Below are 58,554 nucleotides of genomic sequence, written 5' to 3' on the forward strand. Positions count from 1 at the left end.
ATGACAAATCTGATTTAAAAAAAACAGCCAGGAATCTAATCAAAATGTAATTCAAAACTGGGTATGATGATACGTACACATAATTCCAGCACTTAGGAAGTGGGAGGTTCAGGAGTTCAAGGCCAGCCTCAGCTACAAACTGGGTTACGGGACACCATGAGTCAAAATAAATGAGTAAATAAATAAAATAATTTTTAAAAATTTTAAAAGTAAAGAAAACAAATATGGAATTCTTAACCATCCTTACCCATAAGTGTATTTAGGAGTGGTATCTCATTTTTTTTTAATTTTAGTAATAGGGACTAGAAACCACTAATCTCACCAAAATGTCTCCAAACACTTCTGTTTCGATATCTTAACTCAGATGAGCCTAAAAAGGAAGCATTTTGAAAAGGCAGCCTTTTTAATCAGTTATCAATCCTCAAATCCTGTGTTCAGTGTCCTGTGAAAGATGACAAGATAAAGAAATATAAAGCTTTCTCCATCTTCTCTAAATTAAACTGCTCTCCAGAAAATGCAATATCGGGAAAGAAGTCACTCATTAACTGTACATATTTATTGTTGCGATTCTTATAGCCCAAATGTACTTAAGAAGAGATAGTTTTCAGTGGTGGTACCTGCTTTTCTTCTTTGCATTTCTTCAAGGCTTTCATCAATTTTGCGTGTTCCTCCTCTCTCCTTTCCATCATGATTTTCATTTGCTTAATGCCAATCAAAGCCTTCTTGACCTCTCCCTCTACATCTGCCTCTCCTACCTCTGGAAGACCTAAAAGACATGTTTAGAGTTTCTTTTAACTTGATCATATTACAAAACAGCAACGTTAGAGGTTTTGGGACCTCTAAATAGAGGCGTTTAGAGCCTTTAGCTCTAACACACGCCATAACACATTTGCCACTCTGATGAATGCCTTCTGCCTCTCCCGAATAAATCTGAGCTTATTTAGCCTCAATCTTGTCATTTTTCATAAGCCCTGTTTTTCTTTATCCATTTTTTTCTATCACCGGAGACTCAAGTATGTTTTTATTAGGAAAAAAAATCTGAATTTTCTTGACAGTTTATATGAAAACCCAGCACAGGACTTCAAATACAGTCAAAGATTTCTCTTTTTCAGCTATATTTGCCTCCCTAGAAGCCAATAGACTAAGAACATGTGTCATACAACACAAGACCCACTAGTGACCTAATAGAAGTCTCTTTTGTACCATTAAGTGGCCCTTGGTATACTTCCATTCTTTTTCTCTTTAGCCAGTGTGTAAACAGATAGTTTCCTGTGTTCAGCTATCTCAGGAGCAAAATCTACTTTGCTGGCAGGGACAAGATTGAGTTCATGTTCCTAGGCCCTGGACCTCACTATCCTTGCTTCTTCAGATGTTTCATGTTTGCCTGTTAACCACCAGTAAAGGATCCAAGAGGGAAGTTGCCATTCTCCTGTTATCTAACTGAGGCACATGAGTCATAAATGTGCTGCCATCTTGACTTAATTGACAACATGCAGCTTGACCACGCCTTTGCCCTCTTATTTCTCTAGATTCCAGGTCAGAGTCCAGGAGGGGATCTGACTGCAAAAGCTGACTCAAGGACCCTAAAACCAGGTGACCCAGATAAGGCCCAGTCACCAATGTTAAACTCCTGATTTAATCCTTTGTGTCAAAATATGATTGGTTAATGCAACAGCTCACCCTACTCCCCCTTGCTTTGTGTTCCCATCCTAAAAAAATGTTGTACAATCTCCCCTGGGGACACCATTCTCATCCCTAACTGGCCACCTCTTTGCACATGCAGTAAATAAAACTTTCATTTCAAGCTTCTGTCTCTAAAGTGAGTTTTCTTGGCTTCCACCCTGACCCCAACAAACGTGGTGTTCTGATGATATCATTCTTGCTTCTGAATTTAATTACAGACTCCAACTCAACCCCATTTTAGCTAATTTATTTGCTAAATGCTAAATGCCCCAAATCTACATCACCAATCAAAGGTCAAGGGATACAGAACAACCAGATTCACTGTCACATACCCCTTGACTAATTACCCAGGTTATTTTAGTGGTTTAAGTTTTTAAATGCTAGGAAAGTATTTTGCTGTTCATTAAAGATGTGTCAAGATAATACCAATCATCTGGATAATAAAAAAGAAAGTACAAACAGTTGGCAAGTTCATCTGCATAATACAAAACATCTGGAAACGTGAATGCTGGCTCCTGGAGACTTACTGGAAATTTCTATTTTATCCAGATGTTTGACATCGTGAGTACTTGGTTTAAGTCCTGAACGAGGTTTTTACTGTGACGAGTAATGACTATGCTTATCTTTCAATCGCAAGTCCCTATAAACATCAGCAGGACAAGCAAACATGCAAACAGGGCAGATAAGACAAACATACTCTTTAGGTTTCCATCCGTAGCATCTGTCTCCTTCCAAGTAGGTGCACTGTCACAATATTTCAACCATAACAGATACACAGAAATCACAAAGAGTGGTGGCTGCATGGTCCAGTGTTCCTATGAAGGGAAAACCAGCCTGCTTTAATGTTTTCCTTGAGGCTACCCTCTTGAGTAGCAATTGAAAACACATGGTGCTCCAAAGCACTTTTCTGTCATTTCCTCTTTATTACTTTAGACGCTTCATGCTAAAATGTCAGGCACATAAGGACACATAAACTATCAGTTCAAAGCCAAACAAACTCATTTAGTTCTATTTCATTTACATCCTTCCTGACAGTTAAGTGTGTGTATGAGGCTGGGCATGGTAGTGCATAGACACTGGGGGAATAGTTTTGAGAATTCCAGGATAGCCCCCTAGCCCTGCCTCAATAACCACAACTCTGAAAATATCATGCGCATGACGTACTAGAAAGTCAAGCCAATAAATAATAGCAATCATAAAACTATAGAGTCTAAATTTCATTGGCTTTTCTTATCAACAGTAAGGGTGTCTAAAGGCAGAATTGAGGTTTGTCAGGGAGACTTTTTATTCCAAAATTCTCAGTCCTTCTGTCTCCATCTCCCATGTGCTCGAATTTCAGATGTGTTAAAGTGTTTGTGTACATCTTACAGACCTATCTGTAATGTTACAGACCATGACGTATAATGTGCAGCTAAATTTTTTTCTGAGATAATGACCTCTCTTTCAAACATAATTTAGTTCACATTAGTTATAAATATCCCAAACACAAATAGTTTAAACTTTATCAAGACAAGATAAACTTTATCAAGACAAGATAAACTTTATCAAGACAAGATAAATAGAAACAACCGCATATCTTAACAAAATTAAATCTAAAAGATTTTAAAGGATATTTATCTACTTTATGCATAACTGTTATATTAAAACTCACTAACATTCTAAATATCTTTTTAATACATTACTATAACAGCAGCTTTATTAGCAATAACATAGTGATCACATTTTATATGACATTTGAACTGTTCTCTTCTGTTCATGCCCCATTTAACAAACAAAACTTGAAATACAGTAATGCATATTTACCACCGATATTGCAGCTCTCCCCAGAGAAATTGCCACTAACTTCTGAAAGGACCTTCACTTTTTACGATGTGACTTTCATCCGTGTCAGAGATTTAGTCTTACTCTGTTCATTTGATGACACAGTTCTTAATCCTATTAAACGGATATTTTAAGATTGAGTCGTTTTAGTAGCACTTAAAACGAAACACTAGAGGGCAGGTTGGGCATACCACCAATAACAATGACCTTATCCACTTTATACAAATTTGGGTGTTTTTTTCCTCCATTAATTAATTTATTCACTTACCATCCCAATATCAGCCTCTCCATCTCTCCTCCCAGTCGCCCTCTCACACAGATCCTTCCCCCATTTCCCCTCCCCTTCTCATGAGAGAGGTGTTGTTTTCAGACAGTTTCATTAGGTAGGCTATTCTGGAATTCCTTATAAAAGACCAGGCTGGCCTCAAACTCATAGAGATGGCTGGCTTCGACTTCTGGAGCGCTGGGATTAAATGCATGTGCTAATTACGACAGACAGTAAATGTGGTTTTATTGTGTATGATCCTTTTTGAACTCATATGTAGGCAAAGATGACCTAAAACTCTGACCCTCTCCCATTCCCCAGTCTCTATCTCCCACGTGCAATGATTACAGGCTTGAGCCACTGTGTGGCTGGTTGTTTAGCTTTTTTTGTTATTTCCACTTTAAAAAGTAGTGTAAAATTTCTAGACTAAAGGAAAAATATTTTTTAAAGTGCTATAGTTAAAGTAATAGTTAATTTCAATGTATGATAAAAATCTTGCACATAAATATACACTTATATGTAGTAGGCATATAAGTATTACTACAGGTATTTTGTTGTTTGGGTAAATATGTATGGTATGTGTATTTGTGTGTGCGTGTGAAAGTTAGAAGGGAAGCCAATGTCTTCCTCAATTACTCTTCATTTTATTTTTGAGCTCAGGGTTCCCGATTCAACTAGATGAGCTGGCCTTATTACTCCTCCTACCTTTCTGTCTTCTCCTAACCGAGATTACAGCTATACCTGGCTTTTTGCATGAGTACTGCATATCCTAACTGAAAGCATGCACTTCACCAACTGAGCCATAGCCAATGACTGCTTGGTTTTTGAGGCAGGCTCTCACACGGTAGCCAAGGGTGACCCTGAACTCACAGCTTCAGCCTTTTTATTGCTGGCATTATAGGAACACACCACCACATCCAGCTTACATGCAATAGTTGCATATTTCAGACTCATTACATTTGATACTTGATTAAGAACTGTTAAAGCTCTTGCTAATTCATCTGAAAATAACATAGGAAGCTGGTGATAGCCAGTTCTAGAATCCACAGCAATGACCTTCCTGGCTATTGACCTATAGGATCATCATGGGTCCCTTTGTAAACTAGAGAATCCAGCCCATCCATACTTACCATGTGCTTAGTACTTTTTTGTAAGGGCAGAACTTGTCAGTTGTGAACTGCTCCTGTTGACTTTTGAGTGCTTTTAGAAATTGATTCTTGTAGTGCTGAGATACAGATCAGTTACGAGAGGCTTGCTAGCATACACAAGGCCATGAATTTGATCCCCAGCACCAAGTAAACCTGGGCAAAAGGTGCTACAAAGCTGTAGTCCCAGCACTAGGAAAGTAGACACATGAAGATCAGATGTTCAGGGCCACCCTCAGCTACACTATGAGTTCAAGGCCAGCCTAGGATACATGAGACTGTCTCAAAAAACAAAATGGGAGCGCAAGGCCCTGGGTTCGGTCCCCAGCTCCGAAAAAAAAAAAAAAAAGAAAAAAGAAAAAAAAATGGGGAAAAAATAATACAAGTTTGTCTTGTCTCTTGTCTCTGGACAAACTGTAGACCAGAGTTTTTCATTACTCTAATTGGGCACAGGCGACAATTACAGAACCAACACTGAGAATCCAGCCCATGACTCAATCATCAGGTGTCTTCTCTATCTGATGAATAAATTACATTTTAATTGAAAACCTCTTAACTCTGATGGAAAATAGGTCAACTCAGAGCAAAGCTCCAACTATTACATAATAGACTAATGTCAATTTTAAACAACTACAACCCACATGACAGAAGACTGGCTAGCCACTAAAGGATACAGTATATTGGGTATTTTTCTTAGGAGAAGAACACAGGGGCTGGAGAGATGGCTCAGGGGTTAAGAGCACTGACTGTTCTTCCAGAGGTCATGAGTTCAAGTCCCAGCAACCACATGGTGACTCACAACCATCTGTAATGGGATCTGATGCCCTCTTCTGGTGTGTCTGAAGACAGTGATAGTGTACTCATCATATATAAAATGAATAAATAAAATCTTAAAAAAATAAAAAAAAGAACACAGCTCATGAAGAACTAGTCATGAGAATCTGGCTGTCTTTACATTGATCCTTTATACCCTGAATTCACTGATGTTCAAAGTCAGAGCCATTTGAAGTCATGACTGACATCCACACATTACATTTCAATAATCTTTTTGTTTTTAATGAAACTATGGTGTAGCTGAGGGTGGCCCTGAACTTCTGATCCAAATTATGGCCAAATTAAAGCAAGTTTTATCCGTGTACACACCAGAGGCAAATTCAATACCCTCTTTATTGGACAGAACTACAAGGTGGGGAATTTTACATGTAAGCATGGTTATAGAAGTGTGACTAGGTAGTTAAGAAAAGTGGTTCATGGAACAACAGATATAAAACATTTCCAAGAACAGGTGGCTTCAGGAGGTTGGTTAACAGTACATTCTATGATTACTGGGGGCAGGGCACAGTCCAGATTATTAAAATATATATAAACTTGAGTTTTATAGTAAACCAAAACAAAATAACTATCAAAGCAAAATGGTTCCTGATTACAAAATGGAGCAGGCTGGTTTCTCATGTTCATCCCCAAATAGAAGATTTTTCCCCTTTTAATCCACACTTCCCTTTTACATATTGTTTCTGAGAACAAAACTTTATTGCTGAATTTAATTTCTGCAAAAATAGCTTGAGGTTCTATGGAAGTTCTTTCTCTAATTATTTCATCTATTTTCACTGTTGCATTTGTCCTTAGGATTAAGTACTTCATGTGAATTAAGTTACTTTACGACAACGTATTGCTTGAGATTTAATGGATTATAAAATATTAGCAATAGCTTGTCAGTAGTTAAGGAGGCCTTGAAGTAATATCATCTTAACTAAAAAAAGATAGCAAGAGGAGGCTGGAGAGATGGCTTAGTGGTTATGCTCTTCCACAGGCTCTGGGTTCAGTTTCCTGCAACCACATGGCAGTTCTCTGGAACTTGAGTTCCAAGGGATGTGTTGCTTCTTCTGCCCTTCATGGCACTGTAACCATGGGATACACAAATAGGCATGCAAGTGAAACACCAATACAAATGAAATATATATATATATATATATATATATATATATATATATGTTAACAAGATAATATCTGTGATTTCAGCTGAGATTAGCAGATAGACTTCAACCTCTTAGCTAATTTTGTCAAGTTCAGGCATGGACATAATTGTGGCCATGATGGACTTGATAATATATCATCTCTGAATTAGACCTGCCCACTATTTAGATGTAGTTTGTCCCCATCACCTCCCAAAATTCATGTGTTGGAAACTTAGTCCTTGTTGTGGTGGTGAGATGGATCTTCAAAAGATAGAACCTAGTGGGCATTTTAGTGAGAACTTGCCTCAAAATAGCAAGTAAAAAGGACCCAGCTAGAAGTGGTGGTGCACACCTTTAATCCCAGCTCTTGGAAGGTAGAAGCTAGTGAATTTTTGTGGGTTTGAGTTCAGTCTGATCTACATAGCAAGTTGACAGCCAGAGCTACATTAAGAGACCCTGTCTCAAACAACACAGAGAGACCTGAAGTTGTAGTTCAGTGTTAAGTGTACTTGCCTAGCATTTGTTAGGCCCAAGGTTCAATCCCCAGGAACTATTCCCTTTCCCTACACAACAATATACAAAGTTCCCTGACTTAAGGGCTCCAAGTTCAAGAGCTGGCAAGATAGTTCAGCAGATAAATGTGCTTTCTGCTAAGTTTGACAACCTAAGTTTTAACCCTGGGGGCAGGCTGATCAAAGGAGAGAACCGATTCTTATAGGTAGTACTCTAGCCCCTATTCATGGGCAATGACATTTATGCCCTCTCCCCTAAAAGAAATAATGTAACAGTGATTTTTAAAAAAATATAAAGTTTAGTAAAAATCATGGCCATGTAATAATGATCTTGTACATTTGGACTTCAGAGTCCCTGTGACAGAATGAGAATGTTGGAATAAACAATATCAGCTGTTGGTTACTCTTGGCTCCTAAGTTCTGTAACCATGACATAGTTGTAGTATGATGAATGGGCTGAAGTAATCTGTAAAATGAAGGATTACAGATACCTTGTCCTTTCATTAGACTTCCTGAATGAGTCAAATCATTTAATGCAAATAAAAGAAATATTTTATTGAACCCTAAAATATAGTATAATTGGGAGGTGGGTCAAATTTTTCTTTACAAACTTCGGGATAAACTAAAATTATTAATTTTGGCTCTTACTACATGGTTGTAGCAAAATTTTTATGAATAGACTTCAAGTTGAACTATAGTCTGAGGAAATTTTGTCCCAGGTAACTTCATCATGAAGCTGAGCCAACCTGCTTAGGTTACTATAACATGAATTTTAATTATTCATCAGCATATCAATATATCAAAAGTTTACTTTAAATTTCCACTGCACTCAGAATAACATCTAGCAAATTCAGCAATAAACAGGTTGTTCAGCAAACGTTTGTGGTGTTCAAACATTAGGATAGTGTGGGTTCTGTGATTACCCACTTATGCTTTATCCAGAAACTGGATAGTAGGTAATTTATATGTGGGGCTTACATTAGGAGAGGTCAGGGGAAGGCTCTTTGGTGGACTCCTAATATGAACCCCAAAAGATGATCCAGCCACAGCAGGTTCCAGAGCAAAATTAAAACGTGGTCTCAGTGTCTAAAAAGTATTAGGAGTTTCAAGATGGTAGCATCAAAGCATTGAAGGAAGTATGCAGGTGCATGAAGCTGGCCCTGCTTGAGAGGCAGTAAATGCATTTCACCCTCACCCCACCCTGCTCTCCAGCCCTGGCTTCTAGTGTCCTAAGTGTGATTTGCTGTAAATACCCCAACACAGTTTTTACCTTTTCATAGTGGGTATTTTCAATCATACACGGGAGCAAATAAATGTACAGTTGTATTCTCTCCCAAGGCCTAGAAACAGCATCCCTTTCAGACAGAAGATTGAGAAGAAAGGTGGGAAGAAATTTAGAAAGAAGTCCAGGACACAAATTGGGCCATTGTTCAGAACTCAGTGAAAGAAGAGTGGTATTAGGTGAAGAGACAGAAAGACACAGATGTACTGGCAGATCAGAATGAGAAGGTATACTTGATCATGGAGCATGAAGTTGCATGTGTGCTCTCTTTCACAAACATGCACAGAAGTGCAACACCAGCATCCACACCTTCTGTTCCATTTGACTTCTTGACTTTAGTTAGTCTAAGCACTTCAAAGAGGGTCTGCTCTGATGCCTGTGTATTTCCCTTTTGTCCTGTTTTATAGGTTGCTTGTTTCATTTTCTTTTTTATAGAATGGGAACCAAGACAGTGGAGGAAGACAACTGTCTGACTGAGGAGTGTGTAGCTGTAATCATTAGACAGGTACAGTGCCCAAACCCTTGCTCTGCAGAGATCTCTTTGAAGACTTCAGCCTTGACAAGAAGTACTGCCAAGAAATGGAAAAAGCAAGGCAATATGTATTGAATTCTGACTTTCAGAATCATAAGCCCCCTGAGAGTATAAAGTGGAGCAGGACGCCATGTTAAGAAAAAGGTTAGAGCAGCAAGTTAAAGTCAGGGTCAGGGTTAGGGGTTAGAGGTTAGGGGTGAAGGTCAGGGTCACAATTGGAGTCAGAGCTTAGGGTCAGATCAGGGTCAGGGTTAGCTTTTTGTATTGAATGCATGTATTTTATCTTCTTCATTGAGAAGATGCCTCTGTGTGTTTGACATTCCTGGTGTCTCTAGTGATCTGTGGGCACAAGGACCTTTGTGTCTCAGATACTCTGTGGAGCTCTCCTGTAGGTGGAAGAATTAGCCTCAGTCAAAGATGAGCTCCCTATTTTGCTTTCCAATGCAATGTGGCCACTCCGGAAACCACATACACACAACTATCAGAAATGGACTCAACAAGTTTTATCCACATATTTGAGCATACTTATTTACACATAACAAGGAAGAAATTGGCTGGAAGCGATGGAGAGAGGACAAGAATGGAGAAAATGATGTAAATATTTTAATTAAATGTATAAAAATAAATTTTAAATAAAAAGCAGCTAGAGAGATAACTTACAGTTTAAAGCAATGTGTGTTGTTATAGAGTACATAAGTTCCATCCCCCAAACCACATGGTAGTTAACCATTTGCTGTAACTCCAATCCCAGGCATCTCCTGCTTTCTTCTGGCCTCTGTTGGTACTGCTCACAGACACATGCAGGCAAACACACACATATATAAACTAAAAATAAAGCTTAGAAAAATAGAATCGTATACAGTGATATGTGAGCCTTGAGACACACTGTAGTCAGGACTAATTAAAATTAACTCCTTCTGGTTCTACATGGAGGCAACTGTGGCCTTCCTCTGAGCCAAACTGCTCAGAGACTGAAACAGCTTTAGTGAGGTTAGAATAGCTCAGCATAGCTTTTCCTCTAAGAACAGTGTGTCCAGTGCTGACAGATGACTTTTCCTTGCTGTTTTCTGAATTTGTGTTATCTGTCCTTTGTATATGTGAGAATTATGGCATTGATACATCTGTCTGTTAGATCATGCATCATGATTAACAGGTAGCATTGGCTCCTAAGAAATCTACCTTACCAGAGTCATTTACTTGATTTTCAGCTAAGACCTTGTAGTACAAAGTAAACATTCCAGAGGTGTTTCTGTCCATCATCTTTATACTTTACATATGTTTCTGCATAACTTTGAGCTAAGAATGCCTGTAAATATTTCTGCTTTTACAATGTGACCACAGTTAGAAGAGGCTTTAACTTAGCATGCTTAGGAGTAGGCAAAACTGTATGTGAATTTATCTAGACTTCCTAAGCAGAATCCCAATGTTTCCTTTGTCGAAGAAAATTTCTTTGGAAATGACTCCCATGTTCTCCTTGCCTGTCACAGGAATAAAAAATCGTTCTCAGTTCTTTGGTCTCGGCGGTTGTGATGACTATTCTTGGTAGTCAAATTGTCTACATCTGGAATTAACTAAAACCCAGAGTTGGGTACTGTGGGGGATTTTCCTTAATTATAGCTTTTGAAATATGAAAGCCTTTCTTTAATCTGGGTCTTTTGAGAGGTTAAACATCTACCTTTAATCTAGGCCACAGCTTCTGGTGGCAACCTACGTATGTAAAGAACTTGTACAAAGATTGCCCTGCCTCTTCAGAATTCTGGTATATACTGAAAAACAGTTGAAGTATACAGTAACATGAACTGGATTCTTCAACTTTCCATTAACAGACAGCCATTGTTGGACTAGTTGGACCACAGCCTGTGAACCATTCTAATAAATTCACTTTCTACATACATGGATTTACTCTGTTCATTCATCAGGTCTGTTCATTTTGAGAAACTTTACTAATACAACTGTGTGGTGTTGTTTTTTTTCCACCTTCCCACTGAGAAAGATGTGTTGGCTAAAAATAATACTCCACAGTGTTTGTCATCTGCTTCCTGCTTTACTCCCAGGCTTGTCTCATACCTACCAGGTGAAAAGTAGCTGCAGTTTACCTGAAATCAGCATGAAGCCACAAAACGAAAATCTTGTTTCCTAAAATCCCTCTTTATTTGTTAAGATTCTGGGTATCTTTCCATTTGTGAGACAAATTAATAACTCCACTGAATAATGGGCTATGCAAGCTATCCACCTTGATTCCAGGAGGAATAAGGGGAAGTGCTATTAGGAAAGCTCACACAAGCTCCGAAGTCCCGACTTGGTGAGTTAGTCTGAGGCAACTAACTGAGCAGCAGAAGCTGGAGTGGTGGGTTTTCCCTGGGTCTGGGTGGGAAAACAGATGGATAGGCTATGGGGCGGGGGGGAGGGGCGGTATGAGAGTAAGTGCAATGCAAACCTCGGCCGATCTGGAAAAAGTCTGGCTCTGGAAGCCTGGGAAACACTATGCTGTGTCCCTTCCGCACACTGTAACCCAAAGGGAGGTGCTTATATCACTCAAGACTCACTAGCCAATCAGGGACTCCAGGCCGACCTGCCAGACAGATGATGAGGAGGGTTCTTCCGGATGCCTTGCTGCAGGTTCTCTGTCTCTGAGCAGGCTTGAGTAGTTCTTGTGTTGTGCTTTGAGTGCTGCTGCCGGGTGCTGTAAGGAGAATTCAGAAGAGCACTGAGGTCGCGACATCGTGAGCGCAGAGTCACTGCCCACAACGGGAAGGAGCAGGCTGCTGAGCAGTGGGATCTGGTATGGCGGGCCCTCCCTGGGGCTTGATGCCGCACCTGTACCTGCTGGACCAGGCAGTGGCCTCTGAAGAACTTCGCGACGAGAGGGTGGGGTGTGTGCATCTGCGCAAAGCATTTGGAGCAGGGACTTGTGTATAGAAACGTCATTGGCAGGATGCCAAACTTGGAAAGCCCTAGTTTCTCTAGTGTCTTCTACAAGTTCTGCCCTTAGCATTTAACATTTAGGTGTAAGATCCATTTGGAGTTAATTTTGTAGAGGTTGTAAACGGCATCTCATATCTTGGGCAATATTCCAATATTAACCTGAGATGTAGAAGAGTAGAATTGAGAATATAATGGATTTACCAATACTTAGGAACTAGTGACACCAAGTAGAATTTAGCAGAGGGAGGACTGCCTCCAAAATACTCCTCAGGTAAATAGTATGCTAACCAGTCTGTTATAGATTAGGATGCTATGATACACGTTTGTTCACCAGAATTGTCCAGAAAATTGGCTCCAAACCACGACAAAGGAGACACCCCTTAATTACAGCCAGCCACTAGACAAATCCTCATTTCAAAGAACAGGTTTCTAACAAACTGCTCAATGGGGGCATTACAGAGTCCCAACAACCATCATTAAGGCCTGGTGTACCTAAAGGCCCAGTTTTCTTCTTGAGAAAAGCATAGTTCTACCACGTGGGAAAGAGTACCATTTGAGAAGGATAAACACTGTTGTGTTGAGGGCTGGCCTGATCAGGCAAGTCTTTCCATGAGGACTTCATGTATAGAGAATAACATAGGCCCATCTCAAACCCAGGAACATGCTTGTCAATAACAGCCTGGGGCCTAGGCCTTGGGAGATTTCCCTAAAACCCCCATGTATTGAGAATAAAATAAAGCTCCTTCCATAAAGCCAGGAATATGCTTGGGAGAGCTGGTAATGGTCTGGGCCTTTGGGGAAACATTGCTGCAGATCCTCAGAACCCAACTCTTTCCACACATGGGGCTGTGGTTATCAGTCCCATAGCCATTGTAGGCTTCGTCAGTAATGCTCTTGAGATACTGTGAATTCTCCTTGTGCAGTAATGTTTTATTAGACTCCTCCTGAGTTTGTCGCATTGTATGATAGTTTCTGATGACTTCATATAAGCCTCCCATTTCTTTCCATTTTCTCCTTGTAACTAATATTCTTAAGATGTTTACTTAGTATAAGACACAACTTCTGCAAGGCTTTCTCACCCCCAACATTTATACTTTCTACCTTTTACTTTTCCTGTCTTTTTCATTCTCTGGGACCTTCTACTTAGGAACCTGTCACTGATGTTTCAAGGCACTGGTGTACTTGAGAAATAATTCTGGGAATATCTTTGCTGTGTAAATGTCTGTCTAAGTGTCTAGACTTGCACTATACTTGCAGTCCATATTTAAATTGTTTAAAACTTAACCTGGGACTTAAGGGTGACAGCATAGGTGGAAAATAAAATCTATTCTCAGCCAGCTCTTCTTTGAGCATTAGCCAGAGTTGAATGTATGCTGTCATTAAAGAGATTTTCTCAAGTAGTCTTTTGTGTGTGCAGTGCTTTCTCCCTGGGAAGGCATATTCATTCTAGGAGAGCTGCATCTTTGGCCTTTTATAAAAATGTTTCTGAGAAAAGCTGTTTACCCAGGCACCTTGACCCCAGTCTGTTGTTCCCCAGGGCAGTGACCTTGCTTTCTTCCTGATTAAACATCTTAAATTCTTTAGTTAAATACTGTATCACAACAGAGTTTTAAAATTACTCATTTGTGTGTGAACTGTTCATTTCAGTAACAGAAAAAAGATTTGCACGTGAAGCATGGCTTCTGCCTTCAGACTAGAACAGGAGGAACAGTTTACAGTGTAGCCTGCACAGTGAAACAGGATAGGCAATAACTAGACCACAGACTAAATGTAAGGGAGTCATCTGCAGAGCCACCGCTATGAAGAAAGACCTGATTCAAGCAGGGTGAGTAATTTTGTAATTTCCCAGCATGTATTAATTCATGTATGTGAAGGAAAACAGACTAGACTGGGGAGGGCTGTATAATTTGGGTAGATTAGGTAAGTCAGTGACTATTGACTTACCAATGAGGAGACTGTCCTATGAAGAGATATACAATCTTTGTTGACGTAGTTAAGTCAGCTCAGAAATGTGAGACACAAACCATTGACTGTAGCTGTGTTTGTCAGATTACAGATCTTAGAAGCTAACATTGCATACAGGGACAAGGTCGAACACTATCTTATTAATACCATCCCCTCTACCAGGGAGGTATACTCTATTTCAAAGTCAGTATACTTATGTGTTTTTCAATTTTGCTTATCTTTCTAAAAAGTCAATTGTTGCTATTACTTTTTTTTTTAAAGATTTATTTATTTATTTTATATATGTGAGTACACTGTAGCTGTCTTCAGATACACCAGAAGAGGGCATCAGATCTTATTACAGATGGTTGTGAGCCACCATGTGGTTGCTGGGACTTGAACTCAGGACCTCTGGGAGAGCAGTCAGTGCTCTTACCCACTGAGCCATCTCTCCAGACCCCTGGTATTACTTTTTAAACTTCATTTCTTTATGTACCACTGCTCTAATCTCTTGTTTCTACTCTCCAGTGTTTCCCGGTCATTAAGAATTCCATTCCTTTTGCTCAAGTGCTTTCATATTTGTTTCTGATTAGAGCAACATCTCCTGTAGCTCAGCCGTTCTGGGAAGGGCAAGGTGGGGGGAAGGAAGGGCCTGTAAAAAGCTCCTCCTTGGTAGTGGAAAGCTGTGGTGCTTATCACTCTCCAGTGTGCACACACAGGAGTACAGTAGGAAGACAGATTGGAAAACTAAAAGTTTGGTTTCTAGAAATTCTGAACCTTACATTCCATATTCAGGGGTTTTTTATGACAAATTTTATGAATAGTTTTGGAAGTGGAAGAAAGGATGTGATGGGATCATCCTTCAGCTGTGCTTGATTAGAATCTTTTTACCTTTCTACTACAACCATCTACCCTGGCATGATTCAGGGAAATTCACTTTCAGTACAAAAGGAGTTTGTGAGATGCAGACTTTTCCTAGGTAGGGATGGGATGCATAGGACAGCGTCCCCATCTTGTGCTATAATCCATGTGGCTGGAAGCAGACATTAAATTATTCTTCAACACTGTTTTGTATGTATGCTTCAGTGGGGATGGGTTTGCCTGAAACCACAAGGGGGCAGTGGGAGCTGCAGAGCCATAGCCTACCTTTCTAATCATTCTCTAGAGCATGGGGTCTCTCTGTTTGGAAGAGAGATCAGTAGTAGCTGGGGGAGGGGGAGGTCAGAAATATAACAGTTTAGGGGTCCCTTTGAGTTGTTTCTGGAGGGATTGTGAAATCTGTGTATTAAATTTGTATACTTTACAAGAAAGTTGTATCTGCTAGTACTAGCCAGGCTGCCATTGTTCTTGCTCCCTGACTTCAAAAAAATCCCTGGCTCAACTATCAAGAGTGTACTTTTCTGACAAATTGTTCCTCAATATTTTCTACATCAAAGTGGCTTGAAAAACATCTTAACCTAACTTTACTTACAGTCTGCATTTGCAAACTCACTGTAAAGTCGGTGATTATTAGTAACAATCTACGCCCCTAAGTTCTTTCTGAGGGTGTTAGTTGAATCATTAATTCATTCTCATAGCAATACTTGAAAAAGATCAATGACTATTAATGCGAATGCCAAGGACACTGCCCAGTGAGGGGATGGAAACCCCCTTAGAGTTGTCATATAACTCATAGATTAGGAGGGACGTGATGACCACAAAGACAACAAGCAGAACGAAACTTCATAAGTGCATGAAATCCTTAAGATGCAATCCTATGCATCATGTGTCTCTCTAAGGCACACCCATCATGGTTGTGCTAACCAATGGGCCATACTCTGTGAGTTCTAAAGCTGTTTGCTATTCCTCTCACATGGGCCTTGACAGAAGATAGCCTCAGAACTCCTGAACTTGGAATGATGGGTAGTTGTGAGCCCCATGTAAGTAACTGCAAGACCAGCAAGTGCTCTTCACTGCTGAGCCATCTCTCCCGCCCTGTGTTGCCTATTCACGGTCAACATTCACATTGCTAATATCTTCATCTGTCCATTTGTAACTCTTTAGACATGCATTCCCTTTTAGTAAGATCTTATTAATATTATAGTTTAACCTGGGGTACTTCAGGTTTCTGCAAGAAGATACAGAACTAAAGTGAATGTATAATTCTTTGTATAAGTGAGGTCTTTTCCCTTCCTTCCCTTCTCTGAGAGGGTAGGGACCTACCTGAGTATCTCCCTACCCTGGCTCATCAAGGCTCCACCAGAATAGGCACATCCTCTCCCACAAAGCAGCCTGTTGTAGAACTGAGAGCCTCTGCTTCAGTTGTTGTGGTGCCACATGGAGACTGAGCTTCACCTGTGCTATATATGTGCCAGGGGCCTTGTTCCAGCCTGTGTGGGTTCTGTGGTTGGTGGCTCAGTCTCTGTGAGTTCCCAGAGGTCCAAGTTAGGTGACTCTGTTGGTCCTCCTGTGGGGTTCCCATCTGCATCCTGAGCCTTCAATCCTAGCCCCCAACTCTTTCCTAAGACTCCTCTACCTCCACCCAATGTTTAGCTGTGGCTATCCGCATCTGTTTCAGTCAGCTGCTGAGTAGAGCAGTTATCTTAGGCTCCTGCTGCAAGCCTAGCAGAATATCATTAATAAGGTCAGGGATCGGTGTTTGCCCATGGGATGGGTTTCAACTTAGGCTGGTTAGTGGTGGGTTATTCCTTCAGACTCTGCTCCTTTTTTGTCCCTGCATTTCTTTTAGACAGGGCATATTTTGGGGTTAAACTTTTTTTTGTTTTTGTTTTGTTTTTTGGTTCTTTTTTTTCGGAGCTGGGGACTGAACCCAGGGCCTTGCGCTTCCTAGGTAAGCGCTCTACCACTGACCTAAATCCCCAGCCCCGGGGTTAAATGTTTTGTAGGTGGGTTGGTGTCCTTATTCCTCAGGCATTCCTCAGGTGGCCTCTTCAGATTCCTTTTCCCCACTATTAAGGCATTTCAACCACCTTCATTGGCTCCTGGGATTCTCCCCAATCTCAGGTCTCTGGGACTTGATAAAGATTCCCCCAACTCTCCCACTCCCTGCAGCTGCAGATTTCTATTCATTCTCCTGGCCCTCTGTGTCTCTTTCCGTCTATAAACACACCTGATCCTGCCCCCCATTCCCCCTCCCCCTCCTTTCTTCCACCCACTTCCCTCTCTTCCTCTGCCTCCTATGACGACTTCGTTCTCCCTTCTAAGTGAGATTCAAGCATCCTCATTTTGACCCTCCTTTTTTAACTTCTTTGGGTCAGAGGGTATATCCTGGGTATCCTGTACTTTATGGCTAATATCCACTTATCAGTGAGTACATCTGTTGGATCTAGGTTAACTCATTCACGATGATATTTTCTACTTTCATCCATTTGCATTCAAATTTCATGATGTCCTCTTTTTTTAAAAGATGAGTGGTATTCCATTGTGTAAATGAACCACATTTTCTGTATCCATTCTTTGGTAAAGAGGCATCTAGGTTGTTTCCTGGTTAGGGCAATTACAAATAAAACTGCTATGAACATAGTTGAGCAAGTGTCCTTGTGGTATTGTACAGAATCTTTTGGGAGTCGTATAGCTGGGTCTTCAGGTAGAACTATTTCCAATTTTGGAAACTGCCAGATTGATTTCCAGAGTGATTGTACATTTGCAATCCCACAAGTAATGGAGCATTGTTCCCCTTGCTCTGTATCCTTGCCAGCATGTGCTGTAGCTTGAGTTTTTGATCTTAGCCATTCTGATGGGTGTGAGGTGGAATCTAAGGGTTGTTTTGATTTGCCTTTCCCTGATGACTGTGGATCTTGAGCATTTCTTTAAGTGCTTCTTGGCCATTTTAGATTCCTTTGTTGAGAATTCTGTTTAGCTCTGTACCCAATTTTTTAATTGTGTTATTTGGTTTGTTGATGGTTTTAGGTCTTTCTATCTTTTGGATATATTTTTTATATTTTTGACCCTCTGTCAAATGTACAGGTAGTGAAGATCTTTTCCAAATCTGTAGGCCATTTTGTCTTACTGATAGTGTCTTTTGCCTTCCGGAAACTTTCAGTTTCATTAAGTCCTGTGATCTTAGATCCTGAGCCTCTGGTGTTCTCATTTAGAATTTGTCTCCTGTACCAAGGCATTCAATGCTATTTCCCATTTTTCTTTCTCTGAGATTTAGTGTATCTAGTTTTATGTTGAGATCCTTGGTCCACCTGGACTTGAGCTTTATGCAGGGTGATAATTATGGATCTATTTGCATTCTTCTACTTGCAGATATCCAGTTAGACCAGCACCGTTTGTTGAAGATGTTCTCCCTTTACCATTATATGGTTTGGCTTTTTTGTCAAAAATGAAGTGTCCATAGGTGTATGGGTTTATTTCTTGGTCTTCAATTTGATTCCATTGATCAATCTGTTTGTTTCTGTACCAATATCATGCAGTTTTTACCACTATTGCTCTTTAGTACAGCTTGAAGTCAAGGATGATGATTCCCTCTTTTTTGTTTAGGATTGTCTTGGTTATCTTGGGTTTTTTATTTTTCCATATGAAGTTGAGAATTGCTCTTTCAAGGTCTGTAAAATATTCTGTTGGGATGTTGATGGGGATTGCATTGAATCTGTAGATTGCTTTTGGTGAGATGGCCATTTTCACAATGTTAATTCTACCAATCCAAGAGCATGGGTGATCTTTCTATTTTCTGCTATCTTTTTCAACTTTTTTTTCTTCTTCAGGGACTTGAAGTTCTTATCATACAGAGTTACATCAAGATATTTTATATTATTTATGGTCATAGTGAAGGACATTGTTTCCCTAATTTCTTTCTCTGCTCTTTTATCATTTGTATAAAAATGCTGATTTCTTTGACTTTATTTTGTAGTCAGTAACTTTACTAAAGGTATTTATCTGCTGTAAAGGTTCCCTGGTAGAATTTTGGGAGTTACTTATGTATATCATCATATTAACCATGACTTATTCTTTTCCAATTTGTATCCACTTGATCTCCTTTGTTGTCTTATTCCTCTGACTGGAACGTCAAGTATGATAGTGAATGGAAAGGGAGAGAATGGGCAGCCTTGTTTTCTCCTTGACTTTAGTGGAATTGCTTCAAGTTTCTTTTCACTTAATTTCATATTGAATATTGGCTTTCTGTATATTATTGCTTTTATTATGTTTAGGTATGTGCCTTGCAACCCTGATCTCTCTAAGACTTTTAACACGAAGGGGTATTATTAGATTTTATCAAAGTTTTTTCAGCATCTAATGAAATGATCATGTGATTTTTTTTCTCCTTTCAGTTTGTTTATGTGGTGGATTATGTTGATGGTTTTTCATATACTGAACCATCCCTGCATCCCTGGGATGAAGCCTACTTGAGCATGGAGAATGATTTTTTCGACCTGTTCCTGGGTTTGGCTTACCACAATTTTATTGAGTACTATTCTGTCAATGTTTATAAGCAAAGTTGATCTGAAATTCTCTTTCTCTGTTGAGTCTTTGTGCAGTTTAGGCATTAGAATCACTGTGGCTTCACAGAATGAATTTTGCAATATTTCTGTTTCTATTTATGGAATAGCTGGAGGAGTATTGGTATTATCTCATCTTTCAAAGTCTGTTAGAATTCTACACTAAAATCATCTGGCTCTGGGCTGGTTTTGGTTGGGAGGGTTTTAATGACTATTTCCATTTCCTTAAGGGTTATGGGTCTGTTTATATAGTTTACCTGATCTTGATTTAACTTTGGTACATGGTATCTCTCTAGAAAATCATCCATTTTATTTACATTTTCCAGTTTTGTACAATACGGACTTTTGAAGTATGACCTAATGAATTTTTTAATTTCTTCAGTTTCTGCTGTGATGCCTCCTTTTTTAGTTCTGATTTCATTAATTTGAATACTGTCTCTATGTCTTTTAGTTAGTTTAGGTCAGGGTTTGTCTACCTTATTGATTTTTCTCAAAGAACCAGCTCTTCATGTTGCTGATTCTTTGTATTGTTTTCTTTGATTCTAGTTGATTGTTTTCAGCCTGAGTTTGATTATTTCCTGCTGTGTACTCCTCTTGGGTTTGTTTGCTTCTTTTCGTTCAGGTGTGCTGTTACATTTCTAGTATGAGATCTCTTCAATTTCTTTATAAAGAGACTTAGTGGTATGAAGTTTTCCTCTTAGTGTTGCTTTCATCATGTCCAAGAAGTTTCAGTATGTTCTGCCTTCATTTTCATTGTATTCTAGAAAGTCTTTAATTTCTTTATTTCTTCCCTGACTAATTAATCATTGAGTAAAGAGTTATTCATTTTCTATGGCTATGTGGGCTTTCTGTTGTTTCTGTTGTTGAAGTCCAGCCTTAAACCATGGTGATCTGATAGAATGCATGGGGTTATTTCAATGTTCTTGGATCTGTTGAGGCTTCACTATATGGAGAGGGTTCTGTGATATGCTGAGAATAAGGCATATTCTTTTGTTTTGGGATGAAGGATTCTGTTGATATTTGTTAAATCGATGTGGTTCATAACATAATTCTTTCTGTTTAGTTTCTGTTTTGATGACCTGTTCATTGGTGAAAATGGGGTGTTGAAGTCCTCCACTATTATTGTGTGTGGTTCACTATGTGTTCTGAGCTTTAATAATAATAATTCTTTACGAATATGGGTGTTCTTGCATTTGTGTCATGGATGTTCAGAATTAAGATATCATCTTGGTGGATTTTTCCTTTCATGAGTATGAAGTGTCCTTCCCCATTTCTTTTGATAACTTTTGGTTGAAGGTCTATTAGATATTAGAATAGCTATTCCAGTTTGATTCCTGGGTCTGTTTGCTTGGAAGAACCTTTCTCCAGCTCTTTACACTGAAGTAGTGTCTAACTTGTTGTTCAAGTGTGTTTCTTGCATGCAACAGAATGATGGATCCTGTTTATGAATCCAGTCTGTTAGCCTGTGTCTTTTTTTTGAGGAATTGTGTACATTGATATTGACACATTAATAACCAATGTTTCTTAGTTCCTATTATTTTGATATTGGAGGTGGTATGTAAGTTTGTATGTTTTGGTTTTGTATGTAAGTTTGTATGTGTTGGTTTTGCTGTGAGATGATTAATTTCTTGTGTTTTGTTGGATATAGTTACCCTCCTTGTGTTGGTGTTCTCCTTCTTGTATCCTCTGTAGGGCTGGATTAGTAGAAAGATACTGCTTAAATTTGGTTTTGTCAGAGAATATCTTTGTTTCTCCATCTATTGAGATTGAAAGTTTTGATGGTTATAGTAGGCTTGCATCTGTGGTATCTTAGGGTCTGCGAGACATCTCTCCAGGATTTCCTGGCTTTTAGAGTCTTTGTTTAGAAGTCATGTATAATTATGATCGGTCTGCCTTTGTGTGTTACTTGGTCTTTGTCCCTTGCAGCTTTTAATATTCATTCTTTGCTCTGTACATTAAGTGTTTTAATTATTATGTGGTGGAAGGATTTTCTTTTCTAGTCTAATCTATTTGGTGTTCTGTAAGCTTCTCTTTAAGTCAGGCATCTCTTTAGGTTAGGGAAGTTTTCTTCTATGATCTTGTTGAAGATGTTTTCTGGCCCATTGTACTGGGAATCCTCGCCCTCTTCTATTCCTATTATTCTTAGGCTTGATCTTTTCATAGTGTCCCAAATTTCCTAGATGTTTTGAGTTAGGAATTTTTTACATTTGGCATTTATTGTAACTGATGCATCAGTTTCTTCTATGGTATCTTCTATGCATGAGATTCTCTCTTCCATGTCTTGTATTCTTTTGGTGATGGCTGCATCTGTAGTTCCTGTATTCTTTCCTAGGTTTTCCATCTCCAGGGTTGCCTCTATTTGCATTTTGTTTATTGCTTACATTTTCATTTTTAGATCATAGACCATTTTATTCATATCCTTTGCCTGTTTGGTTGTATTTTTTGTATATAATGGTATTTATTTGTTTCCTCTTTAAGTGCTTCTACCTGTTTGATTATGTTTTCCTGCATTACTTTAAAGGAATTATTTATTTTCTTTAAAGGCCTCTATCATCTTTATGAGATGGGGTTTAAAGTTATAGTCTTGCTCTTCAGGTGTGTTAGGGTATCCAGGGCTTACTGTAATAGAGTGCTGGGTTCTGATGGTGCCATATTACATTGGCTTCTCTTAATTAATTGTGCTTGCTTTTAGCCATCTGGTTTTCACTGGTGTTGACTGGTCTGGTTATCTGGGTTGGAGCAGGCCTCCTGGGAGGTAGGTAGAGCTGTGTATCCAGGGTCTGAGCAGGCCTTCTGGGAGGCAGGCAGAGCCATACAGTGGGGTGCAGTATAGTGCACCAATCCTCACTTCAGGTATAGGTGCTGACCAGAAGGTGGATGGAGCTCCCACAGGGCAGGGCATAGCCCATGACTAGTGGGCTTCCTAGGGTTCCAGCAGGTGGAGGTTGGGGGATTTCCTATGTGTGTGTCTCAGGTTAGAGAAGACCTCTTAGGAGGCAGGTGGTATTGTGGGATGGGTCACAGTGCACCAATCCACGACTGCTGAGTCATTGCACAGACCATGCTGGCATCCAAATCAATGAGATACACCTGCTTCTGCCTCCTGAGTGTTGGAATTAAAGTCATGAGCCAATACACCCAGATTACCCATCATTTTTTGCAATTAGTATTTGTTCATACAATTTCCCTAATGTGTACCTAGTACTGTTGATCTGCTTGCCCCCCCCCTCTCTGTGTATGTGTGTGTGTGTGTGTGTGTGTATGTATTAATTGGCATTTCTTTTGCAAGGCTACATCCTACTCAAAGAGCAAGGAAATGACAGAGATGAACCTCATTTAGTTTTCTTCTTCTTCTTTTTTTTTTTTTCTTCTTTTTTTCGGACCTGGGGACCGAACCCAGGGCCTTGTGATTGCTAGGCAAGCGCTCTACAACTGAGCTAAATCCCCAACCCCATTTAGTTTTCTTCTAAAATGACCTGGGAATTATATAAGACTTCTGCTTAGGAAATAAGGGGGGGATACATCAGAAGTAAATTGACTATATTGTTATTGAAGTATACATTTATTGTGTTGTCAGTATCATGCTTTCTCTTGTACACTTGGATGAGATATTTTAGAATGCAATGACCTATGAGGATGTGCACGTGAACTTCACTCAGGAAGAGTGGGCTTTGCTGGATCCTTTTCAGAAGAGTCTCTACAAAGATGTGATGTTGGAGACCTACAGGAACCTCACTGCTATAGGTAAGACAGTGAATTTTCTTTCACTCTTTAAAATGAGGGCACTACTGTTTCTTTGGTATTGATGTTTTTCTGTAATATCAATTGAGAATGAAGAATAAAGTGAGTAAGTTAGACATTGTTCTAAGGCTCAGTGAAGATAGTAACTTAAATTTTGCCTAATTTCTAATAATATATCATGCATTTTTCTGGTACTATATTTTAGGTTACAATTTGGAAGATCATGCTATTGAAGAACATTGTCAAAGTCCCAGAAGACATGGAAGGTAATTTTCATGTGCAAGTTGATATGAATATGCCTCTGAAGAAATTTTAATGTGTTGTGGAAGTTTAAAAGAAAAGCAACAGTGTAAAAAAGTACTGTTTTAAGTATATCAGTGATTATTAAGTTCTCACAAAACCATGTACCTCAATATCAGGTATCTGATTTTCGTTTCCAAGGCATTCTTTTAAGAAAGAAACAGTATCTTAACTGATATCACCTTTTGTATCATAGTCCCATTAGAGCTATGCTGAAGAACTGCCAATTTGTTTAGTCTCATACCACTCAGATCGCAAAAGGTTGGTTACACTGAGTAGGTGATAAATATATTTCCAAATCTTATACTTTCCCAATAGTCCATTGTCAAACCTAGGGTTCCTCATATACTTGTAGTAACATTGCTAAGCTTAGTGAGAGGGGCAGTTTATGAGAATCAAGAATGTTGATGTCGAGAAACCTTAATCCCTATACCACATGTCTATGAGGAACATAGTCTGAACGCAATATGTTTTCCCATTTGTTATTTTATTTGTTACTCTTTTTTTAAACAGGTATATCTTATGTCACAATGGATTCAAGCCATATGAGTATAGGGATATTGAAAGAAACAAAGTACCTCTCTTTCTCTCCCAGAAAAATTAGAAGATATATAGTAGCCTCCCCACTTTTAGTAGACTTTCTGAGTATGATACAAGTTTACATTTGGTTAGTTTTCCAACTTCATTGGGAATTCACCCATAAATTCACACTGCAGAAAATCCCTGTGGGTACTAGGAATCTGGAAATTATTCTATTTGCACTGGTCCACTTTCCAAATGTAGTATGGTTCATACTAAAGGAAAATATATGAATGCAATTAGTGTGGTAAAGCTCTGAGTTTTTCCTGTTTTCAAATATGTGATAGACTTCATAGAAAAAGGATGCTATAAATGTAAGCTATGTAATAAATGCTTTTACCATCACAGGTATCTTCAAAGACACAAAACAACCCAAAGGGGGGGAACCATGAATGTAAACAAAGTGATAAAACATTAAGATCTGATTCCTCCTTACCATTAAACTAAATTGTAAAATTAATTCATACAGATAAAAAGATTCATCAGTGTAATGAATGTAGTAAAGCTTTCACATGTGCCAATTATCTTTGCAGGCATAAAAGAAGTCATACTGGAGAGAAAACCTTTGAATATACTCCATGTCGTAAAGCCTTTGCATATCAGAGTCACCCTCAAAGGAATGAAAAAATTCATACTGGAGAGAAACCCTATAAATGTAATCAATGTGGTCAAACCTTTGCACATTACAGTCATCTCCGAATACATAAAAAAACACACACTGAGGGGCTGGGGATTTAGCTCAGTGGTAGAGCGCTTACCTAGGAAGCGCAAGGCCCTGGGTTCGGTCCCCAGCTCCGAAAAAAAAAGAACCAAAAAAAAAAAAAAAAAAAACACACACTGGAGAGAAACCCTATGAATGTAACCAGTGTGGTAAAGCCTTTGTATGTCATAATCATCTCCGAATACATAAAAGAATACATACTGGAGAGAAACCCTACAAATGTAATCAATGTGATAAAGCCTTCTCATATCACAATAGTCTCCAAATGCATAAAAGGACACACACTGGAGAGAAACCCTATGAATGTAACCAATGTGGTAAAGCCTTTGTACGTCAAAGTCATCTTCAAAGGCATAAAAGAATTCATACTGCAGAGAAACCTCATGAATGTATTTAATATGGTGAAGACTTTGCACATTTATATAGTCTTCATCATCATAAAAATATTCATACTGGAGAGATTCTACACATGTAAGCAATGTGGTACAGCCTGTGTCTTATGAGTCCACTTAGAACCAATACAACTCCAATACCAAGTCAATGCAGATGACAAGAATTTATTGTAATCAATCTGATCAATCAGGACTGTGGAATATACTCAGGAGCTCACCTGCAACCCATGTTAATAAGGTTTTAATTTTGAAAACCACAAACATCTGTGACAAGTGACAGATACATTTTTCCAACACTCTGCATTTAGGGATAGGGGCTTTCTTTATGTGACTGTACAGTGTCAATGGATATAGAATATAGGTGTTACCATCTAACCAATCATATCCATTTGTTCTTTTGCCATTGAGAATAGTCATGTTTTATGAAAGAAAAGATGAATGACAGAAGCTGTTCAGCTATTGGTAATTCTCCAGCTCCCCTAGAACCTAGGAACTTTAACATAGTTTCATTCCATGATTAAATAGAGTCCAGCAACAAAAAGGCTGTACTTAAAACACGTTTCTTTCGCTTGTTCCCAAAATTTGTATATCATAGTTCTCTACAAATACATGAAAGAACACATCCTGGAGAGAAACACTATGAATATAAGCAGTGTGATAAAGCCTTTTCTGGCAGGGGCCATGCAGGGACCAGAGTATGAGTGTTTCACTGATAGGATTCTCCTGTGGCAAAGTCCATGGTAATCTCTTCCCACTTAACAAAGACCTGGGGTGAATTCAGTAGCCTCTGTGCTTATCATCTAGATCGTGTGTGCTACAAGCTCTCCTTGCTTTTGCTATGTTATTAATACTCAAAAATGTTTGTTTTCACCTTTCAATCATGGGCGAGGCTGGGTTCATGTAGGCTGAAAATTCTATGAGTGATTCTGTGTTTTTCTCAATACTCTTTCAAGGAGTAAAGGCTTCGTCTCTTTTCTTTGCCTCTATTGGTCCTCCAGATGCGACCATTAATCCTGAGTATTTGGGGGCACGTAATCATGTCCTAGAAAAATAGCTACAGTCACACTGAGTAAGCCTGCGGCAGTTGTAGAGAGCAGTGGTTCCTGCTTGCATAAGTGTTCTGAGGAAGCTATGCCTGATACACAGAGACTTAAAATGGGGAAGCTGTGGCTGATCAATAGAAACTTAAAAAAGGTTCTTAGAAAGAAGGTATCAAATTGATAGGTGCTTATTAGGAAACATTGCTTGGTACAATGAGCACATCTCTATGTGCAATTAAGAAAGTATTATGACAAAGGGATGCTATTTGATGAATGGACTTATACTCACAACTGTTTAATGTGTTTCACCTTGCATAGCTCAATAACCAGCTACCAGCTGGGTATGTGCTCATGTCCACAGGATATTTCTGGCTGGATATTTATTTTTGGCTTGCTTTAATTGTGCTTTGTAGTGCAAAATGAGGTTAGGAACTAATTCACCTAGCAGGAGATGGGAAGGGGGAAGAAAAACTACTGGGGGCTTTTACAGTGATGGGGCTTTTATGATGCTGATGTTATGATTTCATTTAAGCAGAACAACCAATGATATCACTGCTCATGGGAACAGGCTTGTGACTGTATAAAGAAAAGTGGGTCGAGCTATTCAGTGCCACTTGGTTGAAAGTCAACCAACAGGCAGTCAAGAGTCTTCACTTTTGCCAAGACCATACATCTATCCTCAGGTTCCAGAACCCCACCAGAGATGGACTCCAGCACTTCTCACAGCACAATTATCTACAAATACATAAACTAATACATCCAGAGAGACAATATATAAATGTCAACAATGTAGTAAAGCCTTTGCATGTAGCAGTAGTCTTACAAAATAGGAGAAAAAGTCAAACTGCAGAGAAATTCCATAAACACAGTCAATGTGGTAAAGTTTCCTAGGATCTTCACACAGGAGTAAAACCTTTAGTGTATGATCAGTCTGTTAAAGCCTTTGCATATCTCAGTAGTCTTTGAAGTCCTGAAAGAACTGATAGAGAAGGAAATCTATGACTATAAAACATTTGGTAAGATCTTTTAAATCACTGCACACACTATTGAAAGATTAAGAGAAATCTCTTTAATGACAGCATACATTCAGCTCTGGCTAATACTCAAATAAGAGCTGGCTGAGAGTAGATTTTATTTTCCTCCTATGCTGTCACCCTTAAGTCTCTTTTAGGTTCAGGCCCCAGGTTACGTTTTGAACAATTTAAATATGGACTAGGGACCACAAGTGTAGCCACTTAGACAGACATTTACACAGCAAATACTTTCCGAGAATTACTTTATAAGTACACCAGTGCCTTGAAATGATTTCCTTGGTCAAAAGCAATACCGTGTGGAATACCATGCCACTAAATAAGCCATTCTATAAGTCCATGGATGCTGGTTTTGGCAGAAGCATTATGTGCAGGAAAGACAAATTCATAGCCAGAATAAGTATCTACTCCAGTAAGAAGAAAACATTGTCCTTTCCATGGAGGAAGTGGTCCAGTGTAGTCAACCAGCCACCAGGTTGATGGCTGGTCACCTTGAGGAATGGTGTTATATCTGGGGCTCAGTGTTGGTCTCTGCTGTTGGCAGATCTGGCATTCAGCAGCAGCTGTAGCCAGGTCAGCCTTGGTGAATGGAAGTCCGTGTTGTTGAGTCCAAGCATAACCTCCATCTTGGCCACCATGTCCACTTGGTTCCTGTCCCCATTGACCAATGAGAGGATTGGCAGGTAAAAGAGTCTGACTGTCCACAGAACATGTCATCTTATCTAGTTGATTATTGAATTCCTCCTCAGCTGAAATCACCCTCTGGTGAGCATTTACATGGCACACAAATATCTTTGCCCATTTGGAGAGATCCATCCACATACTTCTCCAGATGTCTTTCTCACCAATTTTCCAAATGTGATCTTTCCAAGTCCCTGACCATCCAGCCAAACCATTGGCTACAGCCCATGTGTCAGTGAACAATCATGTACATCTGGCCATTTCTTCTTTCGCACAAACTGTAATACCAGGTGTACTGCCCGAAGTTCTGCCCATTGTGAAGATCTTCCTTCACCTGTATCTTTCAGGGTTGTCCCGGAAAGGGGTTGTAATTCTGCAGTTGTCCACTTCCGGATGGTGCCTGCATAACATGCAGAGGCGGCAGTAAACCAGGTCCTAGTCTTCTTCAGTCAGCCAATCATAGAGCACACCCCCATAAGGCTATAAGTGCATGCTTAGCAGCAGATGGCATTGTAACAAGAGTAGAAACCATAGGCATTTGGGCAACTTCTTCATGTAATTTGCTTGTGCCTTAAAGAACTGCTCAGGCCCAATCACATATACACCACTTCTATTTGATACCAGACCGCTGCTGTCCATGTCCTACTTTCTCACTTGGAGAGTCTGATAACACCCAGCTCATGATGGGCAGTTCAGGTCACATGGTAACTTGGTGTCCCATTGCGAAATGTTCAGTTTTTACTAAGACCTAACAGCAGGCCCAGAGCTGTTGTCTGCGGATGATGGTATAGCTTTGCTCCAAAATACCAAAGGTATCTTCTGTGATCCATCTACAGAGGCCAGCCAGAGGTTCCAAACGGCAACTCTATCTGCCACAAAAACCTCGAGTATCATATGGTTTGCTGGATCATATGGTCCAAGTAGTAGGGCAGCCTGGACCTGTTGAAGAGCTTTCTGTTCCAGGCCCCATAAAAGGCCGTTGGCTTTCCTAGTCACTTGGTAAATGTGCCTGAGTAACACACCCAAGTGAGGAATGTGCTGTGTCCAGAATGTAAATACACCCACTAAATGTGCTTCTCCTCCTATTGATGCCAGACAATGCAATCCTCTGCTACATATGTGTGGCTGGAACCATGGGTCCCTCCTTGTGTACTCTTTGGTTGGTGGTTTAGTGCCTGAGAACTCTGAGGTCTGGTTTGTCAATATTGTTGTCCTTCCTATGGGGTTGCAAACCCCTTCAGCACCTTCAGTCTTTTCTCTAACTCCTCCAATGGGGTCTGCATGATCAGTCCAATGGTTAGCTGCAGACATCCTCATATGTATCAGTAGGGCTTTAGCAGAGCCTCTCAGAGACATCCATATCAGGCTCTTGTCAGCAAGCACTTCTTGGCAACAACAATAGTGACTTGGTTTGGTGGCTGAATATGGGATGGATCCCCTGGTAGGACAGTCTCTGGATGACCTTTCCTTCAGTCCCTGCTCTACTCTTTGTCCCTGTATTTCCTCTTGTGAGTACTTTGTTCCCCCTTCAAAGAAGACTGAAGCATCCACATTTTGGTCTTTCTTCTTCTTGAACTTCATATGGTCTGTGAGTTTGAATGCCAACTTCTAAGTATATCTATCCCAATTATACATTCTGGAACAGGGGATATGACCACAGGATGTGTCAGGGACCTATTGGACCTACTGTGAGTTGAGCATCAGTCAAACCTCAATTAAACCCCTGTCCTCCATAAGCCCCTACTTTAACTGGAGGGCCACAGTATTTTTTGGGATCTGCTGGGATCAGAACCAGTATCCGATAGACCCCAGAAAGCCTGATTATTTCCTTTCCCCAGTGTACAGTTACCCTTATAAAAGGCTGTAAGTCTCGCTGGAGAAGAACTGGAAAGAGGCTAATAGCAAAATTTTAGGTGTCTTATCAAGATCCTTCCTCTGGGGAACCTGGCCACCCCTTCATTAAAGGGGTTCTGGGTCTGCAAACCGACTCAAGTCTGGAAATTGATTCACTGGCCAAGATTGCCTTTTGCCAGGATCCAATGTAGCCTCTCTTTCATTTCATTTGTTTGAGAATTTGTCTGCTTATAGAGATAAAACAGATATGCAGTAAGCTTCTTATCTATTTCAGGTCTTAAAACACCATGTCTGATTAGGCACTACCAAAGGTCCGAACGAGTTATGCCATTGTACATTTCTCCTCTCCTGTGCTGATCATTACAGGCTATGTCATTATAAACGTTGTTTGTCTACTCTGTCTATTATAATAACTACGATCACCTTGTCTCTGGTGATTCAATGCTGCCACCTGGCCCTTGTTACCTTATGGCCAGGTGGCAGCATTGAATTTAATTCATCTAATTCGGCAACATCTACAACCCTAAGGTCTGGCACACAGAAAAGGGCAAGAACAACACTTTTCAAATGGTTGGTGCCCCTCTCACCAGATTGCATCTTATAGGATTCGTGAAGGCCATATCTTCTGGGCCTTCCCATTGTGGAGGATTAGGTTTTACCCAACCTATCTACTCTGGCATTGCAATTTCCCTGAGCCTTGTGACTTCATCTGGGTTCAGGTAAACTGCAGCTACTTCTCACCTGGTAGGTCTGAGACAAGCCTGGGAGAAAAGCAGGAAACAGGACAAACACTGTGGAGCACAGTTGTTAGCTGGGACATCTTCCTCAATGGAAAAGTGGAAAAACAAAACAAAAACCACACATGCACACACGGCTATATTACCAAAGATTCTGTTAATGAACAGAACTGATAGAATGAATCTCTGTATGCATGTTAAAAGCGGATTTACTAGAATGTCTCACTAACAGTGGCTGTCTTCCAATGGAAAGTTGAAGAATCCAATGTGCTTAAGTCTATGTGGCTGGATGTCTGTCTGTCTTCTCTATATACCAGAGTTTCAAAGAAGTAGCCTTTTTAATGCCAGAAAAAGAAAAGAAAAGAGAGAAAGAAGAAAAGGCAAGAAAGAACTTGCTAGCCCGAGGTAACGTAAGTAGACAAAGAGAATGAGCTACCATCTTCAGTGTTCTTTATATATGTAAGCTGCCACCCGAAGCTTTGGCCTAGAGAAAAGGTGGATCTTAACAACTCAAAAAATCTAGATTAAAGAAGGGTTTTCACGTTTCAAAAGCTATAATTAAGAGTAATCCCCCCCCCCACAGTACCTAAACTCTTTCAGTTTCAGTTAATTCCACATGTAGTCAGTTTGAATACAAGGAATAGCCATCATGTAAGACAAGACAGAAGAACTGAGAAAGATTCCCCACCCACCCACCCCCTGTTGCAGGCAGGGAGAGAACAGGAAGTCATTTCCAAAGCAATGACTTCCTTCAAGAAAATAAGCCCTGGGATTTTACTGAAGGAATCTGGCTATGTTCATATATAGGTTTCCCTACCCCTATATATGTCACATTAGTTCTGTGTGTGAATGTGTGCTTATCTTCCCACTGAAGAGGATGTGCTGGCTAACACTAGTGTTCATCAAGGTTTGTCTCCCAGGGTTCCAGTACCTACCAGTGAAAACTAGCTGCAGTTTACCTAAGCCCAGCACGAAGGATTCAACCCAAGCCAAATTAGAGTGTTTGCAGGTTTATTGGGGGCAATTCTCTAGTGGGCTCACTGTTCCCAAGGATAGAGTTCACTAGTCCCAAAGAGGTCAGAAAAGTCGATATGGGGAGTAAGGATAACAAAGGGTGGGGAGAAAGAGAGAAAGAGCGAGCAAGGCAAGCAGGGAGAGAAAAATGAAGTAATGGGGGGTGGTGAGAGGGAAGGTGGAGGGAACAGAGGGAAGGATGGAAAGGGGAGGGGGAGGGAGAGTTGGAGAAACAGAAAGACAGAGTACAAAATTTCTGGATTATATAGGAAGAGCTCTGGGGAAGGGAAAACTCGGCCCCCGTGCTGTAAAGTTCAAGGTACAAGGTGGGGTATGCCAGACAGGCCCTGTTACAGGTGGGGACTGAGGAGTGCTGGGAGAACCTGGAGGCCCAGACAGCTTTGGTGTGTTAAATATATGAAGGTCAGCTGATTGTCAGGTCTGAATCCCAACAGCCACAAAGCAAAACTCTTGTTTTCTCAAATCTCCCTTTAATTGTTAATATCTTGGGCACCCTTCCACTTGTGGGACAGATTAATAACCCCACTGCAAGTTGAGTACCAGGGGTTATGCAAGCTGTATACTTTGATTCCAGGAGGCGGAAGGGAAAGAGACTACTGAATGTTGTGAGCTGAGTGCAGGTTGAAGTGAGGACCGGGTGAGCACAGGGTCACCGCCCACTAAAGGGAGGAGCAAGCAGCTGGGCAGTGGTAGTTGGCGAGGTGGGTCCTTCCTAGGGCTGGGCGGGGAGACAGATGAGCACGCTATTGGAGGACAGGCACAAGTGCTACTGATATGCAAATCCCTTTAGATCTGGAAAAGGTCTGGCCCTGGGCTTGATGCTTGGGTCTGGAACTGTGAATCCTCACTGTACCTTCAGCTCACTCTAACCCTTAGGGAGGTGCTCAAGTCACTCAAGACAACTGGCCAATCAGAGTCTGCACTGGACCTGCCAGTCAGAAGAGAAGGCGGGCTTTTCCGGGTGCCTTGGTGTAGTATTCGCGTAGTAGCTAAGCCTTCTTAAATGGTCCTGGCTGCTGTGTTCTGTGTCCTGTGTTAGGATTCTGTGAGGCATGTTCAGGCAAGCTCCGAAGTTGCGACATGGTGAGCACAGGGTCACTGCCCACAAAGGGGCGGGGGGCGGGGCGGGCGGGCGGGCGGAAGGCAGGGGATGAGCAGTGGGAGCTGGTGTGGTGGGTCTTTCCTGGGGCTGAGTAGGAATAGGCGGTTACCAGTGAGGTCTTAGCCACTCACTGGACCCAGCGGCAGTTTCTGAATAAATTCCCCGTAGGGGCTGCAATTGTGCAGAGCATTTGGCTTGTGTATGGAAAGATCCTTGGCGTTATCCCAAACTCAGAAGCCTAGTTTCTACAAGTTCTGTTCTTAGCATTTAACATTAAGGTGTAAGATCCATTTGGAGTTATTTTGTGGAGGTTGTGGAAGGCATCTCATGTGCTGGGTAGCAATCCAATATCAAGCTGTAATGTAAGAGTAGAATTGATGATGTAAAGGATTTGCTAAAGGTTAGGAGATAGCAAGGCACACCAAGTAGAATTTAGCTGAGAGAGGACTGCCTGCAAAACACCCCACGTGTAAGTAGTAAGCTAACCAGGCCTGTTAGAGATTAGGATGCTAGGATACACAAGTTTGTTCACCAGGATTGTCCAGAAATATGGCACCAGACCCTGATTTGCAACCAGCCACTAGGCCCATCTCCATATCAAAGAGCAGGCCTCTAACAAGCTGATCAGTGGGGCATTACAGGATCACAGTCAACTGTAAGGCCTGGTGTGCCATAAAGGTTTAGTTTTCTTCTTGAGAAAAGCATAGTTCTGCCACATGGTCAAGATGACACCCGGTGACAACCATTAGAAAAGGTAAAACAACAACAAACACTGTTGTATTGAGTGCTGGCCTGATCAAGCTAAGCTTTCCCTCCTTTTCCTGAGGTCCCCATGTTTGAACTCCTATGAGACTCAGGGACATGCTTGGCAGAGCCAGTAACCATCTAGGGCCTAGTCTTTGGGAGCTTTCCCTGGAGCCCTGGGTATAGAGATAAAACAGCTCCCCTAAAACCAGGAATATGCTTGGGGCCAGGGCATTTGGGAGGGGTTGCTTGAGATTCTGAGAATACAAGTCTTCCCACCTTATGGGTTATGGGTCCCAAGGCCACTATAGGCTTGGTAAGGAATATTTTTGAAATACACTGAGTTCCTTGTGCAGCAGTTTGATTAGACTTTTCCTGAGTGTGTCCCATCATATGATGTTTCTGCTAACTTTGTAGTTTAATCTTTCTGCTGACTTTATAGATGTCTCCCATTTCTTTCCATTTCCCTCACATAAACCATATACAGGTGACATTCTTCTTAAGCTTACTTACCTTAAGACCCATGACCCCCCAACCCCAGGTTTTATGCTTTCTAGCTTCTCCTTTTCCTATGTTTTTCTTCATCTGAGACCTACCACTTAGGACACTGTCACTAACCTACTGTTTTAGGGCACTGGTGTACTTAAGAAACATCCCGGGAATGTTTGCTGTGTAAATGTCCTATCTAAGTGGCCAGACTTGTAGCCTCCAGTTTATATTTAAATTGTTCAAAACTTAACCTGGAACCTGAACCTAAAACAAACTTAAGGGTGACAGCATACTTGGACTGTAAATCTACCTAGGCTAGATTCTCTTTTAGCATTTTAGACCCAGCTAACTGGATCTTTGCTGGTCTTTGATACTTTGTGGTTTCTTTTTCCCCACTTTTAATCCCCCTCCTCAGCCCCCTCCCCCCACCCTCTTTTCACCCCCTAACACCAGATAGGAGAGAAACAAGGATGGAGGAGAAAAAGATCCTTGAATCTAGTTCCTTGTACTCGACCCAGCAGCATGAGTCGAACACTCTCTGCTGCGGGGAGGGAAAATTTGGGGGGACTGCTGGTTAATACAGCTGCCTCGAGTTTGTTTTTCCTAATTTTTATGCCCCACAGTGCCATAGAAAGCAAAGCTACAAGTTAACAAACAATTCTCCAAAATATGCACAGAATATCAGTTCTTATCCAGAGGCACCTCCCTGTTCCTTCCACCAAGGTTGATAGAACTTTCAGCCCCTCCAATCATTCCATGCCTCAGCAGGCTGATAAATTTGCCTACAGCCCCTGACCCACTTTGAGTGCCTGGGTACATACAAGGAATAGGGTCAGTTGTAAGGCACAAACAAAGTAGCCAAGTGTGGGGAGCCGACTTGCCTGAGACCCCAACATTGAGCTAATTAGGACAGACAAAGAACATATGAAAGCTCACCTAAAGGACAAGCTCAGTGGAGAAAACCTAAGGTTCTAGCTAAAGTGCGGATACCAATCTGGGGGTCAGCATTGCTCAGTAACAAGGATTGCCAGGAGCACTGACACAAATCTGGTGTTCCAACAGGTTTGCCAAGTGGAGGCTCCTGACATTTTCTTGGGAGCTAGCTCCATACAGACCTTTGCAAAGGAACCAGCTTACTATAGACCCCTACAGACCCAGGGCTGTGACATTTTGCTGAGAGCCAGTTTCCTCCAGACCCACAGATAGTGACCTTCTACTAGGGCCCAACTTTCTACAGACCTAGGCCAACATCCCACAGGAGTGAGCCAACTATCCTGTTGCAGGATGGGACAACCAAGGAAGAAAAAACGTGTAAACAAAGTTCCCGAGGTCACTGTATTGGGTTTATCAAGATGACCAAGATACGAGGAACACATTACTCTGTCCCATCCAACAGGACAGTCAGTCAGGGTCCAGGGGGGTACCAAGAGGAGATTGGGGGACAAGAGACTTGAAGAAGAACTCTAATACAAGCGTCTGATCAAGCTGACAATTTTATTCTTGCTCTGGTCATATACTATAGCAAGACTGGGGGAGGAGGAAATCTTCAGGGGGCTGGGAGACTTCGATGTATTAGCCTATGAAGAAGTTGGCTCACACCTGCGGGATGTTGGCCTAGGTCTGTAGGAAGCTGACTCCCCCACAAAGGTCAGGAGCCTCCACTTGGCAAGGCGGTTTCTAAGCAAAGCTGACCACCAGATTTGTATCAGCCTTTCTGTAAGCTTTCCTAGAACACTGTTTTTTTGTTTTTTTTTTTCCCACTGAGCTTGTCCATTTGATGAACTTTCATCTGTCCTTTGTCTGTCCTAATTAGCTCAATGTTGGGGTCTCAGGCAAGTTGGCTCCCTCAGCTGTATTTTTTTTTTTTTTAAACTTACTTTCTTGTCGTAGCCCACTGGCAAATATACTTGTCATTTTCCTAGAAGTGGTACCAAGAGCTCTCCACACCTGGGAGAGTAGAAGATTCTAATAAAATACAAATTTACCATACTAGGGCTCTGTCTGCCCCTAGGGTGGGGTGGAAGGGCAGAGCTGGGAAGGCCTGTGCTGAGTCATGCAATCTCTAATCCTCCAATAGAGGGGCTGCTACCATTCTCTGGGGAGCCTAGCAATCAGGAGGAGCACCAGTGGGAGGCAGCTTGCAGGTTCTTTCCATGTTCTCTGATGTACTTCATCAGAGAGCTGTGAGGGAGATTTTGCAGCCACCAGGAACAACAGGTTGGCTAAGCTATCGGTGTCCAATCTGACTGGACTGACATGGACTGTGAACCAGACTGTGGTGCTGTTGGTACATGTGGTGTCCTGGGCAGAGGACCTTGGCCTCTGAGCCTCTCTGAGTGTGGATTCCCTGGGGAGGAGGCTCTGCATCTGGTTATAAGGTGTGTTGATTATAATATCACTGCCCAGTGTGCACACAAGCATTGCTCTTGGTGTGCAGAAGACAGATTTCAAAACTGAAAATCCGGTTTCTAGAAGTTCTGAAGATTGTATTGCAAATTTATTTTGTGTGATAAATTTTACAAATAGTTTTGAAACTGGGAGGGATGAGGTTATGAGAATCATCCTTTGGCAATACTTGGTTAAAATCCTTTTACCTTTCCACTATCAGCAGTCACAGTGAATGGAGTGATTCAGGGAAATTCAGTTCCAGAGTCCAAAAGGAGTTTCTGAGATGCAGAGGTTTCTCAGGTGTGCAGGGTGGGGTGTAGGTGGGTAGGGCAGATTCTACATCATTACTAAAATCCACATGGCATCATGTGCAAGCAGACATTAAGTTATTCTTCAACCTTCGTTTGTGTGTGGGTTCAGGGGGCTGGGTTTGCGTGAGATCACATGGGGGCATTGGGAGCCACAGAGCCATAACCCTCCTTTCTTACCACCTCCACACAGAGAGCTCTAGAGCGTGGGGTCAGTAGTGACCTGAGGGTCAGAAATATAGCAGTTTAGGGGTCAGTTTGAGTTATTTTTGTTGGAGTTGGGAAGTCTGTGTTTTTTTTCCATTTGAATACACATGCAATCGTAGGTAATATTGGTCAAGTTCACATTTTTCCTGGCTGAGTTTCCTTAGGTCTTTTGATTAAAACTTGACTATAATTTGGGGCTTATGTTCTTGCCTTTTTTTCTCTACATCTCATTTTTTCACAAATGTGCTAAACCTTTTGATCGCTGTAGCACTTTGTTAAGTACAGATGGAATCTACACTGTGCCAAAATGTGTACTATTTCTTTATAATCCTGTTGATGATTCTGAGGTTTTTTTCACATGGCAAATAGCTTTGAAATCAGCTGTCCTGTTATATATTATTAGACGTTTTCTTTAGATTGTATTGAATTTTTGCTGCAAATTTAACATACCGAACATTGCTTTTTTAACATCACTGTAATGGTGTTGTTTACAGTTATATAAGTTGGTAAAAGATATTCTACATAATAATTCATTTAGCAAGCTATATAGTACGTGTGTGAAACTGAAACTGATGTGAAATAATGTCCAAAGCCATAGAAAGAGGACTTTAGTATACACTTTAGTGACACAGAATACATCCTTATTGTCACGTAGACAAGATCTTTATAAGTATGACTTAATTGAGAAAACAAAAAGAGTGAAAATAAAGCATGGTATAGAACTGGGCAATGAATCTGGATGTGACACAGGCTTGTGTCTTAGCAGTAAACTCTGATAGCAATAGGTTGGGATTTTCCATTGATACCTACTAAAACTAGTTAAGACTATGTTCCTATAGTTGATATAAAATTGTGCATGTTTAACATGTGTATTCTGATACATGTGTACATAATACCTACACCCAAGCAGTCCCCATCCTATGGAGTGTTGTATAGGAATCGAGGCTCGTGCCCAGACAGACCACACCTGGCCAGTACGGTTCCACGTGAGAGACTTTCATTGGTTCTGGGGATGGGGGATGCACAAAGGAGGGGAGGAGACAAAGGAGGAAAAGAGAAAGAAGGGGCGACGGTCAGGAGGGGTTGGCTTTTTATTTGGGTAGGGACATAACTTCTTGCAGGTGAGGGTAGGAGATGGGCTAGGAGGACACTGGAAATATATGACAACAGATGCACAGGTCCCTTTCACCTCTGGGTGACGTCACTGCTATCGCTGGGTTTGGAGACAACCTGCAACCATAAAGCCGGTTCCTCATACCAACACTAAGTTCTCATAAAAATGACAGAATTGCCATGGATCCCAGCAGTCTTCTCAGTATAGTTTCCATTGAAAGACCCCCGAAGGGAGCCCCCCACTCAAGTCTCGGGAAAGACGCGCACCCAGTAGGACACAGACACCGACCTGCTGTAATCACACGAGGAAGATTTATTGTGAGCGAGATGAAACGAGAGCTCAGGCCAGCATGCTGGGGTCGAGACTCATACGCCACACAGGGAGTAGAGGAGTTCGACCCCGACCTGAATTTTCACAGAGCTTATAAAGGAAAAAACCACAAACCAGGGGGATCAAGAGGGAGGGAGGAGGGGAATTCCAAAACCATAAACTGCCCATACATTTAGGTCATATGCTAGTCATGTGTAACACTAGGCAACACACCCAGGACTTTGTGACATTGTGATTAGGGGTAGTGACATTTTACAGGGCCATTGGACCATTGTGGCCGGAGGCTATGGGTCATTGTGGCTGTTCCAGGAAACTTTTCATGCAAGAATGTTCCGGGAACCATTGTACAGCAAGGGAGGGGTGAAAAGTTCATGTTCTCACAGACCCTACTTCTTCTTTTTGGGTAGCTAGGCGGCTTATTATTAATTTTTAATCCTTCATTCCCCACTTCTTCTTTTTTTGTTAATAGTTCTAATCCTAGAACTTCATGGAGAACTCAGCTTCATCTAGCATAACAGCTTGGTATTGTAGTCTTAACATGAGGATTCTAACCTGGACACTATCCAAGCCTATCCACCAAGGTCATGACTAGCTTTTAGAACTTCTAAGCTTATACGGACTGTGATCCCTGAGGCACAGTCCCAAGAAGTGTTAAGAGTACTAACATATGCAATGTTACATCATTTGTAATGGAAATCAAGCCTATCCCACACCTATCTTGATAGAACCCAGGACAAACATGACTGAATTTCCCTCTAGGTCCCAGCTCTCAGCCCCAACAGCTAGTACATGGCTGGTGAGGGCTGAGAATTGACAGCTGTCAGGGTGGTCAGCAGCACCAGGTACGGTCCTTTCCAGCGAGGCTCCCGAGTGTCTGGACTCAGTGTAGCTGCAACCTGGAACTGATGGGATGTCTCAGGGGTCTCCGGGGCATAGGCTGCTGTCAGCTGTGAGCAGATTTCTTTCTGTATCACCTGTAGGTCTTTTAGCCTGGCACACAAATCATTATTACTATGGCACTATGACATGTTGGTTCAGTAACATCATCTAATACAGTCAGGGGGGCTGAGGCCCCATATAAGATCTCAAAGGGGGTAAGGCTGAATCTGGAAGGGGTATTTCTTGCTCTGAAGAGAGCAAGAGGGAAGGAGTGTCACCCAGTCTGTGCCAGGCTCCATGGTTAATTTGGTCAGGGTCTCTTTTAGAGTTCTATTTATTTACCCTACCTGTCCTGAACTTTGAGGTCTGTAAATACAATGTAATTTCCAATCGACCTCTAAATACTTGGCCACACCCTGGCTTACCTTGGCAACGAAAGTAGGGCCGTTGTCTGACCAGATTACCTTGGGCATTCCAAATCGGAGGAAGATTTCTTCCAGTATCTTCTTGATGATTGCAGAGGCCGTCTCTTGTTTGGTGAGGAAAGCTTCTATCTATTCCTGAAAAAGTATCTACAAGCACTAGGAGATACTTGTGATTATATTTTTCTGGTTTTATCTCAGTGAAGTTCACTTCGACTTTTCACTAAACTCTCTAGGTCTCTTTGCCCTGTTTGCTTGCTAAGCATTCACTTATTGACATACCTTATATTTTCTACTGCCTCTCTGGCTAAAATCTTAAAGTCTATTACATACACTTAACTACTTGGACAAACTTTTTATCTCCTAAATGAGTCCATTTCTGTATTTGGCAAAGTGAGTCTTTTCTTTGTTCTCTGGGGGAGTATAGCTTCCCCCACAAGTGTGCCATTGTCCTTTATCTTTTAAGCAATTTGGGCCTTTTCTAAGTGAGGCCATCCCTTAGTCCGATCCTAGTTCTCAGTGGCTGTCTCTTGCAGGCCTGCAACCAGGATAGGCTCCTGCATAGCCATTTTTCGAGCCGCTTGATCTGCTTCGTTATTGCCCCATGCCACTGAATCTCTTCCCTCCTGATATCCTGAGCAATGAATAGTACTCACAGTTGTTGGCTTCACCAGGGCATCCAAGAGATGGCAAAAGCATCTGAAGTGCTGATGTGCTGGGGGGGTAGAGGTTCAGCCATCCCAGATGACATTGTGTTGTCCACCATGGCAGCACCCACTTGTCTCTGACCTTCATTCATGAAGAGAACTGTTCCCGTCTGTGGACAAGGTCCTCGGCTTTCAGCAGGGGTCAATCAGCCAGTCGCAGAGGTCTTTCCTCCACCCATGGGCTTCTGCCAGTACTTGACACTCGTGCTGTGGTGGCTCCAGGTCCGGATTGGGCAGCAAGGTGACCAGATTGTCCCCAACCGGTGGAGAATCTAGTCCATGGCAGCTGACCAGTGGTCCCATCTTTTGGGACACTCTATTCAAAGGCAGAACATCAGCCACTCTATCACAGTTTAAGTCCTGGATTGGGTGATAATTGTTAGTGCCCGGCTGGCAGGAGTGATGTGTTCCAGGCAGATCAGGACAAAGTCACACATCTCCCAGCATCAGGTACTGGTGCACTGAGACAGGTCTTAAGCTCCACATACACAGTCTGTAGATATGCATACACATGGCCTCACCCAGCCATTTCAGCCCACGCAAGCCATTTTGGAGAGCAATTTTCTCATGAGCAAGGGATAGGGGCAGTCAGGGATGACTATGAACTAGTGGGTGGGTTACCCGGCCCACGCCAAGGTCCACTGTTCTTCGGGCAGTCCATAAGTATTGTTCGTTGCCAGTAGCCCCTTGCACTCAAGGTCTTTGGATATTGGCCCACTGGGGGGCATAGGAGCACAGAGCATTGGGTCCCTGTATCCACACTTCCCTTCTATCTCTGTACATAGCCAGCACTCTAGGACCAAGAGGCTCTCCAGTGTCCTCTCTTGTCTTTTATCTCTCTTTAGCTCTCTAGCTTCCTCTTCTTTTTGTCTCTAGGGAACTAGCTTTCTGCTCTTTTTACCTTCTTTTCTTTCTTTCTTTTTTTTTCAGTCTCTTAGCATCTTCTTCTACAGCTATTAGGTGCTGTCCACTTTTCTGCACAGACCCTGAACCATGCATCAACTTATTTTCTCTGCAACTTACAATAACTCTCTCAGTGACTTAGCTTAACCCTTCAAGTTTCTGTAACTTTCTCTTCATATCTTTTCTTTATCTTAGCCAGATTGGTGGGGCATTTTCCAGCCCCTAGGAGACCCACCCTTGGAGCCTGGGGGCAGACCTGGAGCACTCCCTACCTTCAGAGGTATGAAGAGAGCAGGCAGAAGTGAGGGCCTTCTATGCGTGTTGGAACCCTTTTTTTTTTTTTCTGGCCTCTAGTAGGATTCCGTCTTTCCTCGGTGGTAAAGAAGACCTGTAACAGTTACTAACAAGCATATCAAATGGGATGGTGAGAAAACAAGAGAATCTTGAGAATAGAGTCTACCGAAGAGGGCAAACAGCATTTAGTCACACAGCTAAACCAGGAGGCCTTTCTTGGAACAAAAAGGCCATTGTCAGTGTCAGCTCCATGGCTTTGCCTCTCAAGAGAACCAGCCTCCAAATGACACTAGGCTTCTAGTAACAACTAATAACAAAAGGATGGAGAGATGGTTAGAACCTGGGTGCTAAATACTAAGCAGCTGACAAAAGAATTGTAACCAGTTCACCTGGGGCTTTCAGGACTTTAGTAACAGCCCTTTACCAAACTGTCTCAGTGGGCTATAGGCCCATGGAAAAGAAAACATTAATCCTGACTGGCAAAACAAAGTTCTTCACAGTTGTAGATTCTTTGAAACTATTTTAGGGGCTCTTTTTGTCCCCCAACCTGGGGCATTTTAACCATAGGGGCAGGAACTGGCTGCTGTGGGGATAGGACCAAAGGCACTCTCCATGTTAATGATGATCAGCGAGAAAAGTAATTTAATGTTGGAGACTGACTCCTCCCTTGGAATAAGGACAGCATATAAGGCAGGCTTCCTTAAAGAACTTCTCTTAATGAGCGCTCTCCTTCTGTGAGCAAATGTCAGAAATTCCTTTCTTGTTTTCCTTATAGTCCTCTCCCACCTCGCTCTCAGCCTTTTTAGATAGTTCTTCCCGTAGCATTTCTAACACCGCCTGTCCCTTTTTTTTTATAGCCTGTTGACAGCATTTCTGATCTTTTAGGCAGCTACGCACTAAGTGCCATACCGGCTGAAACTCCACCTTTAAGATTCCTTACTCCCAAGGAAAATTTAAATCTTTCCCAGTTCATCACAGCTGGCTGCGAGCATAAGCACAGATAAAACACTATATGTTTTTGTTTTGTTTTTCTTTCCTTTTTTTAGAGCTGGGGACCGAACCCAGGGCTTTGCGCTTGCTAGGCAAGAGCTCTACCACTGAGCTAAATCCCCAACCCCCAAAACACTATGTTTTAAAAATTAACTTTGGCTATCAACCAACACACCGCCACTAGAGCGGGGTCCACAAAATTAAGTTTCTTACTCACTAAGCATTAAGGGGACCAAGTAAAACTCTTCAACGAACAAAGCAAACAGTTTCATGATTTCAAACACAGTCGTCAGTCCAAGATTTTAAACACGGTCGTCAGTCCAAATTCAAACACGAAAAAAAGTCAAAAAGACACTGGACAATACCACAGAAAACAATCCAGACAAACAAGACCAAGACAAAGCATCCTATAACCAATTTCCACAGATGCCTGGTACCTTCAGTACCTGGCCCAAACTGCAGCTTAACCTTAGCTGCTTCCGGGATACCAAACACAGAAACAGAATACAGACAACAGACACTAACACATCTAAGCACACTTGTCCGTGCCTATACTTAAATAGGCAGCCGAACGCGACCTCCAAAGTCAAGTCACAGTCAGATCTTTTTGACTGTCCGTTGCCGGGTCCTCCCGACAAAATTCGGCTCGTGGAACGTTTCTCACGCGTCCCAGAGCCAGGACCCAACAAAGGCTGACTCGTGGAACGTCTCTCACGAGTCCCAGAGCCTGCGCGATTGGGGCGTCCCCCGGTGCGCTTTCTAAAAAGGAAAAAAAGAAAGAAAAAGACTATTCGGAGTAGGAATCCTTCATCTACTCACAGGCGCCATTTCGGGGTGGGGAACCTTCTTCCACCCGTGCACAGGGCAGGAATCCTCCTTCTGCCCAGACAGTGCACTCTCAAGCTAGCTTTCTACAGGGCGGGAATCCTTCTTCCACCCGTGCACAGGGCAGGAAACCTTCTTCTGCCCAGACAGTGCACTAAGACCTTAAACCGGTACCGAAAAACACAGACTACAGGACTTAATTCACACACACTCACACACACGAGCACAAACAAAAGAGAAAAAAGAAAACAAAACCGACGTCGACTTCGTGTCGACCAGAGGCACTGAAACTGATCGGCAGGTCGCAGACCTTGCCTAACAAACCGGTCGTCAAGGAGTAAAGTCTCCTCTGGACCTATCAGATGGGGTTCACCAGGCGTCCCTGGTCCCCCCTTGTGTCCTCCTGGGACGTCTCCCAGGGCGAACGGACGGTGGGTACCTGGACACGTCTATCCCTATCCACCCCGCTCTCCTTCCTGGAGCGCGGTCTCACTGAGCGTCCGCAAAACCGAAACAGCGATCGCACCAGATTCCCAGACAGAACATAGACACAGACCCAGACACAGCGCTGAGATAAAACAGAGAATCTTACCTCCAAGTGGGTCTAGGACCCCTGGGTGGTCGCGCAGATCCCGGACGAGCCCCCAAATGAAAGACCCCCGAAGGGAGCCCCCCACTCAAGTCTCGGGAAAGACGCGCACCCAGTAGGACACAGACACCGACCTGCTGTAATCACACGAGGAAGATTTATTGTGAGCGAGATGAAACGAGAGCTCAGGCCAGCATGCTGGGGTCGAGACTCATACGCCACACAGGGAGTAGAGGAGTTCGACCCCGACCTGAATTTTCACAGAGCTTATAAAGGAAAAAACCACAAACCAGGGGGATCAAGAGGGAGGGAGGAGGGGAATTCCAAAACCATAAACTGCCCATACATTTAGGTCATATGCTAGTCATGTGTAACACTAGGCAACACACCCAGGACTTTGTGACATTGTGATTAGGGGTAGTGACATTTTACAGGGCCATTGGACCATTGTGGCCGGAGGCTATGGGTCATTGTGGCTGTTCCAGGAAACTTTTCATGCAAGAATGTTCCGGGAACCATTGTACAGCAAGGGAGGGGTGAAAAGTTCATGTTCTCACAGACCCTACTTCTTCTTTTTGGGTAGCTAGGCGGCTTATTATTAATTTTTAATCCTTCACCATGCACTTGAAATTAGTTTTAAAAAGTACCAGAATGCTCATGTTTCTTGCAGTTGTATTCATACTTGCCTAAATATGAAAATAACATCAATGCTCATTTGTTGAGGACCAGCTAGGTGCCTCTAGGCAACCTAGGGTACCTTGGGTTAAAGGAGTGGGTAAAGGATTATGCACTTGTAAAGACTCTCACAGTCAGTGCTTTATTGTCATAAAACAGCATGTTATTATAGCTTAAGCATTATCAACCCACTTCTTTCTCCCATATAATTTTAACCTTTAATGCACTCTTATTATCAGATGGATATGGGAGCTTGAACCATGTTGTCAACATTGTAGGTAGCACTCGAAAATGAAGGGTGACCAAGTCAACTCAGTCAGTCAACAGGGTCTCAAGGGAGGGAGTGAGGATTGAAAGGAAAAAGAAAATTAGACAATATATAGTGTGATTCTAGTGAGTGCTGAGGCTGAAGCGGGTTTATTTTTCCCAGTCTGCTTTTCTACCATTTTTAGTACAAGCAAATAATAAGGTCAATTCTAGGTCAAGGAACAAACAAGGCACAAAGACCTGTGATCATTGTTTCTAAGGGCTCATTAGTTTGACAAGAGAAAAGGACTGGTACTAGCCCAAATGTAAATATTCTTACCTGAACCTACTGTCTAAGGCCTAGTCCATGGTCAAATTCCTCCCAAATTCCTACAAAGGGCAGAAAGCAGAGAATCTAGCTGAAGCAATCTTCTTCAAAGCGTTTTTTTCCTAATGTTTATTTAGAACATTATGTGGAGAAGAGAAATGAAATATCAAGCTTTCTGTAGCAAGAGTTGTTGTAGATGAGAAGCAAATGTGCTATTGTAGTATGCTATAAAAATGCAGAAAGTGGCTTTATTTGGATGGCATGAGAGCCCTCTGCCAATGAGTCATACTGCATGAAGAAGTACAAAGGAGGTTAAGAAACAGATTGACGGGGTTGGGGATTTAGCTCAATGGTAGAGCGCTTGCCTAGCAAGCGCAAGGCCCTGGGTTCGGTCCCCAGCTCCGAAAAAATGAAAAGAAAAAAAAGATAAAAGAAACAGATTGACTGTTTTGTTTGAATTTAAATAGTAACGATAAATTACAGTTGAACAAACACATAAAAGTCTTAGATAACTGACTCGGCTCTTTGTTTTCTCTGCCTTCAGTAACTTATTTTAGATGTAACACTTTCATTTTTGCTTTGGAGAAAGCGTTTAAACATTTAATATTTTTATACATTGGTTTATTTAGGCTTAATGCATAATATAGTTAATGTAGCGATTTTGTGCAACATCTCATTTATTTCTATTTGAATAGTTATTCAAACATCAGTTTTTCTTAAAAAACAATTATGAGTATTCCTTTGGAATGAAATGAAAAGCATTGTAATTCCACATTCCAAACTAGTGAAAGCTAACACAAGAAAGTGACTGCTTTTGTTTCCTGCATGATATATATTTCACATTGCTGAGAACAAAACTTCTGATTTCACATATAGAATGGGCCCAAGATAAGCTTGTCATGAATTCCTGTGTTGCAGAGTATTTGATCGCATTGTGAACCCAGAGACTGTCCAATTTACTGGATGCAGGGGTGGGGGGCAGGTGAGCTGTTTTTAACTGGTATGGCTCAGCCCTTAGTACACACCTTTGCTCTCAAATGATGAAGGTAAACATAGTTTTAGAAGGAAGCACTCATGTTCCTAAGTAATGTATAATTGAGTGGCTGAAAAAATGATGAATCAGGTTAAGATCTGACAGAATAGGATATGCCCAACTCTCAAGAGAAGAGGGAAAAGAGGCAATATAAGAGGAAGCAGCACAAAGGATAAGAGGAGGAGGCAGTTTTACCTGGACAATTTTACAGAGACATGCAGGCTAAAGACAGAAAAAGAGAAAATGAGCAAGAGAATGAGAAGAGAGCAATTTACTAGAGTTCCTTTGAGGCCAAGCACAGCAATTCAGTCAGAAGTGAAAGACTCAATTTGAATTGGTTAGCATGAAGAGTTTGAGCTAGAAGAGCAGAGTTGACCAGCCAGAGTTCAAAAAGAACAAGAAGGGTGATTTTATTCAACAGTTAAGTTTCAGATGCCCAAAACACTCAAGTGCCCAACCCTCCTGAGCCCCCTCAGTGTTTGTCCCCTGCTGAGCCTTGCTGATACATGGAAGCTTTTGTTCCTAACTAAGGAATATTTTTATCTTTCTGTTTGGCACCTGGGCAGTAACACCCAGTTCCTGTTTTTTGTTCCAGTTTTTCTCCTGAGGGCATAACTTATTTTTCCACTGTGCTTCCAGGAATTCTCCAACCAGTGAACTTGGGGAGAATATTCTGTGAACCTCAGTAAAGCTTTGGCATTTTCTTTGCACAAATGACCCCAGTCTGTGTCTTTTGTTAAATCCACCAGGCCTACGCCCCGACATTCTAGACCTAGATTAGATTGTACAGAAGCTGTAAGCTTCCTTGACTTAGCCTAGATTATCAGAAGGAGGAAGTAAGCCTTCAAGGCATTTTTTACTTTTTTTTTTCTTTTTTTTTTTCGGGACCTGGGGACCGAACCCAGGGCCTTGCACTTGCTAGGCAAGCACTCTACCACTGAGCTAAATCCCCAACCCCCTCTTCAAGGCATTTTTACATTCCTATGTGATAGTCACTGTCTACAAAAATAGAACCAGAACTGTATGTATCACAATCTTGCTGCCCCTATCTTTCCGATTTTGCTTTTCTTCGTTCACTATAGCTTCCCTTCCTTGCATTTAGGCATTTTCATTTAGGCAATATTGAATTTGAAAGATCCCCGAAGAGAGACCCTTACTCAAGTCTTGGGAAATCGCGGACCCCAGACACAGAGAGACCACTTTGGATGTAATAAGCAAAGGCGAGGTTTATTACGGAGACCTATTACAGAGATCTCCGGGCCTACACATATCCCATGCAGGAGACAGAGGTGTCGGCCCCCGAGAGGCTGGGAGAAAGAGCATTTAAAGGCAGAGGCTGTGAGCACCAGGGGATGGGGGGATGTCAAAGGGGAATGCACAGCATGTTACAGGATTGTTTTATGGCTCCAGGAGATAAGGGGACACCAGAAGGTTTTATGGCCCCCTGGTTCCTGGAACAGAGCTACTAAATCAGGAGAACGGCTGGGTCTTTAGGTCCTCATTATTTTTAAAAGTTTGTCAAAATTGATGAAGCATCTGTATTTGAAACACCTCTGGTTAGGCTTGGGCCGCCGGTTTCTTGGAGTGCTCTCTGCAGGACACAATGACTGAAAAGCACAAGTAGGGGCTTATCAGGGTCTGGAGGACATCTGGTTAAAGTATGACTCTGAGTAAGCTGGGGGGATGTCTTTGGATGGTTTATGGGTCAGTCCTCGATAGCCTGAGCTGGTTCCTGCATTCCTTTTCTTTATCTTTATGGCCTGCTATTCCTGGCGGTGAAAAATCCCACGCAGAGAGACCCTTACTCAAGTCTTGGGAAATCGCGGACCCCAGACACAGAGAGACCATTTTGGATGTAATAAGCAAAGGCGAGGTTTATTACGGAGACCTATTACAGAGATCTCCGGGCCGACACGTATCCCGCGCAGGAGACAGAGGTGTCGGCCCCCGAGAGGCTGGGAAAAAGAGTATTTAAAGGCAGAGGCTGTGAGCACCAGGGGATGGGGGATGTCAAAGGGGAATGTACCACAAGTTACAAGATTGTTTTATGGCTCTAGGAGATAAGGGGACGCCAGAAGGTTTTATGGCCCCCTGGTTCCTGGAACAGAGCTACTAAATCAGGAGAAGGGTAGGGTCTTCAGGTCCTCATTATTTTTAAACCTTTGTCAAAACTGATGGAGCATTTGTATTTGAAACACCTCTGGTTAGGCTTGGGCTGTCCGGTTTCTTGGAGTGCTCTCTGCAGGACACAATGGCTGAAAAGCACAAGTAGGGGCTTATCAGGGTCTGGAGGACATCTGGTTAAAGTATGACTCTGAGTAAGCTGGGGGGATGTCTTTGGATGGTTTATGGGTCAGTCCTCGATAGCCTGAGCTGGATCCTGCATTCCTTTTTTTTATCTTTATGGCCTGCTATTCCTGGCGGCAGGGCTTAGCCCTGAGTTTGTGGCTTTTGGGGCTAACTCTTTTAATTTTATATTTCTAAACCTAGAATTTGTATAATTTTCTTTTCAGCGGCAGGGCTTAGCCCTGAGTTTGTGGCTTTTGGGGCTCACTCTTTTAATTTTATATTTTTAAACCTTAAATTCGTATAATTTTCCTTTCATAATTAAGTTTTTAAATGAGGGTAGATTCTCATATAATATATCCTGACCACTGTTTCCCCACCCTACACTCCTAACTACCCCCCACTTTTATCCTTTCGCCAAGATCCACCCCTCCCCCCACACACACACACCCATTTCCTCTTCAAAAAGGAGCAGACCTAACAGACAAAACAAGATAGAAAAAGACAAGGCGAAAACCTTCATAGTGGACAAGGCAACTTGATGGGAAAAATCTCAAGATCAAGCCAAAGAATCAGAGTTACACCTGCTTCCACTGTTTGTAGTCCCTCAAAGACACCAAGCTAACAGCCATAACATATCAGCAGAGGACCTGGCATAGACCCATGCTGTCTCTATGCTTGCCATTTAAGTTTCTGTAAGATTCCTAGAAATCCAGTCAGTGTTAGTCAGGGGTTCCCTCTGATGTCAAGGGCCTCAAGTTAAACCAAACATTGGTTGGCCACTCAAACACCTTTGTTACCATCATGCCCCAGCACATCTTAGGAAGGACCAATTGTAGGTGTGTGTGGGTGTTGGGGGCAGAGGATGGGGTGTGTCAGGGTCAACCTTCAATCGGCCCCTCCTAGTGAGTGACTGGAAGGTGACCCCAATGGCTGTGACAAGCAGTTTTTATACTTTCAGAGGTACAGGTTACATTAGCAGGTTTACAGTTCACACTTTTATGGCATGCCTTTGAGCTCTTATCTGGGACCAGAGGGTCAGGCTACTATCTGTACATTCTGCAGGATTTTCAAGAATGTACCTGCTTCTCCCAAGAACTGTGGGTGGAGAATGGAACTTGTCCTAGCCTTGGCCCGAGGCCTGAAGCTGGGTCTTGCCCTAATCTTAACCAGAGGCAGTTGATGTAAAGCTGGCAAAAGCCCTTAGGGTCCCCATAACCTACCTACTTTCCACCAGGCCAAGCCTCCTGATAGCTCTTAGGCTTCAGTAAGAACTAGGGTCCTTCAACCCATTCTTTGTTGAGGTACTTTTAGGTTGTTTCTAGGTTCTGGCAAGTGTGAATAAATATGCTATGAACATAGGTGAGCAAATGGCCTTGTGGTAGGGTGGAGCACCTTTTAGAGAGATGCCAAGAGCTTTATAGCTGTGATTTGAGATAGATGGATTCTCAGGATTCTGAGGCACCAGGACTCTGAGGAAATGCTCATTTCCGTAGTGGCAGTATTAGTTTGCACCTTACAAGCATGGAGAGTTGTTACCCATTCTCCATATCCTTACCAACATGACTTGTCACTTGTATTGATCTTAGCCCTTCTGACATGTGCAAGATAGATTCTCAAAGTAGTTTTGATTTGCATTTCCTTGATTGCCGAGATAATAATGATTTCTTTAAGTATTTCTCAGCTTTTTGAGATTCCTCTGTTGAGAATTCTCTGTTTAGATTTATACCCTCCCCCTTTTTTTAAAAAGATGTATTTATTTAATGTGAGTGAGTACACTGTAGCTGTCTTCAGACACGCCAAAAGAGGGCATCAGATCCCATTACAGATGGTTGTGAGCCACAATGTGGTTGCTAGGAATTGAACTCAGGACCTCTGGAAGAGCAGTCAGTGCTCTTAACCGCTGAGCCATCTCTCCAGCCCCTACACCCCATATTTTACTTGAATTTTTTGCTTTAGAAAGTGTATTTTCTTGAGGTCTTTATGTATTTTATATATTAGGCCTCTATAAGATATGGATTTGTTTAAAAAACTGTTTTCCCATTCCTTAGGCTGCCACTATGTCCAATTGACTGGGATTTTGCCACTTCTAATCTCCTTTATATATTAATTTTTTTATTTATTGGCAAAGATGAGAAACAGAATACACAGGATGAGGATTGGCCTGTAATTTCTTAAAATTGTTATTACACTCTTGTAGTTCATGTTTAAAACACTTTCTGTCTGTCTTTCTGACTCCTTTTATTTTTGATATCATTTATGTTGTGTGATTCTATTCATTATAATCTAATTATATTGTTTCTCTGGAAAATGAAAGACCTGCACCTACAATTTTCTCTTCTGAAAATTTACTATGTCATGAGTTTCTTGAGGTTTTGATAGTTTGGGAAACAGTTTTAGTGTCCTCTTCTGAAGGCTTGTCTCTCCTCATTTCTTGGCAAATCTGTGTTTTCCAGTTGTTGCAATCATCAATTTTGGGGTTTGTGTGTGTGTGTGTGTGTGTGTGTGTGTGTGTGTGTGTGTGTGTGTGTGTGTCTGTGTGTGTGGTTTGTTTGTTTGTTTTTGCTACGTGAATGATTGATGTCGTTAAGACATTTGATTTTAGGTTTTTTAAAATTTCTGATATATTATTGCCTTTTTGTCCTAGTTAGCTTCAGTTGTGAACATTTTAGAGCCTACAATCATCTGAGGGGCTCTCACTTGAGGGCACGCCCTCATCAAAATGTCTGGATGCTTTGTCAGTGAGAGATTGTGTTGTGATGATTGATGTGGGAATGCTCTACACTGAGGGTGGCAGGATCCCTAAGCAAGTGGGCCTGGGCTGGATAAGAGAGCTGGCTAAGTATGAGACAGTGACCAAGCAGGAAACAATATTTGTTCATGGTTTTTGCCTTTTCTTGAAGCTTGAGTTTCTATCCTAAGCTCCCAAACTGATGGCTGTCATGTGACTGGACCAAACAAGTGAACCTGTTTATTTTCTGAGATGCTTTAGGTTAGAGAGTTGAATCAAAGTAGGAGAGTAGCAAGTTAGAACAAAAAAAAAGGTTATTTTGTTGCTGGACAGAAACTAGAGAAACTAGAAATGTTCTCCTTTGGAGGAAAGTGGTAAATATCAGGGCTTGAGATGGCAAACAGCATAGAAACTGTATTCAGAGCTTAGTAGGCTGTTGTAGCACCTGGAAGACTGGAGTCATGCAAGTAATGCAGTCAGAAGTTGAGGTCATAGGATTTCAGTGGAAAATAGACTCCATGAAAAATCTAGCTAGAAGTCATTTATGTGGTATTTTGACCCCAGATCTTTCTTATTCCGCCCATGCTCTGAGAAATTGAGTAAGGCAGAATTAAAAAATAATTAGCTATATTTCTTAGGTGAAATATTGAATCTGTTAGATGATTATTACTAGGAACTCATTTTGGACTACAAAAAAAAAAAAAAAAAAAAAACAACAACAAGTTGAGCAGAAATAAAGGCAAAGTCTGTGGTTTGTAGAGAAAAGCAGCCCTCGGAAGTTACCCATGGCAGCCAAATGCTGAGACAGAGGCATGAATTTTCAAAGAGATTATCACCATTAAAGAGAAGGTCTTTGCTCAGGATTGGAAGCCTAAGAAGGTGAATTAAGGGAAACAGTCCCTCCTGCTAAGCCTTCAGTTAATGGAAGGGGGAGTTGGCAAAGTCATTCCTAGACCCAGGAAGGAACTTCATATAAAACCTGCTACTACTGGTCCAAGCGTGGCACCCAAGTTCTGGAAATAAGAAATATGGAAAAATAAGGTTATGGCTTCTTCCCCCGTGGTTTCAGTTGAGCACTGTTCCAGCCATCTATGTTTGGCAGAGTGAGATCCCCAGTGAGGGAGGACACTGTGAGAGTGCATGGGATGAATCTGAGGATGAAGTCTGAGTTGCATTTGAGACTACAAGATTTAGAGATACCTAAGTTGTGAGACACCTGTCATGGAGAGCTGCATATAGCAAGTGGAGGTAACAAAGCCGAGAGATGTATGAGAAGTTGCAGGGATATGGCCATCTAAGCCTTTTGAAACTGAAGCTCCTTGTATCTGAGACAGAGATGCAGGATTTGGTGTTTATCCTGCTGGGTTTCTTGCGTTGGTCCGATCTTCCCTTACTATGTACACATTCCTCTCTACTGGAATGGGAAGGGGTATTCTGTGCCTTTGTATGTTGGAAAGATATAACTTGCTTTCTGATTTTACAAGATGTGGCAATCAAGAGTGTCAGAAGTGATTCGGGGCATTTGAAGATGTATGGGCTGCAGGCTATTAGGGTCATGGGAAGCTCCTGATTAGCTGCCTGTGAGGGATGGTTTTCCTATAATTGACTTGTTTGGACTTTTCCAGTTTGTGAAACAGAAACTTAGGCCTAGTTTCCCAACCTGTCAGTTTACAACCTGTCATGGAGGAGTCAGCCTTGCTCTGGCCAACTCAGTTCTCTAAATAGAAGCTTTCGTAGGAGGATCCTTTCCAGATGATTAGTTATTGGGGATGACATTTGGGTGTCTATAGACTCAACCCATTTGCTGTGTGTTGGGTGTGTGTGTGTGTGTGTGTGTGTGTGTGTGTGTGTGTGTGTGTGTGTCTGTGTCTGTGTCTGTGTCTGTGTCTGTGTCTGTGTCTGTGTCTGTGTATTGTGTATTGGTTATACCTGATTAGTCAGCTTCCTTCTTATGTTGTCTTGCCTTCAGCATTTTAGACTCTAACCCTAAATCACATAAGATGCAGTTGAAGCAATTGCTATTCCCTGCTAAGGTATTTTGCAAGCCTGGTGTTTTTTATAATTTTAATTTTTTGTTTTTGAGGACAAAGTTTCTCTATGTAGCCCTGGCTGTCCTGAAAGTAGCTGTTTAGAACATGCAGCCTCAGATGTAAATGGTCCACCTGCCTCTGGCTCCAGAATCCCAGGATTAAATGTGGGCCAACATGCCCAGCTTTCTCTTTGTTTGTTTCTTGTTTGTTTGTTCGTTTTTATATTATTGTCTGATGGGTTGGACTGTGGGTTTTGGCACATGTCAAGTGTATGCTGCTGTGTTGATCTTCATCTACGTTATGAATTTTGAAATTTGACAGAGAGCATATTCTGTTTCTCAGGATGGCATGTATTCATGACATTCATACTGCCTGGCTATATTGCCTGAGCTTTCTGAGTCATTGGATTGCAGGTATATGACATTTTTCCTACCTGTTGCATTTGTGTTGATTTATTTTAATGAATATGTATATTTTGCCTGTATGAATAAATATGCACATCATGTATGCCTAATCCCCATAGTAGTCAGAAAATGGCTTCAGAATTCCTGAACTTGGAGTAATCAATAGTTGTGAAGCTCCATTCTAACTACTGGCAATTGAGGCCAATTATTTTTAAGACCAGCAAGAGCTCTTCACTGATGAGCCAGCTCCTGTCCTATGTTGCTTATTTAGGATCAACATTTACATTGCCAATATTTTGAGCTATCTGTTTGTATCTGTTTAAACATTCATTCCCTTTTAGTAAGATCTCATTATTGTTACAGTTTAAACTGGGCCACCTCATGATTCTGGAAGAAGAATACTGAACTGCACTGAATGTAATTCTTTGTAGGAACTCTAGTAAAAAACCTCTGAGTCCTTTCTATCTTTTTTGTTTGTTTGATTGATTTTTCATAGGGAGACAGGGTCTTAATATGTACCTCTGGGGGGCTGGAGAGATGGCTCAGCAGTTAAGAGCACTGACTGCTCTTCCAGAGGTCCTGAGTTCAAATCCCAGCAACCACATGGTGGCTCATAACCATCTGTAAGGAGATCTGATGCCCTCTTCTGGTGTCTGAAGACAGCTACAGTGTACTTCTATATAATAAATAAATCTTTAAAAAAAAAAAAATATGTACCTCTGGCTGTCCTGGATAGACCTCAGATATACCTGCCTCTGCCTCCTCAGTGCTTGGATTAAAGACATGAGCGTATATGCTCACTTGATATTTTTTGCAGTTAGTAATTGTTCATACAATTTCTCTGTGTGCTTAGTACTGCTCCTCTCTCTCTCTCTCTCTCTCTCTCTCTCTCTCTCTCTCTCTCTCCATTAATTAGCATTTCTTTTGCAAGGCTATGTCCTACTCAATGAGCAAAGAAATGACAGAGGTGAACCTTATTACTCAGTTTTCTTCTAAGATGATTTGGTAATTACATTAGAACATCTGGGTCAAGAAATAAGTGGGGGAAGCACCAGAAGCATACATTTACAGTGATATCTGTATCATGGTTTCTGTTGTTAATGTATGGGATATTTCAGGATGCATTGACCTATGATGATGTACATGTGAACTTCACTCGAGAAGAATGGGCTTTGCTGGATCCTTCACAGAAGAGTCTCTACAAAGATGTGATGCAGGAGACCTACAGGAACCTCACTGCTATAGGTAAGACAGTGAATTTTCTTTTAGTTTTTAAAATGAGGAAACAAATGTTCCTTTGTTACTGTTGCTTTTCTGTAAAGTCAATTGAGAATAAAGAAGAATGAGGTGAAAAGATCAGGTTCACTGAAGATAGTAACTTAAATGTTGCCTAATTTCCAATAATATATCATACATTTTCCATTACTGTATTTTAGGTTACAATTGGGAAGACCAATGTATTGAAGAACATTGTCAAAGTTTCAGAAGACATGGAAGGTAATTTTCATGTGCAAGTTGGTATGAACATGCCTCTGAAGAAATGTTAGTATGTCCTGGAACTTTTAAAGAAACGCAACAGTGTAAAAAAAAAAAAACACTTCTTTAAGTGTATTGATTATTAAATTCTCAGAAATCCATGTACCTCAATGTCAGGTGTCTGACTTGTTCTTTACAAGGCATTCCTGTAAGAAAGAAGACAAAGAAACAATGCCTTAGCCTTACCATTTGAATCTTAACCACATTACAGCTACTCTGTAAACCTGCCAATCTGTTTAGTCTCATAACACACACACACACACACACACACACACACACACACACACACACACAGAGTAGGTGATAAGTTTATGTTTCTAATAGGCAAATATATCATAGTAAAGCTGATTACTCATATAGGAACATTGTTAAGTTTAAGTGAGAGGGACAGTTTATGAGAGTCAAGAATGTTGTTGAAGAGAAACCTTGATTCTTATACCATATGACTATGATGAACAAAAAGTCAAACTGTGTGAATACAAAGTGGAAATATTTCATTTGTTATTTTAACAGCTATATCCTGTGTCACAATGGATACAAGCCATGTGAGCACAAGGATATTGAAAGAAGCAATGCCCCCCCCCCCACAGAACAATTAAGATATATGTAGTAGTCCACATTTGAGCAGACTTTCTCAGTGTGATACAAGTTTATAATTAGTTGGTTTCCCAACTTCATTGGGAATATATCCATAAACTCACATAGCAGAAAATCCCTATGAATACTAGGATTTTGGAAATCCCTTTCTGTTTGTCCTGGTTCACTTTGCTGATGTGGTATGCAAATGTAGTGTATTTGACAATAAAGTAAATCATACGAATGTACTCAATGTGGTAAAGCTCTGAGCTCTTCCATTTCTCTTCAAATATATGAGAAATCTCATAGAGATAAAGGATGCTACAAATGTGACCCATGTAATAACACTTTTACCAACCCATAATGAATGGGAAACCATGAGTGTAAACAAAGTGATACAACCTTAAGATGTGATTCTTCTTTACAATTAGACCAAATTATAAAATTAATTTCCACAGGTAAAAAGATTCATTAGTTTGAATGTGGTAAAGCTTTCCCATGTGCCAACTATCTATCTTTGCAGGCATGAAAGATGTCATCCTGGAGAGAAACCCTCTGAAAATACTCAGTGTGGTAAAGCCTTTGCACAACATAGTCATCTCCAAAGACATAAAAGCACACATACTAGAGAGAAACTCTATGAATGTAAGCCACGTGATAAAGCCTTTACATACGATTCTCAGCTTCAAACTCTTGAAAGAATTCATACTGGAGAAAAACCCTACAAATGCAGTCAATGTGGTAAAGCCTTTGAACGTCGTTGTAATCTTGGAAGGCATAAACTAATACATACTGGAAGAAAATCCTACAAATGCAATCAATGTGGTAAAGCCTTTGCACAACTCAGTCATCTCAAAACACATGGACTAACACATACTGGAGAGAAACCTTACAAGTGTGATCAATGTGGTAAAGCCTTTGCATATCATAGTTCTCTCCAAGTACATAAAAGAATACATACTGGAGAGAAGCCCTATGAATGTGATTGGTGTGGTAAAGCCTTTATACATTGTAGTCATCTCCAAGTACATAAAAGAATACATACTGGAGTGAAGCCCTATGAATGTAATCAATGTGGTAAAGCCTTTGTATGTCACAATGATCTTAAAAGACATGAAAGAATTCATACTGGAGAGAAACCCTACAAATGTAATGAATGTGATAAAGTCTTTGCACATCACCGTAATTTTCGAATGCATAAAATGATGCATGCTTGAGAAAAACCCTACAAATGCACTCAATGTGGTAAAGCCTTTTCACAAAACAGTCATCTCCAAACACATAAAAGCACACATACTAGAGAGCAACTCTATAAATGTAAGCAATGTGGTAAAGCCTTTATATGCCATAATGAACTTCAAAGTCATAAAAGGATTCATACTGGAAAGAAATCCTACGAATGCAATCAGTGTGGTAAAGCCTTTAAATCTCATAGTTATCTCCAAGTACATAAAAGAATACATACTGGAGAGAAGCCCTATGAATGTAATCAGTGTGGTAAAGCCTTTGCACGACACAGTCCTCTCCAAATGCATATAATAACACATACTGGAGAGAAAACCTATGAATGTAATCAATGTGGTAAAGCCTTTGCACATCGTCGTAATCTTAGAAGGCATAAAATAATACATACTAGGAAAAAAACCTACAAATGCAAACAGTGTGGTGAAGCCTTTGCACAACTCGGTCATCTCCAAGTTCATAAAATAACACATACTGGAGAGAAACCTTACAAATGTGATCAATGTGGTAAAGCCTTTACATCTCATAGTTATCTCCAAGTACATAAAAGAATACATACTGGAGAGAAGCCCTATGTATGTGATCAATGTGGTAAAGCCTTTGCACATCGTTGTCATCTCCAAGTACATAAAAGAATACATACTGGAGAGAAGCCCTATGAATGTGATCAATGTGGTAAAGCCTTTGTAGGTCAGAATGATCTAAAAAAACATAAAAGAACACATACTGGAGAGAAACCTTGCAAATGTAATGAATGTGGTAAAGCCTTTGTATGTAACGCTAGTCTCCGAACACATAAAGTAATACATACTGGAGTGAAACCTTATGAATGTAAGCACTGTGGTAAAGCCTTTGTTGGTCAGAATGACCTTAAAAGGCATGAAAGAATTCATACTGGAGAGAAACCTTACGAATGTAATGAATGTGGTAAAGCCTTTGTATGTAATGCTGGTCTCCGAAAACATAAAGCAATACATACTGGAGTGAAAACTTAATTTAGTAAGTTCTTTGCCTCTCATGATCAACTTTGACAACATGAAAGAATTCATACTGGAGAGAAACCTTACAAATGTAGTTAATGTGGTAAAGCCTTTTCACAATCAAGCCACCTCCAACTACATAAAAGAACACATACATACTAAAGAGTAACCCTATGAATGTAACCAATGTAGTAAAGCCTTTACTGTGATCTTCAAAGGTATGGTGGTTTAAATATACTTGGCCCATGGCAAGTGGCAGTGTTAGGAGGTATGGCCTTTTTGGAGTAGATGTGGCCTTTGAGGAAGTATGTCACTGTGGAGGGGGGATGGGCTTTGAGACCCCATGCTTAAACTCTGCCCAGGGCAGAAGAGTCTTCTGGCTGCCTTCTGATCAAGATGTAGAACTGTCCTCCAGCATCATGTCTGCTTGGTGACAGACATTTCTTCCACCTTGATAATAGACTGAACCTCTGAATCTGTATACCTCCCGTGCCCCCAATTAAATGTCCTTTCTAAGAGTTGCCTTGGTCATAGTATCTTTTCACAGCATTAAAACCCAAATTAACACAAACAGCATAAA

At 41.3% G+C, this 58,554-nt stretch overlaps 3 protein-coding genes and 1 pseudogene across 7 annotated transcripts in view; 3 read left to right on the forward strand and 1 right to left on the reverse strand.

Annotated features, from left to right (window-relative positions):
* Clul1 (clusterin like 1) overlaps nucleotides 1-3,519 on the reverse strand; it is a 25,576-nt gene extending 22,057 nt beyond the window's left edge. Inside the window, 3 exon segments of the mRNA NM_001033071.1 lie at nucleotides 618-766; nucleotides 2,381-2,498; nucleotides 3,487-3,519. Of these exon segments, the coding sequence (NP_001028243.1) occupies nucleotides 618-766; nucleotides 2,381-2,486 (255 nt within the window). The 5' untranslated portion in view covers nucleotides 2,487-2,498; nucleotides 3,487-3,519.
* Nucleotides 3,520-11,775: 8,256 nt separating this feature from the next.
* Znf729l-ps1 (zinc finger protein 729 like, pseudogene 1) lies at nucleotides 11,776-31,693 on the forward strand. Of its 5 annotated transcripts, XR_010055100.1 has the most exons (5): nucleotides 11,776-11,977; nucleotides 13,768-13,945; nucleotides 23,083-23,249; nucleotides 23,452-23,512; nucleotides 24,659-31,693. XR_010055100.1 is itself a non-coding variant. In XM_063268198.1 (4 exons), exons 2-4 carry the CDS (start codon nucleotides 23,129-23,131, stop codon nucleotides 24,861-24,863), a joined length of 387 nt encoding a protein of 128 aa, XP_063124268.1. In that variant the 5' UTR covers nucleotides 11,776-11,977; nucleotides 23,083-23,128; the 3' UTR covers nucleotides 24,864-25,230. The 5 variants fall into 5 exon arrangements, 3 of the variants coding, with proteins under 3 accessions (XP_063124268.1, XP_063124269.1, XP_063124270.1); XR_010055099.1 differs by having other exon boundaries at nucleotides 11,776-13,945; nucleotides 24,659-25,230; XM_063268198.1 differs by lacking the exon at nucleotides 13,768-13,945 and having other exon boundaries at nucleotides 24,659-25,230.
* A 169-nt stretch (nucleotides 31,694-31,862) lies between these two features.
* Nucleotides 31,863-57,985, forward strand: LOC108348229 (zinc finger protein 431-like). Its single transcript, XM_017596887.3, has 4 exons — nucleotides 31,863-32,699; nucleotides 54,759-54,885; nucleotides 55,077-55,137; nucleotides 56,276-57,985. The coding sequence occupies exons 1-4, from the start codon at nucleotides 32,697-32,699 to the stop codon at nucleotides 56,967-56,969; spliced, it is 885 nt and encodes a 294-aa protein (XP_017452376.2). The 5' UTR covers nucleotides 31,863-32,696; the 3' UTR covers nucleotides 56,970-57,985.
* Nucleotides 57,103-57,798, forward strand: LOC134480274 (zinc finger protein 844-like; annotated as a pseudogene).
* Nucleotides 57,986-58,554: the final 569 nt, after the last annotated feature.

The sequence above is a fragment of the Rattus norvegicus genome, chromosome 9, assembly GCF_036323735.1.
Source record: "Rattus norvegicus strain BN/NHsdMcwi chromosome 9, GRCr8, whole genome shotgun sequence".
Classification (NCBI taxonomy): domain Eukaryota; kingdom Metazoa; phylum Chordata; class Mammalia; order Rodentia; family Muridae; genus Rattus; species Rattus norvegicus.

Bases quoted from the DNA above. Each gene is read 5' to 3' on its own strand.
- LOC108348229 (XM_017596887.3), top strand. The intron at 54,886-55,076 runs GTAAGACAGTGA...ACTGTATTTTAG, and splicing joins CAGGAACCTCACTGCTATAG to GTTACAATTGGGAAGACCAA. The intron at 55,138-56,275 runs GTAATTTTCATG...CTATCTTTGCAG, and splicing joins AGTTTCAGAAGACATGGAAG to GCATGAAAGATGTCATCCTG.
- Znf729l-ps1 (XM_063268198.1), top strand. From the start codon at position 23,129: ATGACCTATGAGGATGTGCACGTGAACTTCACTCAGGAAGAGTGGGCT. The intron at 23,250-23,451 runs GTAAGACAGTGA...ACTATATTTTAG, and splicing joins CAGGAACCTCACTGCTATAG to GTTACAATTTGGAAGATCAT. The intron at 23,513-24,658 runs GTAATTTTCATG...TTATCTTTGCAG, and splicing joins AGTCCCAGAAGACATGGAAG to GCATAAAAGAAGTCATACTG.